Source organism: Lithobates pipiens, unplaced genomic scaffold (genome assembly GCF_037356315.1).
Source record: "Lithobates pipiens isolate NorthernLeopardFrog02 unplaced genomic scaffold, aLitPip1_a1.2 Scaffold_19, whole genome shotgun sequence".
NCBI lineage: Eukaryota > Metazoa > Chordata > Amphibia > Anura > Ranidae > Lithobates > Lithobates pipiens.
In genome coordinates, this window is record NW_027507764.1 from 386,110,062 (window position 1) to 386,182,150 (window position 72,089).

The 72,089-nt window shown below is 43.0% G+C and overlaps 2 protein-coding genes across 2 annotated transcripts in view; both read right to left on the bottom strand.

Moving 5' to 3' along the window:
- Window positions 1–635, bottom strand: part of ZNF407 (zinc finger protein 407) — a 762,778-nt gene extending 762,143 nt beyond the window's left edge. Inside the window, exon 1 of the mRNA XM_077492358.1 lies at window positions 484–635. The gene's annotated coding sequence lies outside the window, so the exon portion shown is untranslated. The remainder of the gene's footprint in view (window positions 1–483) is intronic.
- A 16,455-nt stretch (window positions 636–17,090) lies between these two features.
- Window positions 17,091–52,004, bottom strand: LOC143997004 (beta-Ala-His dipeptidase-like). The gene is made up of 12 exons (XM_077492359.1): window positions 51,851–52,004; window positions 43,279–43,389; window positions 43,040–43,183; window positions 42,623–42,785; window positions 42,239–42,321; window positions 41,706–41,903; window positions 40,791–40,875; window positions 38,086–38,246; window positions 34,893–35,057; window positions 25,998–26,139; window positions 19,881–20,028; window positions 17,091–17,656 (listed from the first exon to the last, which is right to left on the bottom strand). Exons 1-12 carry the CDS (start codon window positions 51,851–51,853, stop codon window positions 17,593–17,595), a joined length of 1,467 nt encoding a protein of 488 aa, XP_077348485.1. The 5' UTR covers window positions 51,854–52,004; the 3' UTR covers window positions 17,091–17,592.
- Between the last annotated feature and the right edge of the window lie 20,085 nt (window positions 52,005–72,089).

Consider the following 72,089-nt stretch of genomic DNA (forward strand, 5'->3'; position numbering starts at 1 on the left):
CTCCTCAGTGGAGATGTTTTCACAGCATCTTGGGGGAAGCAAACACAATGATCTCATGGGCCGGAGCCATCAGGGTGACTGGCAATGGAAGCCTGCAAGGAGCCGGAGCCCTAAACACTCAGTCCATGTCCAGGAATGGGGGGGGGGGCAAGTTTAATACCCAGCACTGTACCCAGTGACCCTGTCCACTCCGCGCCTGCCCTCTAACAGGTGTGACCACCTACAAAAACAACTACTGGGATTTCCATGTCCTGATTGGAGGAGGACTAAAGTTTGCACAGCTTCACTGGACCAATCATATCTTTTCATTCACTATATAGAACTTCTCAGCCCCATTCTAACTGTACACAGAATTCAATTAACTAGACACCCTAAGACCAAGGAGGCATTCCAACCATGCTGTACACAGTGCCTGAATCCACACACAGCACCCTGCACTGGGGGAATCCAGGCACTGCTCTAATAATAAGGTAAATACGGTACCTGTCCTGTTCTCCTGCGGACCTGTTCGTTCCTGAAGTAAGAAGACAATACACAGGACCATCACCTATTTCAATATCATGCTGGATACACTTCGCTGCCTCTTCCTTTACACTAGCCAAGCCTCGCTCTGACAGCAAGAGCCAAGCCTCGATCTCACACACCAAGCCTCGTTCCCAGCTCCGCAGCAACCAAGCCTCGGTCTGACAACAGGGACCAAGCTTCGTTTCCAACTCTACATTACAGTAGCCAAGCCTCGTTTCCAACTCCAAACTCACATGGTGTTTTCTTCTTATTTCTGTAGATTAGCTCGGACTCTCCCGCCTGCTTGCATTGATAGGCACGTAGGAAGTGCTTAGCTGTGCTTTTCTGCTTGCTTATCAGAACAAGAGAGCCTGAGAAGCAATTATCTCATATTCGGTCTCATCTAATGTTACCACTTTAAGACCAGGTCTTGTAAAAACCAGTATTTTTGCAAGAAAATGTTTATATATATATATATATATATATATATATATATATATATATAATTTTTATTTATTTTTAAAGCAGAGGCCCCAGAGAATAAATTGGTGGGTGTTACCATTTTTTTATGATCAGCTGTATTTGTGCAGGGGCTTTACAAACGCGTTTTTTTTTTTTTTTTGTGTGGAAGAAATAAACCTATTTGAGTTTTAATGCACAGAAACACAATATAATACCAAATTATTTGGTAAAATGTACAAGGTGAAGTTACGCCAAGTAACTAAATACCAAACATGTCACACTCTAAAATTGCGCACGCTCGTGCAACGGCGGCAAACGCTGTCAAGTTTACTATCCATAGGTGATGGTATAAAAGCCTTTACAGGTTACCACTTTAGATGTACATGGGCAGTCTGGTGCTAGAATTACTGCCCATGCTTTGACGTTTGCGGAGATACCTCACATGTGTGGTACGTTATCTGTTTGCATGCCTGCGTGACCGATGCGTGAATTCGCCCCTTGCGTGCAGGCATGGGGGGGACAGAGTTCTTTCTTCTTTTTTTGATTTATATATACAGTATATCCCATGTGATAGCAATAGGCGGTGACAGGTAATCCTTATGGAGAGATAATGGGGTCTATTAGACCACAGACCCCTCCTCTGCTCTTAAAAGCATCTGATCACACCAAGATCGGTAGGATCAAATGCTTTTCATTTTTAAAAATGGTGCCGTTTAAATTCGGGGAAACCAGAAGTGATGTATGCTCTTCTCTTCTGGTTTCCAATATCAGAGGTGAACAGAGCCATTCTGGTTTCTGTCTGCCTATATGATCAGCCAGCAGATGTGCAAGCTGGTCAATCCGGGTGTCCCAGTGGGATAGGACAGCCCGAGAAAGCCATGAAAAGCACGCAGGGGACTTTAACAGTTTTTTTTTGCCTTAAAGAGGAAGTAAACTCCGATGAGTTTATTTCCTCTTTCATTCCCTGCAAAGGTAAAGCATAATGGACTACTATGCATCGCATAGTAGTCCATATGTGTCACTTACCTGACCTGACACAGGAGCCAGCGAAGTCACCGCTGTACCCTGTAGTCCGGCGCATCCATCTTCTCGGTGGGTCTCGCTGCTCCGCCGCTGTCATTCGGCGAAGCCGCGATGACGTCACTCCCGCGCATGCGCACGGGAGCCGCCACTCACGGCATATCACCGTTGACCGCGGCGCACTCAGTGCGCCTACGCGATGCGCCGTAGACAGCGGTGCCTGTCTTTGGGCAAATATCTCCTAAACCGTGTAGGTTTAGGAGATATTTCTTGGACCTACTGGTAAGCCTTAATCTAGGCTTACCTGTAGGTCAAAGTTGGTTGTAAGGGTTTACAACCACTTTAAAGTAAGTGTTAGCCCTCTCATATACCCAGTGAAGTGAACAGTCTCGGATCATACACAGGGATGAAACAAATCTCCCTACATAAGTTTTACATGTATATCTGCTGTCTTCAGCTTGCTATATTCTTTCGAATTCTAACATTGTGTTAGAAATTTTACTTCTTCAGCTGTAGGAGGGGAGTCTGGGCATACACTGTGACAGCTGATTGGAGGAAAGGCACCCCCCCCCCCCCTCCAAATAGGCATAAGATTGAAGATACTTTCCGTGCTGTGCTGTGACAAGACAAGATCTCTGCTAATCTATTTTTAGCACCCGGAGAACTTGTCAGAAGTTATCATGCTGATAACAGCAGAAAGACACAGGACTTATTGCTTTGGGGAGAGATAAGTAAATACTACAGATATTTCTGCCTAGGTCAGGTTTACATCCACTTTAAAGTGATTGTAAATGTAAACATTTTAAATAAATAACAACATGTCTATCCTTACCTGCTCTAATGAAAAATGGTGTGGTCTGTGGCACCATAAGTGAAATTTCTCCATCCCAAATATGTAAAAAGAACAAGAGAGAACATTGGTCAAGGGTATTTTGAATGAGGCCAATCACTAAATTCAATAAGAACATAGTAGTAAAGAAAATAACATTGAGTCTATAAGTTTATTACATGATAGCTAGTAAAATGGCAATGTTACAATTATACTAGAATCAGGATAAAAACATTGCATTGAGCTAGACCATGGTTGGCATAAAAATAAATAAGTATACATATATATTACAACATGACATAGTAACACCAAACTGCAAATAATGCATATGGGGATGGTAAAACAATACAAACATTACACAGCATCCTATAACTCTACGTGTTTCATGTATTGATCTGTACTTCCTCAGGAGTAGATTCAGAAAAATGAAGTCTAATGCCCCGTACACATCAGAAATTCTGCCAGAAAAAGTCAGATGAGAACTTTTGGTCGGAAATTCCGACAGTGTGTATGCTCCATTGGAGTTTTGCTGGCGGAATTACCACCAGCAAAAGATTGAGAGCAGGTTCTCTATTTTTCTTTTGGAAAAAGTTCCGATCCGATATTCCGATCGTCTGTACAAATTCCGACGCGCAAAAATCCTACGCATGCTCGCAAACAATTCGACACATGCTCGGAAGCATTGAACCCATCGTAGTGTTGTACGTCACCGCATTCTTGATGGTCGAAAGTTCATAGAACTTTTGTGTGACCGTGTGTATGCAAGCCAAGCTTGAGTGGAATTCCGTCAGAAAAACCATCCAAGTTTTTTCAGACGGAAAATCCGCTTGTGTGTATGGGGCATAAGGGTGGTAAAAAGGACCAAAATAAAATAAGTATCATAGGTGTAACCCAAATACAAAATGGTATAGGGACAGAAGCCCTAATGCTTACATGTCAGCTCAATAAATAGGGGAGGGAGGAAAGATCCGGCAGCTCTGCGAGCGGGGGCAACAGGGAAAACGTTCACCCCGGGGGCTGAGGCGGCAGAATCCGACCAAGCCCCACGGAACAGGAAGGGGCACATTGGACATCCATGTCCAGGGGAATCCATAAGCATTTTGCACAAGTAGTCTGTACAAGTATGGTAGTCTGTAAAAAATAAATGAGATGACTTTGTACTATGGGTTCAACAGTCCCTGTGGAGTGACACGGTGAGTGAAAAGGCCCAATGAAGACCCCAACTAAGGCAAATATAGTGCAGCTAATAAATTGTAAAAGAGTGACATCAAAAGAATAACAAAGTGAGCTGACCAAAATGGAAAGTGAGTGTGTACGAACCAAAAAAGATGTGAAAAAGATCCCAAAGAGCCTTCCATACCTGAATCTTTAGTATGAATAAAGTAAAGTGTCCACCAGTGGAGGAGACAGAGGGGCAAGTAATGCTAGGAATTTGCCAACACCTGGAGCCGGAGGTAAAAGACGGGACCACCGCCAACACCATGTAGGCACCACTAGGGTGGGAAAAGGGAGAGAGCCAAGCTCGGACTGAGCCGGTATATACCGGAACCCAGGAGACGTAGCCTCCGCCTGATCCCACGTGGTGGACACAACCACCACCATGGCGTCATGACTTACATGACGTCACACGTCATGTGTGAGAATGGAATTGCACAGAGCAGCCTCCTCTATTCGGGTCCATGCCGGTGCTCCTGGCCCCTCCCCTCTGTCTAGTGCCCCCATGAGAAGCCGCTTCCCATGGGGGCACTCATACATGCTCGCACCTGAGCCCCGAATCCATTGACACAGAAAGAGGGACTCGGCCCCGTCCCCCACCACTGGCTTTGATTGACAGCAGTGGGAGCCAATGGCTCCCAGTGCCCCAGCAAAGCCAGCAAGACAAGGAAGTGAGGGGAGAGAAGACATGCAAACGTGCACAGTGCTGGATTGAATGAGGGCTCACATAAGTAAAATGGAGGCTGAGGGGGAGATGCTGACACCTAAATATATTTTACCTTAATACAAGGAAGGGAAAATACGTTTAGGCTTTATAATCAATTTAAAGTGGTTGAAAACCTCAGACATGAAATATGAACAAAGCACATACCTCTATAGGTGTACTTGTCTCAATTAAGAGCACTAAGGGCATTTTTTACCTGCTGTCTAGTTTCTCCGTTATCTGCATTAGTAACTTCTGACAGGTTTTCCTGACACCAAGTGATAAAAAGGTGACAAGGCAGGGAGCTCTCGTACACAGCTTGTGATTGACAGCCTCAGTTCTCTTTCTGGCACGTTTTCCTGACATCAAGAGAAAAAAGGTGACAGGGGAGGAACCTCCAGGTGATTGACAGTCTCAACTCTGTTACTGTATGTGTAGGGGGGGGGGGGGGGTATCTTCCCTCCAATCAGTTGTCAGAGATCTCCTCACTGAGCTCAGCAGAGTGTAACTTCATCTCTCCGACCCCTTTTTTCTGACAGCTCAAACAAGCTTTATGAATGAGGCTTTATGAATGAGGCCAGTCACTTCATTGGGTGTATGGAGGTGTTTACAATCATGTTAATGCAAAGTTCACCTTTTCAGGCAGATTTTCACATTTCATAATAAATAGAAGTATTTTCTAATGTAATTTTTTCGCCAAACCATCACAGTGTGCTTTTTTTCTCACTATAGCAGCTTGAGCTAATTGCCGACCATAGGACGTCCTTAGGTGGCATTGGTTATATACCAGAATGATGCCTGCACCTGCCGCTAGCGTTTCCTTTTCAGGCAGAAGTGATTTGAGTGGTTGAACAGCCACTCAATCTCTTCTGCAGGTGGCGAAAGGGGAGTGGTTCCTCCTTCTCTGTGACCCTAGAAACCAGAGACAACGAGGATTTCCTCACTTCCGGTTTTGGCTCTTTGTTTACCTGGCCATTACTAGCCAGGGAAGCAGCCGATCAGTTTGATCTGTGTCTGATCGGCTTCATTGGAGGCCAGAGGAGAGATTTGGGGTCTAATAGACCCCAGATCTCTCCATAAAGAGGACCTGTCACAGCCCATGCTCTCACAAGGGATGTTGTTCATCCCTTCTGATAGCAATAAACTTAGTACAAAATAAATAAATAAATAAATAAATAAAGAGAGGTAAAAAAAATGTTTTGGATAAAATAAATGATAAAACAAAATTGAAAGCACCCCCATCCCCCCATGCTTACATGCAAATGCGAACGCATATGTAAACGGTGATTGCACCACACATGTGAGGTATTGTCGCAAACATCAGAGTGAGGGCAATAATTCTAGTACCAGGCCTCCTGTGTATCTCTAAACTGGTAACCTGTAAAGGTATTTAAACTGTCGCCTATGGAGAATTTTAACTATCGTAGTTTGGTGCCATTCCACGGGCAGACGCAAATTTAAAGCATGACATGTTAGATGTTAGATATCTATTGGCTCAGCGTAACATCATCTTTTAGTGCTGGTTCACATACGCGATGACAGGCATCGCATGTGATTCGCACCGCATTGCTATGCAGATCACATGCGATGTCTGTGAGAGGCAAATTTGGAGCCATACAAACTGTATGGTTGAAATTGCAATGCATTCGCACCAAAATGGTGCAGGACCCTTTTTTTTGTTCCGTACTGGAACCGGATTGCATGGGTGTTCACACCTATGCAATTAGATTCTGCACCATTTGACAGTTCGCACTGCGATATGCGAACCGATCTGCGGGTGTCATTAACTTTCTATTGAACAGGCAGCAGTTCGCATAGGACAGTGTGAATCGCAGGCGAGTGACATACGATGCGGGAACCCGTACTGGAACCGCATGGGTTCGCGTATTGCGTATGCGCGAACCGAGCCTTATACTATATTAAACAATTGGGTATTATATTGTGTTTGTATGCAATAACATTTATTAAAGTCTATTATTTTTTATAAAAAAAAATTTGTTTGAAAGACTGCTGCACAAATTCTGTGTGACATAAAAAATTGTAACACCCATGATTTTATTTTATAGGACCTCTGTTAAAAAATATATATAATGTTTGAGGATTCTAAGTCATTTTCGAGAAAAAAAGAAGTTGATGTTTACCTGTATGTGAGAAGTGTCAGAATTGGCCCAGTAAACAAGTGGTTAAAGTTTCACCTGTTTTTATAAAGACGGTTTGCATCATTTATGGTATATCAAATCCCAGTATGCACTGGCTTGCTGCATAACAGAACAGAGCATGACAGGGGATGTTCACCATCTGGACCATACCTCCCTCATTATACCAATTCTTGTTTTATTTCTACCCACTTTCTGTACAATCCCCTTTAGATCTACCATCAGCTATGCAGTACAGGGACCTGTCTGGTTGGATACAACTTGAAAAGATTGTTCAGGTGAGTCCTCCTACTCTATAGTTTTGGTAGATTTAAAGGAAATTGTACACAGATTGTACAATTATATTACATTGCATAGTCCAGGGGTGCCCAACTTTTTGAAGCACGAGGGTCACTTAAGCGAATTGGTAACTGGTCTGGGGCCACAATGAGCAGAGCAGGCAGATGGCAGGTCCGTGTCCGCTCTGCAATAAACTCTTCATTTTTTTAGTGGATCGGATTGGAGGTAGGACACAAGTGAATGGAGAGTCTTATTGGGTCAGACTGACTGTGTGAAAGAGGCCCAAGGCTGCTTTCACACTGATGCACTGTGGTTTTCCAGCAACGTGGGTGCAACACTGTGTACCTTTAGCTTTCCTGCACTTTGCAATAGACTTATATTAGATTCTGTAGGTTTGGTGCACTTTCAGAAAGCTCACCAAACTCGCAGGTAATAACAGAAGTCGATGGCTTAGTGCAGGTAACCCCGCAGGTTCACTGCTCTGCATCTGCGGATCAGTTTGTAAGCAGCCCAGTAACCACCACAGAACAGACATGCCTGTATATACACTGTGATTTTAGTAATAAACTGAGCTTTAAAAACAGTATTCTATTCTATTCCATTCCATCCCAGAGCAGGAGGTCGCGGGCCACATCAGAGTGCTCCGCGGGCCACATGTGGCCCCCGGGCCACTGGTTGGGCACGCCTGGCATAGTCTATGGCCATCTTTATAAAAGTACATAGGAGGTAGTGGATAGAGACACTCAGCTGTCAGGCGCCATTCGCATCTCCGTGTAGCAGAAACAGACATTTTTTGGAGCATACCCGATCGTCACGCATAGGGCAGCCCACTTATTTGAATGGGCTGCACAACACAACAAACACCCCAAAGAAGCTACAGAGTTTTGTTTTTTTGGAGAGGATCGTGGTATGTTTTTACTGCTCTTTTTGGTGCATTTTCAGCGCATTTTCTGCATGGCAAACACATGCATGCTACCCGTGTTTGGGGTGCCATTAACATTCAATGACAACGAAAGCATTATGCACATTTGCAGCACATTTTTGAAACGCATGACAAAGCACGTGTTTTATGTGCGGTGTTTGATGCTTGTCTATGTGCCAAAAATGCGTGTTTGCTTCATTTGGGGTGTCATTAACAATTAATAGCACTGAAAGTTTAAATAGTTAATTTTTGCTGTATAAGGGCTCATTTGCACTTGCTTTGGCTTTAACACACATTAACGGCTAGTTTACACTTGCTTCAAAACAAGGCTTCAGACAGGCTTTGTTAAAGCTCTCTGAACGCTAGTTAAAGCTCCTGTCACTAATTAAAATCGTTAGCTTACAGTTCTGTTTACACCTTGCTTTTGCTTTGGCTTTGCTTCAAAAATTATACTCCATGTAGCTTTAGTGGTGCTTCAAAGAGTCTTCAAAGCCTCCTTTGAAGTCCATGGCAAAGCTCGCTTGAAGCCCCACAAAGCCTCATCGAAGCCCCACAAAAGTGTCATCGAAGCCCCATGAAGCCTCACTGAAGCCCTATCAAAGACTAATTGACGCTCCACCAAAGCCTCTTCGAGGCCCCACCAAAGCCTCATTGAAGCACCAAGCAAAAGAAAGGTGTAAACAGGACTGTAAGTTAACCATTTTATTTAGTGACAGGGGTTTTGACTGGCGTTCAATTTCAGGGCTGGGCTCAGCCCTTCCTTCTCTGAGCTGGCCACTCAGCTGTTGGCTAATTGCCAGCTCCTATCTCTCCACAGTTACACAGCTGTGGATGATATCCTGCTTGTTAGTCCTGCCTACTTAGCCGCCCAGTCCAGAGGATCTCTGCCTTCACCTTGGTCAACATCACTGAAACTATCTCCTTCGATCCTGTTCAAGACTTGGTTTGCTGACATCCCTTCTGGCTCCAGATCCTGCTTGCTGTTCCACTACATTGATCCCTGACTTCTGGCTTTGCTGACCACCCATTCTGGTAACTGAACTTTGGCTATGTTTTGACTATGTTTGTTCTTCTTACTTTTATTATTAAACAAGTGTGATTTAACTGTACTTCTGTCTCGGCTTGATTTCATGGTTTCTGACAGTAGACAAAGGCCATGAATTCAGAAGATGCAGTCAATCCACTTGTTGGTAATATTTTTTCCAGATTGGATGAACTGGATGACCACATGGATTAGTTTGCCATGGAGTTACAAATGCTCCTGAGTCGCACGGCTCACCTGGAATCTCCCACTGTGGCCCCCCTATGTTGCAGGCCGACCCTGTGTCAGAAACCATGAAATCAGACCGAGAGAGAAGTACAGTTAAATCACACTTGTTTAATAATAAAAGTAAAAAGAACAAACATAGCCAAAGTTCAGTAACCGGAACAGATAGTCAGCCAAGCCAGAAGTCAGGGATCAAAGTAGAGGAACTGCAAGCATGATCCGGAGCCAGAAGGGATGCCAGCAAAGCCAGTCTTTAAACAGGAATGCAGGAGATGTTTCTTGTGATGTTGACCAAGGCGAAGGCAGACCTCCTCTGGAATGGATGGCTTAAGTAGGCAGGACTGACAAGCGAGATATCAACAACAGCTGAGTAACTGTGGAGAGAGACGGGAGCTGGCAATTAGCTTACAGTTTGACCATCTTAGAGGAGGAAGGACTGAGCCCAGCCCTGATAGTTCCCCCTCCTCAACGACCCCTCCCCCTCCCGCTCGGAGGACCACCAGGCTTGAGGGTAAACGTCTATGGAAATCACGGAGGAGGACAGGGGCATGTACGTCCGAGGATGAGACCCAAGAGCGTTCCTCCAGACCGTACCCTTTCCATGCATCAGGTACTGTATGTGCCCACGGAACCTACGGGAGTCAATAATGGACTGTACTTCATACTCCTCCTGGATTTCAACCTGTACAGGGTGAGGACGTTGCACCGAGGTGGTAAAGCGGTTGCAGACCAATGGTTTTTAATAAGGAGACATGAAATACATTTGAAATACGCCTATTAGAAGGAAAGTCTAATGCGTAAGCCACTGGGTAATCCTGCGAAGAATACAGAAAGGCCCAATAAACCTGAGGTGCGAACTTCAGTGAGGGAACACTAAGTCAGAGATTGCGAGATGAGAGCCAGACCCTGTCCCCAACCTGGTAGGAAGTCAGCATAGAGTCTGTAACTATCATTATCATGACGCAAAGTCTCCTGGAATTGTGCCCAAGTGGAACGAAGACCACGGAGATGCTCCTCTAACGCAGGAATACTCTGCGGAACAAACAAGTCAGGCAACATGGAAGGTTGGAAACCATAATTCGCCATAAACGGGGACAATCTGAGACATTCGGGAAGCAGAATTCAAGGCACTGTTGTGAGCAAACTCTGCCCACGGTAATAGGTCTGACCAGTTGTTATGATGGTCAGAAATATAGCAACGTATTGCTCCAAGGACTGATTGGCTCGTTCTGTGGCCCCATTAGACTGCGGGTGATACGCAGAGGAAAAAGAAAGCAGAATTCCCAACTGAGCACAAAAGGTTCGCCAGAACCAGGACACAAATTGACTACCCCTGTCCGAGACAATCACCTTGGGTGGCACATGTAAGCGAAAGATCTCCCGAGCAAAAATGGAAGCCAGTTCCTTAGAAGTGGGCAACTTCTTACATGGAATACAATGACACATCTTTGAGAACAGGTCAACCACCATAAGCATAACTGTGTTGCCATGGGAGTTGGGTAACTCCACAATGAAATCCATAGACAGGTGGCTCCAGGATCTCTCTCCATTGGGTATGGGTTGTAGGAGACCCACTGGAAGGTGTCGTGGAGTCTTACTCTGAGTGCACATGGAAAGCAGGCAGCTACGAAGGCAGTTACATCAGCACGTAGACTAGGCCACCAGAATTGTTGGGAAATGTCCCAAATTAGTTGACTCTTCCCAGGGTGGCCAGCTGCCTTGGGAGAATAGTAAGTGTGGAGCACGGCAGTATGGAGATTCTCTGGGACAAAGCAGCGGTCACAAGGTTTCTCAGGAGTAGCATGGACCTGAGCAGCAAGAATTTTGTCACCCAAAGGAGAAGTGAGACTGGTGTGAACTGTAGCCAGAATACAGTCAGGAGCCACCTTCCAGTGGGCCTCCTAAAACCCATACCCAATGGAGAGAGGCTCTGGACCCACCTGTCTATGTATTTAATTGTGGAGTTACCCAACTTCCAGGGCAACACAGTTATCCTTATGGTGGTTGACCGGTTCTCAAATATGTGTCATTGTATTCAACTTAACCACTTCAGCCCCGGACCAATTGTCAGCCTAAGGACCAGAGGTCTTTTTACAATTTTGCACTGCACTGCTTTAACTGGTAATTGCGCGGTCATGCAATGTTGTATCCAAACGAAATTTGCGTCCTTCTCTTCCCACAAATAGAGCTTTCTTTTGATGGTATTTGATTGCCTCTGCGATTTTTACTTTTTGCGATATAAATGGAAAAAGACAAATTTCGAGAAAAAAATATATTTTCTACTTTTTGTTATAAGAATAATCGAATAAACTCAATTTTAGTCATACATTTAGGGCACAATTTATTCAGCCACATGTCTTTAGTAAAAAAAAGTCAATAAGCGTATATTTATTGGTTTGCGCAAAAGTTATAGCGTCTACAAACTAGAGTACATTTTCTGGAATTTACACAGCTTTTAATTTATGACTGCCTATCTCATTTCTTAAGGTGCTAAAATGGCAGGGCAGTACAACCCCCCCCCCCCCAAATGACCCCATTTTGGAAAGTAGACACCCCAAGGAAATTGCTGAGGGGCATGTTGAGCCCATTGAATATTTTTTTTTTGTCCCAAGTGATTGAATAATGACACACAAAAAAAAAAAGTTTACAAAAAGTTGTCACTAAATGATATATTGCTCACACATGCCATAGTTATATGTGGAATTGCACCCCAAAATATATTCTGCTGCTTCTCCTGAGTACGGGGATACCACATATGTGGGACTTTTTGGTAGTCTAGTCGCGTATGGCACCCCGAAAACCAATCACTGCCTTCAGGATTTCTAAGGGTGCAAATTTTTGATTTCACTCCTCACTACCTATCACAGTTTCGAAGGCCATAAAATGCCAAAATAACACAAAACCCCCCCAAATGACCCAATTTTGGAAAGTAGACACCCCAAGGAAATTGCTGAGGGGCATGTTGAGCCCATTGAATATTTTTTGTTTTTGTCCCAAGTGATTGAATAATGACACAAAAAAAAAAGTTTACAAAAAGTTTTCACTAAATGATATATTGCTCACACATGCCATAGTTATATGTGGAATTGCACCCCAAAATATATTCTGCTGCTTCTCCTGAGTACGGGGATACCACATATGTGGGACTTTTTGGTAGTCTAGTCGCGTATGGCACCCCGAAAACCAATCACTGCCTTCAGGATTTCTAAGGGTGCAAATTTTTGATTTCACTCCTCACTACCTATCACAGTTTCGAAGGCCATAAAATGCCAAAATAGCACAAACCCCCCCCCAAATGACCCCATTTTGGAAAGTAGACACACCAAGCTATTTACTGGGAGGCATGTTGAGTCCATGAAATATTATTTAATATTTTGCCACAAGTTGCAGGAATATTACATTTTTTTATTTTTTTTGCACAAAGTTGTCACTAAATTATATATTGCTCACACATGCTATGGGCCTAAGAGAAATTACACCCCAAAAATAAATTCTGTTGCTTCTCCCGAGTATGGGGATACCACATGTGGAGGACTTTTTGGGAGTCTAGTCACGTACGGGACCCCGAAAACCAAGCACCGCCTTCAGGATTTAAATATAAAACGCTACCAAAAAAAACTGTTAGCGATCGCAGGGATCAGGCCTGACTCTGCGAACGCTGCAGTTATGTGTTTAGTGTTTTGTAAGTGACAGTGATCGATCGATACTGCACTTGGGTAAGCTGGGCGGAGGGGCAAAACGCAGGTGCCAGCAGGTATCTGGGCTGATCCCTCTAACAATGCGTTTTTTTGGAACCCTAAACTGCTGGGGACGCTAGTATAGATCTGATCAGAAATTGATCTGTTCAGATTCCATACCACTACGGGAGGTGTATGCTTTGCGCGTGGGTGTTAACGGTACTGGCACTAACCTAGCGCTGCCTGGGGCGACGCAGACCCGGACCCTAAAACCTAATTGATATCACCCGCCGGGTGATTAGGGGGTTAAACCTTTATTGGGTAATAAATGGTGGGTGCCCTGATGCTATAAAAAGCAAACTAACTAACCAGAGTCACCCGTAACACTTATACGGTGATCACTGGTGAAAGGGTTAACTAGGGGCAATCAGGGGTTAAAATCTTTATTAGGTAGTATATGGGGGTCCCTGGCGCTATATAAAAACCTGACGGGGAACCTAAATAACTAACTGGCTAACCAGCGTCACCAGTGGCACTTATACAGTGATCGCTGGTGAAAGGGTTAACTAGGGGCAATCGGGGAGTTAAAACCATTATTGGGTAGTATATAGGGGCACCTAGCGCTATAAAAACCTGGCGGTGAACCTAAAAAAATAACAAGCTACCTAGCGGCACTAGTGACACTAATGCAGCGATCAGAAAATGGATCGCTTAGTGACACTGGCAAAAGGGGGTGAAAGGGTGAACTAGGGGCAATCAGGGGGTTAAAACCATTATTGGGTAGAATATCGGGGTACCTAGCGCTATAAAAACCTGGCGGTGAACCTAAAAAAATAACTAGCTACTTAGCGGCACCAGTGACACTAATGCAGCGATCGGAAAAATGATCGCTTAGTGACACTGGCAAAAGGGGGTGAAAGGGTTAACTAGGGGCAATCAGGGGGTTAAAACCGTTATTGGGTAGTATATCGGGGTACCTAGCACTATAAAAACCTGGCGGTGGACCGAAAAAAATAACTAGCTACTTAGCGGCACCAGTGACACTAATGCAGCGATCAGAAAAACGATCGCTTAGTGACACTGGCAAAAGGGGGTGAAAGGGTTAACTAGGGGCAATCAGGGGCTTAAAACCATTATTGGGTAGTATATCGGGGTACCTAGCGCTATAAAAACCTGGCGGTGAACCTAAAAAAATAACTAGCTACTTAGCGGCACCAGTGACACTAATGCAGCGATCAGAAAAACGATCGCTTAGTGACACTGGCAAAAGGGGGTGAAAGGGTTAACTCTAGGGGCAATCAGGGGGTTAAACCTTTATTGGGGGGTGGTAGGGGGCTACCCTGGACCTAACACTAACTGCCCTGACAGTTTTTACTTTTACAACTGACACTAAATGCAGTGATCAGAAAATAAATGATTACTGCAATCAGTGACACTGTGACTGGGGGGGTGGGGGGGCGGGAGGGATGGGGGGTGATCGGGGGGGGGGGGTTTGTGTGCCTATGTGTGCCTACATGTCAGTGTAGTGTTGGTGCACACTTACTTTCTCTCTCCTCCTCGCAGTCCGGTCAAAAGGACCGCCCCGAGGAGAATGACATCACTTCCTCCCTGCCTGTGTTTACTATACACAGCGGGGGAAGCTTCTCATTCGCCAGGAGCGATCGAGAGGGGATGGCCCCCCCCCACCTGCTGGAAGGCAAGCACGTACATGTACGTGCTTCTGCCTGTACATGCCATTCTGTTCACGTACATTGCCATGTGGCGGTCCTTAAGTGGTTAAGAAGTTGCCCACTTCTAAGGAACTGGCTTCCATTTTTGCTCGGGAGATCTTTCGCTTACATGTGCTACCCAAGGTGATTGCCTCGGACAGGGGTAGTCAGTTTGTGTCTGTTCTGGCGAGCCTTTTGTGCACAGTTGGGAATTCATCTTGCTTTCTCCTCTGCTCATCACCCGCAGTCTAATGGGGTTACAGAATGAGCCAATCAGTCCTTGGAGCAATATTTCTGACCATCATAACAACTGGTCAGACCTCTTACTGTAGGTGGGCACAAGTCCAGGAGGCTTTGTGACATGCTAATGATAGGTACAGACTCCATGCTGACCGCAGACACCTGCCTGTGCCTTCCTACCAGATTGGGAACAGGGTCTGGCTGTCATCCCACAACCACCGACTTCATGTTCCCTCTCTGAAAGTTTGCATCTTGGTTTCTTGGGCCATACCGTATTCTTCAAAGGGTTAACACAGTGGCTTACGCATTAGAACTTCCTTCTAATATGTGTATCTCAAATGTATTTCATGTCTTTTTATTAAAACCTTTGGTCTGCAACCGCTTTACCACCTCTGTGACTCCACCTCACCCTGTTCAGGTTGAGAACCATGAGGATTATGAAGTACAGTCCATTGTTGACTCTAGTAGGTTCCGTGGGCGCATACAGTACCTGGTGCATTGGAAAGGGTACAGTCCGGAGGAATGCTCTTGGGTCTCATCCTCGGAAGTACATGTCCTCTTCCATGATTTCCATAGACATTTTCCCCTCAAGCCTGGTGGTCCTCCGAGGGGGAGGGGTCATTGAGGAAGGGGTACTGTCAGGGCAGGGGTCGGCCCTTCCTTCTCTGAGCTGGCCACTCAGCTATCGGCTAATTGCAAGCTCCAATGTCTCCACAGTGACTCACCTGTTGATATCCTGTGTATCAGTCCTGCCTACTTAAGCCGTCCACTCCAGATATTCTCTGCCTTTGCCCTGGTCACATCTCTAGAGATGCTCTCCTGTGTTGTTAACGACTTGCTTGGCTGACATTCCTTCTGGCTCCAGATTCTGCTTGCTGTTCTACTACACTGTTCTCTGGCTCCCTGACGTTTTGGCTTGTCTGACTGTCCGTTCTGGCTCCTGAACTCTGGCTATGTTTTGACTACGTTTACTCTGTCTACCTTTTTTTATTATTATTAAACAAGTGTGATTTAACTGTACTTCTGTCTCAGACTGATTCATGGTTTTTGATAGGGTTGTAGGTTCCAGATGCGTAGCTTGTCAGAGGCTCCAGCAGTTTGAGGCAGGAACAAATGGTAGTGAGCAGAGCTGGTACAGATGATAGCTAGGTAGGCACTTGAATGGGGTGTGGAAACAGAATCAGGAACAGAAGAATAGTAACAGGAATAGCCGAGGTCAGCAGCAGATGGGCAGCGAGGTACAGAATCATAAGGTAGGGATGTGTTCAGAAACAGAGCCGGGGTCAGGAACTGGCGACAAAGCAAAAGCAGGATCCAAGTTTTGATCAGAGGCAAGCCGGCTCAGCAACAAGGGAATACGCAGAGCAATAGCAGGACACAGGGAACAACTGAAAGACCAGTCAACTTGAGCATGGGCAGGAGCATCCTTAAATAGTCTGTCTGGCGCCAACACACATTGTGCGCATGCATGCGTCTGGTCACTATTCTGCTGTGAATGTTGGGCGGATGCACATTTCTGTGAGCTAAATGTCTCACAGGCATTCCCTGATTGTGCTGATATACCCTCCTGCACAGCTCTTCTCTGGGAAGATCAGCGTACTGCTATTTCTCTGCCTCCTTAGGACACCCCCCCCCCTGCAGTCACCACCCCCATCTGCCCAAGCCCTCTATGCAGTTGAAAACAGAAGTCATATGTGCACTTATAAAACAAAGAAATAAAGGTATTTATAATGAGACATATAACTGAATGGGTTTTTTTTTACAAGGTAAGGGTTCATGTACAATTTAAGTAGTGCTTGTGTTACCTCCAGAGGTTTAGGACATCTTGCTTTGCATCTAACTTTTCATGCTTTGTATTAATGTGTCATAAAATGAGCCGTGTCAGACCTCAATATCGTCACACCCAGTGCTTCGACAGATCACTTTCAAAATAGTTTTTTTTCGGGTCCAGTGACATTTCCGCCAAGATCGCTACATACACGGTTGTTCATGACTTTCTTTGGTGGTTATAATTTGCATTTTTACACTTATATACAGTTTTATTAATTATTTCTTATATCACTATTTACAGCACTTACATAGATAAAAAATATATGTCGGGTCATAATTTATTTGCAAAATGTATTTATTTGTACACATGGTGCCATACTAATATCAGGTAACTGTTTAGTAAAGCAAGATCCATATTTACAATAAGTTTATACTTATAACCTATAAAACACATCATGTATACTGCAAACAACTGCAAGCCAATGCTTTCAATACAAGTACAATCATGAGTGCTTGATGTAAGTTTTGAAATGAGAAATAAAGCCATCCAGGTACACTGTTATTAATAAGGTCTCCTTGAATGCGTACATGGCTTAATACTGACATTTGCAAAAGCTGAAGCTAATCATGCAAAATGGAGCAGAGTATGAAAATTTAATCTTATGTTACATATTCACTTGATCCCTTTAAATAATTTGCGATATTAACAGGTAAGTAGAAATGTGTAGATAAGCCTATTTAATATTAGATTAAAATGCCTTTATCATAGCTAAAATGACACTGATGTTGTATAGATGATTTTTAACTTTGAAAAGCATATCAGTACATTTGGGAAAAGGCTAGGGGTGTGCAATTTCTTGAAGAAGAGATCCATATAATTTTGTTCCTTCAATGTAGTTGTACCTAAAAGAAAAATATATATATATATAATAGCACTGCTTGTAAATTCAAAAACTTAAATTATATATAGACAATTTATATTGTCTTTAATTTGTCATAATATTTTAGTAATTTATATTTTGTGTCAATAATAGTTTCCAGGAAAAAGTTAATCGTGTTTATGTTAAAGAAAACAAAGTGTATAAACTAAAATGTCAGACCTCTGCAGAGAGACCCACTGCTTACAAAATGAAAACAAGGGTCCTGCTTTACAGTGTGCTGGCAGAGGGGCATTTTTGTTTCTACTACATTTCTAAGGAAAACAAGATATAAGACCCCGCATGTCTTTTTGCTTGGATGCACCTGAAATATATTAAGTTGATTAAAATTTGAAGTTTTTTGGGGATAACCCACCCAACTTTAATGCTAAACTTAATTTACCTCTAAAGAGAGCTCTTAATATTGTATTCCCTTTGCAACAGCTAATCTCTAAAGTGAGTACTTAAAGTGGAAGTCCATGCTAAAACTAAAATCCCTGCATCTAAAAAATCAGTATACATACCTTTTCTGCAGGTGATCTGACCCAATCTCCAGCGGCGGATGCCCTGATCCCACGCTGAGCTGTGGAGGTAGGTACAGAGGACACGTCCAACAACAGAAGCCCCATAGTAACTCTATGGGTGACGTCACTTCCCATTCATTTCACAGCCATTGACGGACGTGTACTTAGCAGAGCTTCCGCCGCTGGAGATCGGGTCGGATCGCCTGCAGAAAAGGTATGTATACTAATTTTTTTCATTACAGGGCTAGATTGGTTAGTGTTAGAATGTTGGTGGCTATAGATGCAGGGATTTAAGTTTTAGTATGAACTTCCACTTTAACACTTAAAGTGGAGGGCCACCCAAAAAAAAAAAATGCATTAATAAAATAAAAAAAAATAAAAAATGTTTTCACTTACCTGAAATGCTGTTGCTAGGCAGTCTTCCTGATCTGCCTCTTCCTATTCTGTGACGCTTCCTCCTCTTCTGTGAGCGGCTCCATTGCCTTCTGGGACATGTGTGTGTCCCAGAAAACAATGAGGCCACTCACAAAGCGCAGCACGACTCGTGCATGTGCAGTAGGAAACGGGCAGTGAAGCCGCAAGGCTCCACTGCCTGTTTCCCTTTGTTAGCAAGGAGGCGACGGCAGCCGATCCAATGGAAGGATCGGCCTCGGGGGGGCCGACATGGCGGGATCGTTGGACAGGTAAGTGTCCTTATTAAAAGTCAGCAGCTACAGTGTTTGTAGCTGCTGACTTTAAAAAAAAAGGATTGGCCAGAACGCCCCTTTAACCTTCCCCGGCTTTTAATATTTACATATCAAACCCCAACCTTCACTGACCCCCTTAGGGCAGCCCCAACGCATAGATTACCTACATCGCAGAGTAGCACATTATAAAAAACGTAACTTAGAATGAAGCCCTAAGCCCGCTGAGATGGCTGACATCCCCCTCCCCCCCCCCCCCCCAGTTTTTCATTCAGGGTTCGTAGCTTCTGGCTACATGAGTGGCTAGGGGCGTGATGACATTACTAACGTAGGAGCCGCCGTTCACAAGACAGGTTCTGATGGTCCGGCACTGTAAGCCGGACCTTTAGAGAGCATGTAGTTGGTGACATCTCTGGCACAGCCATCGTTCAGAGGACGGGTTCTGAAGGTCCAGCACTGTAAGCCGGACTTTCAGAGCACATGTGCTGGTGACGTCACCAGCTGCACGCACTCCGAATATCTCCTAAACAGTGCAAGTTTAGGAGATATTCACAATACCTACAGGTAAGCCTTATTATAGGTGTACCTGTAGGTATAAGTGGTGTAACAGAGTTTACTTCCGCTTCAATGTACTGGAAGCCTTCTTCCCTGAGGGTTTGCAACTCCCTCAACAAAATCAAGCAGTGCCAAGGTCTTGGTGTTTAGTATTTCTGTGAAAGCTCTAGATATTCTTATAATAAAATGTGAAAAAACAAAAAGGTAAAAATATTTCAACTAACTGAAAATAAAGTCCCCTTTTTGAGCATGTTAACCCTTTTTTCTTTCCTTACATGTTTCCAAAATATGATTTGTTATTTTATATGGAATGAGGCTTCTAGTAGTTGGTGACCCCCTGAGATGATTCGGACCTCTCCAGTTTATAGCTTTCATTTATGATTTTCTTTATAAACTGTTTTGGATATAGGACTTAAACTTAGCTCAAGCCAGAGAAGTACCAACTTACTTGCTTATCTTCTCGTTCTGTCCATGGGGAGCATCATCTGACCCTCCAATTCCAAGTAACATGACTGTTTTTCCTAAAATTTCCTCAAACCTTTTGGCTATTGGAATTGTTCCTCCAGCACGGATCATGTCTGCATCAGTGTTGAACACTAGAGGGCAGGCACAGATAGAAAAATACAAGTATTGAACAGGCTTCTAGAAAACAGTATTATTCTATTTAGTTCTACTATCCTTAGTTTTTAGATGTTGCTTACATGGCTACAAACATATTTAGTGAGACCACCCAAAAAGTTTTGCCTCAAATAGCTGTTTAACGCTGTACCTGATTTAACTGTGGGACTGGCTCTTCTGAAAAATATTATCACATATGATTAACATTCGAAAAGTGTTACTGAATGCATGTTGTTACAGCAGGGCTTTTGTCATAATTTGCAACTATGCACAGCATATTCGCACATTATGGCATACTTACCTCCCAAAGCCCCCCTCCAGTAATTGGATGTCCACACTCTCCTTCAATGCCGCGTCACCGCCACTGAGATCATCTCCTGATCTTGTTATAGGTCTTGTGGATTTAGCCATCTTAGTTGGCCAGATCATGTTACTTTGTTCTGGCACCCATGGAATGTCGATATTATACACTGAGCTGTGCATTGTGCCTGGATGTACAATGTATTGCAAAAAAGACATACAAAGTGTCTTCTGCATAACTGCTGCTAATAGTTTTTAGTTCCAATGTAAAGGGTCAGTTTCCTAAAACTTATATATATATATTTATATATTGTATATTTGTGGTGGATGCTGGGGATTAAAGCACCTGAAAATGTCTTATAACTTCTAGAATCTTTATTAATATCATCTTTGCACTTGAGCTCTTGGGTCTGCATACTGTGTGCATTATGAGAGGTTTCTACTTTTTATATTTTATGTTATGGAAATGCATCATTAGGTGTTGTATCATTTTAAGGTGGTTGAGACCATTAAAAAGTCACAGATACACAGGAACAGAGTCGAGGAATAATAGGTCCATTCCTCTGTTGAAGAATTTAAGACATAGAAGAGGTAGTGGAAACAAGGCTAAGCGACTCAACTATGCACAAAAGCATAGGAATTGGGGTACAGAAAAATGGCAGCAGGTGTTCTAGACCAGGGGTCTCCAAACTATGGCCATCTAGTTGTTCAGGAACTACAATTCCCATCATGCCTATGTCAGAGTTTTACAATGCCTCATGGGATGTGTAGTTCCGCAACAACTTAAGGGCCGTTGTTTGGGGATAACTGTTCTAGAACGATGAGTCAAAATTTTTAATATTTTGCTGTAGGAGGAAGTTTGTTCACGAAGGGCAGGAGAGTGGTAAAATAATAGATACAAACATTAGAGGGAGGTTTACTTCCACTTTAAGAACTATCTGCAGGGTAAAGAACAATATGGAGTCCTGGAAGTGATGGTTTGGCCCCTTGAACTCAACATCATCGAGTCTGTCTGTGATTATATGAAAAGACAGAAGGATTTAAGGCAGCCTACATCCACAAAAGATCTGCGGTTAGTTCTCCTAGATGTTTAACCACTTGACCACTGGGCACTTAAACCCCCTTAATAACTAGACCAATTTTCAGCTTTTGGGGCTCTGACATTTTGAATGACAATTACGCAGTCATACAACACTGTACCTATTTGACATTTTTTCACACAAATAGAGCTTTCTTTTGGTGGTATTTAATCACCGCTGGGTTTTTTATTTTTTGCACTATAAAAGAAAAAAGACCTAAAAATTCCGTAAAAAATAAATTTTTCTTCGTTTCTGTTATAAAATTTTGCAAATTAGTAATTTTTCTTAATATATTTTGGCCAAAATTTATACCACTACATATCTTTGGTAAAAATAACCCAAATCAGTGTATATTATTTGGTCTTTGTGAAAGTTATAGAGTCCACAAGCTATGGTGCCAATCTCTGAAAATTGATCACACCTGAAGTACTGATGGCCTATCTCATTTCTTGAGACCCTAACAAGCTAGGAAAGTACAAATATCCCACAAATGACCCCTTTTTGGAAAGTAGACATTGAAAGGTATTTAGTAAAAGGTATGGTGAGTTTTTTTAAGTTGTCATTTTTTCCCACAATTCTTTGCAATATCAAGATTTTCTTTTCTTTTTTCACAAAATTGTTATATTAGCAGGTTATTTCTCACACACGGCATATGCATACCACAAATTACACCCCAAAACACATTGTACTACTGCTCCTGAGTATGGCGATACCACATGTGTGAGACTTTTACATAGCGTGGCCACATAGAGGCCCAACATGCAGGGAGCGCCATCAGGCGTTCTTGGAGAATAAATTACACATATCATTTCTTGACTACCTCTTACATTTTTGAAGGCCCTGGAGAACCAGAACAATGGAAACGCCCCAAAAATTACCCCATTTTGGAAAGAAAACAACCCAATGTATAATCTATGAGGCATATTGAGTCTTTTGAACATGTCATTTTTTTTCTACAAGTTTTTGGAAAATATGTAAAGAAAATGAAAACGCATTTTTTTTACACAACTTTGTCCATTTACACAATATTTCACACACATAACATGTATAACACATAACATGTACATAACAAAAATTACACCCCAAAATAGATTCTCCTACTCCTCCTGAGTATGGAGATACCACATGTGTGAGACTTTTCCACAGCGTGGCCACATACAGAGGACCAACATGCAGGGAGCACCATCAGGTGTTCTAGGGACATAAGTTTCAAATCTAATTTGACTACCTATTACACTTTTATGAGGCAATGTAGTGGCATGGATGTGGCATGGATGAGCATGAATGGGGATGGGTGAGCTGTGGATGGGGATGGCTGAGCATGAATGAGTATGGCTGGGTATGGCTGAGTATAGATGGGATGGATGGGTATGGCTGAGTATGGCTGGGTATGACTGAGTATGGCTGGGTATGACTGAGTACGATTGAGTATGGCTGAGTACGATTGAGTATGGCTGAGTACGGCTGGGTACGATTGAGTATGGATGGGTATGGCTGAGTACGACTGAGTATGGCTGAGTACGGCTGGGTATGACTGAGTACAATTGAGTATGGCTGGGTATGGCTGAGTACGACTGAGTATGGCTGAGTACGGCTGGGTATGACTAAGTACAATTGAGTATGGCTGGGTATGGCTGGGTCCAGCTCGGTATGGCTGTGTACGGCTGCGTACGTCTGAGAATGGCTGGCTACGGCTGAGTATGCCTGGCTACGGCTTAGTATGGCTGGTTACAGATAATTATGGATGGGGGTGGATGGGATGGCTGAGCATGGATGGATGAATGGATTAGTATTGCTGAAGATGGATGGATGGATGAGTATGCTGAGTATGGATGAGGATGGATGGATGAGTATGTTGAGTATGGATGGGTGAGCATGGATGGATGGATGAGTATGCTGAGTATGGATAGATGGGTATGCAGCGTATGGATCGATGGGTATGTAGAGTATGGATGGATGGGTATGCAGAGTATGGATGGGTATGGATGGGTATGCAGCGTATGGATGGATATGCAGAGTATGGATGGGTATGCAGAGCATGCCGAGTACGGATGGGTATGCAGAGTATGGATGGGTATGCAGAGCATGTAGAGTATGGATGGGTATGCAGAGTAAGGATGGGTATGCAGTGCATACATAGTATGGCTGGGTATACAGAGTATGGCTGGGTATGCAGAGTATGGCTGGGTATGCAGAGTATGGCTGGGTATGCAGAGTATGGATGGGTATGCAGAGCATGCAGAGTATGCAGAGTATGGATGGGTATGGATGGGTATGCAGAGTATGGCTGGGTATGGCTGAGTATGCAGAGTATGGATGGGTATGCAGGGTATGGCTGGGTATGCCTGGGTGTGCAGGGTATGGCCAGGGTATGCCTGGATGTGCAGGGTATGGCTGGGTATGCAGAGTATGGATGGGTATGCAGAGCATGCAGAGTACGGATGGGCATGCAGAGTATGGATGGGTATGCAGAGCATGCAGAGTATGGATGGGTATGCAGAGTAAGGATGGGTATGCAGTGCATGCAGAGTATGGCTGGGTATGCAGAGTATGGCTGGGTAGGCAGAGTATGGCTGGGTATGCAGAGTATGGATGGGTATGCAGAGTATGGCTGAGTATGCAGAGTATGGATGGGTATGCAGGGTATGGCTGGGTATGCCTGGGTGTGCAGGGTATGGCTGGGTATGCAGAGTATGGATGGGTATGCAGAGCATGCAGAGTATGGATGGGTATGCAGGGTATGGCTGGGTATGGCTGGGTGTGCAGGGTATGGCTGGGTATGCAGAGTATGGCTGGGTATGGCTGAGTATGCAGAGTATGGATGGGTGAGCATGGATGGATGGATCAATGAATCTGTCACTGAGCAGCGCTGTGGGCACTACACATGCAGCCCACAGCTCTGCTGCCACCGATCTATCCACTCTCCGCTCACACTGGACAGAGAGGGGAGGGAGGAACCGGAAATCACGCCTTTTTTTTACATGTGATCACTCCGTCATTTGACGGAGCGACCACGTGGTAAACGGCCACGATCAGCGTCATAGTACGTTCTCCCAGAGTTAAGCAACCGCCCTGTCGCCGTCATTCGGCTATGAGTCGGTTGCTAAGTGGTTAAAACAACCTCCCTGTTGAGTTCCTTCAAAAAATGTGTGCAGGTGTACCTAGAAGAATCGAACAATTGATGCTCTTTTGAAGGTAAAGGGAGGTCACAAATTTTGGATTTCTCTTCTGTTAATTTACTTTCCATTTAGTTCATTGATAGAAAAAAAAACTGCAGCCCACAGCTCTGCTGCCACCGATCTATCCACTCTCCGCTCACACTGGACAGAGAGGGGAGGGAGGAACCGGAAATCACGCCTTTTTTTTACATGTGATCACTCCGTCATTTGACGGAGCGACCACGTGGTAAACGGCCACGATCAGCGTCATAGTACGTTCTCCCAGAGTTAAGCAACCGCCCTGTCGCCGTCATTCGGCTATGAGTCGGTTGCTAAGTGGTTAAAACAACCTCCCTGTTGAGTTCCTTCAAAAAATGTGTGCAGGTGTACCTAGAAGAATCGAACAATTGATGCTCTTTTGAAGGTAAAGGGAGGTCACAAATTTTGGATTTCTCTTCTGTTAATTTACTTTCCATTTAGTTCATTGATAGAAAAAAAAACTGCAGCCCACAGCTCTGCTGCCACCGATCTATCCACTCTCCGCTCACACTGGACAGAGAGGGGAGGGAGGAACCGGAAATCACGCCTTTTTTTTACATGTGATCACTCCGTCATTTGACGGAGCGACCACGTGGTAAACGGCCACGATCAGCGTCATAGTACGTTCTCCCAGAGTTAAGCAACCGCCCTGTCGCCGTCATTCGGCTATGAGTCGGTTGCTAAGTGGTTAAAACAACCTCCCTGTTGAGTTCCTTCAAAAAATGTGTGCAGGTGTACCTAGAAGAATCGAACAATTGATGCTCTTTTGAAGGTAAAGGGAGGTCACAAATTTTGGATTTCTCTTCTGTTAATTTACTTTCCATTTAGTTCATTGATAGAAAAAAAAACTATTTACATTTCTATTTCTGAAAGCATTCCTAATTTACAGCATCTTTTACTCCTGCTTAAAACTTTTGCACAGTAATTTATATATATCAAAAAACTGGAGCCGACTTAATGGATCACTTGCTCTTCTTTCTCCTACCACTAGTCCTTGTTTCTAACAGTGACAAGGGGGAGTAGATAGCAATGGAGATAGGGGCTTAGCTATTGACTTAACAAAAGGTAACATTTTAATTTCGGTTTAGTCTTCACTGCACATTTATTTGAAAAGGCATTTGAGGGTTTGTGAGTAAATTATGAGTGCATTGCTACACTTACAAGCTTATGTTGTGAGAACGTGGGTTGGGTATTTATTGTAGCTTTGTGTAAATTTTAAATGTAAACCTCAATAGTGATTCTAGTGGGTCTTTTTCTTCTTTTGTATATTTTATCTATTTTAGATGCCAGTTTGCCAGTGTGCACAGTGTATGTTTACTTATTATGATGCATATTTTGCAGGCTAAACTTTTTCATTTGTATCTCTTGTACCTTTTTTGACTGCTTTCTGGGCAGCCACATATAGAGGGTCATTGATATTGGCTATCCAGGGCTGTGCTCCAATAACCATGGTTACTTTCATTTTATTTGGGCTCTTACGTTCAGAGAATTTACTTTCAAAGTAATCTGTTACCTAATGGAAAAACAGAGAAAAAATATTTCATTATTTATTTGCATCATTTATGAAAGTTCTCATGCCCCATACACACTATCAGATTTTCTGCTGATTTTTTCTTTCAGGTTTACCAAAACCATGTAGTGCAAGGGCCTGCCTGATTGCATACAAATTGAAACTCCTAAGGCTTGACCTCATACTATATGGTTTTGGTGAATCTGAAGAAAAAACTCAGCATAAAAACTGATAGTGTGTATGGGGCTTAAGACACAAGCTGCCATTTTCAGAGTTTTGGACCATATAGAAGGCCCTGGACCATAAGCAACATCCATGTAAAGCTTATTACACAGGTATTTTACTTAATGACAAACTGCCTCCAACATTGCCTGGTGAGCCTCAAAAAGAATTCCATGGATATTTTTTCATAGTTACATTGGTCCAGCTGCTGTTCCTCTTTTTTTTTTTTGTTTCAATAGATTTTTATTGAAATTGCCATAGATAAACAAAACAAAACACAAGGAAGTAAAGAAAGGTGGGTTGGGTTACTGGACACAGTATACAAGACAGCGGATAATGTAAGATCATGCAGTACACACGTTATACGCACTTCATTAAAGCAAAATTGTTACATCAATTAGTGACAGTGAAAATTCACAAGAGAATATTACCTTTTAACAAGGTTTGAACCTAGCGGTCCATAATTTCCAATCGTTGTCAAATTGTTTGCATGAAAAAGAGTTAATTGCAATCAATCTTTCAAATGAGTCGTTCCTGTTCACAATGGTAATTACTTCAGAGAAGTTAAGGGCTAGCGTATTTTTCCAGTTACAAAAAATCAGATTACCTGTTGCCAGGAGAATGTGCGTTACCATGGCCCTATCGCCACGTGGAAAGGTATGGCGCCAATGCCAATATGTAGAATGGCTAAATTAGGGTTCGGGGGGGTTAGGATACCCGTAAGGTCAGAGATTGTTTGGAAGGTTTTGTTCCATAGGCTTCTTAGGCACTGGCAGTCCCACAGAACGTGTATCAAGTTCCCAGTGTGGCCGCAATTCCGCCAGCAGCTGCTGTTCCTCTTGATAGCCGCTACATCATTGCAGGACACAAAAGTGACATGGGGCCCATTGGAGGAACCACAGATCACAATGAGGGATCAGAAATCAAACACACCCAAAGTGTGTCAGATTCAGGAGCCAATGTAGTACTTGAAAACTGTGGCATTATTTAAAAAAAAGGTATTATAAAATAAGTCCACATAACAATGTCCCCATATCCTTGTTCCTTTTAGCATTATTTTTCATCTCCGCTTACATAGGTTTCTTAATTATGCCCCCCCACCCATAAATGATCCAACTGTCCATCAATCGATTAATTATTAATCTTGTGAGGATGAGTGTGCATATGGTTCTGTGTGGTCGGATGAATATATCTGTAAGGGTATGTCTATGTATGTGCATGGGTGGTTGTGCACATTTCCCATGGGCACATATATGCATGACACTGGCATCTGCTTATATGTTGAGGGTCCTTTTTAATACCAACATGGTATAGTATGTATAGTTTCAATATATACATAATATATATGATGTAAACATACTTTTTTTACTTGCATTTTAATAACATATAAGTAAAATAAGTTTAATATATGTCTTTTTGCATATGGCATTCTATTGATTTTGAATTAGGTTCTTATATTTTTATTATCTTTTGAATCCAATTATGCAATTTAATTCAATTCATTTAAATTAACTTAAGTTTATTCTTCCTTTTTTTTTAAATCAATGAGTCCTGTATGAATCTATGCTTCGAGTGCCATGTATCATTCTTTGTATTTTTCATAATGTGTTGGGAGAGTATCTATGATTGATCTTTGGGGGTAGTACCAACTCTCCATACCACCAATTACCCCTTGACAAACCCCCTCCACCTATATTTATCCAACTTGGTATTTTTGGTCTCTTGCCTTAACAATGAGGCAGGTGTCTCGAAACATTGCATCAGAAGACTCGAAAGCATCCTGTTACAGTGAAATCTGCCAGCAGTTCTTTACTCCCTGTGATGTCACTTCCGTGGTAGTGGAGCAGACCAGCATCTTTCTGCCACTTTGCAGCCATGGAGCTTCTGCTCATAATTCCATCATCACTCTCTATAGCACACACAGCGTGCCCTTAGCCTGGTCCACCTGGTGGCCACACATGTTACGAATGGAAGTTTACATTTGGCACAGCTTTACAGTCTATCAAGCAGCTCGTTTTTAATGTAATTATTTTTTCGCTTTTAATGAAGAAGATTGTTTCATCCTATTTTGGGCTCCCTTGTCAATTTACAGCTGATCTCTAGGATTTATTCTTGCTGGCACAATTCCATCTGTCAGTATAGCATGAACCTGGGACACTAATACAAGAGTATAAAGTCTGTTGCATCTTGCCATATATATACAGACTGTGGCTCCCCATTAATATTGTGTGCGCTGGGGCATTTTGCTTTGTGGAGTTATTTTAAGGCCGGGTTCACACCGCTGCGATGCGGGAACGCCGCGAATCCGCGGCGTTTTCCCGCATCGCACACCTCCCGCCGGCAGTTCACACTGCCCTATGCGGATGGCTGGGAGTGTCAATGATATGTTAATGACACCCCCAGATCCGTCCGCATATCGCAGTGCGATCTGCCGACTCGCACAGGAATCGGATCGCATGGTGTGAACCCCCATGCGATCCGATTCTGTTGCGGACCAAAAAAAGGGTCCCGTACGAGTTTGCTGCGGGAGCGATGCGAATTCAGCCATACTATCTGTATGGCTGTACTCGCATCGCTACGGAGATCGGATGTGATTTGCGGTGCGAATCACATCCGGATCTCCCCCCGCAGCAGTGTGAACCCAGCCTAAAGTAGAACTATACTGAAAAACTATTTCCCTAAATTTGTCTGTTTAATTGGTATTACTTAGCAAAGGTTCAAGTGACAAAGCAAATCAGTAAAAAAATTTTTTTTTCATACAATTCTGATTAGAAGCATAGCATTTTCTGACATGTGACAGTGCCTGGGCACGTTAAAGCGGGAGTCCACCGGGACTCCGCATTTTTTTTTTTTAAAAGCCAGCAGCTACAAATACTGCAGCTGCTGACTTTTAAAATAGTGACACTTACCTGTCCAGCGCGCCCGCGATGTCGGCACCCGAAGCCGATCTCTAGATCGTCTCTCGAGTGCTGCCGCCGCCATCTTGGGTATGGGAATCAGGAAATGGAGCCTTTCGGCTTCATTTCCCGGTTCCCTACTGCGCATGCGCGAGTCGCGCTGTGCAATAACGACGGTCCCCGCTGCCTCTGGGATCTGTGTGTTTCCCAGCAGTCAGCGGGGCACTTGCAGAAAGGGGCGGGCACTTGCGGAAAGGGGCGTAATCTACGCCCCTTTCCGCAGAGAGCTATCCCGGAAGTGGGTGCAGATACCTGTCCTGTACAGGTATCTGCACCCCCCTCCCCCCTGAAAGGTGCCAATTGTGGCACCGGAGGGGGTGAGGGTTCCGATGAGCGGAAGGTCCACTTTAGGGTGGACCTCCGCTTTAAGCTGTTCTAATCTCACAGTAAACTATTAGGAGTTTCACAGGCATACCCAGCCCGATCCTGCCTTTTATTACTCAATTACATTGGGAAGTTATTGGGAGAGCAGGATGTAAAATAGGAGTAACTGTTCTAGAGAAACAATGTGCAAAGGTCTTGTGGAAAAAGAGAGAGTAAAACAGTTTTCATGTACCTGAACAGAACAAACGATTTTCGTTTAATGTGTACCATTTACTTGCGATATTCGTATGAGAAAATTCAGATATGAATGACTGTGCATGATTAGAAACAATAAACAACAAAAAAAGCCTCTGTCGAATGAGAATTTTCGTACATTATTTTCTTCATATGTTCCGACTTGCTGTGAAACAACAAGGAAAATCGAACGATCATTTGCCCTATTTTCTCATAATGTGTATGTATCAAATTTTTTCAAATTAGAACAATAGGAGAACACTGTGGAAGTCTTGTGTGACATTTTTGACATATAAACCCCTATGTGTTGTGCTATTCACAACTAAGGCAGGCCATAGACGGTGCAAATTTCTTTCCTGCAGCCACGGGTGCATGATTTGCATTAATCCCCCATCAGCACAGACAGCGCTAATGGGCAAATCCCTCCTGCTGAGAAATTGACTGCTCCTGATGGGGAGGCAGGAGCAGGCGGGGGAAGCTAGTGATTACTGCTAGTGGCTATAGCAGCCACTTGAGATAATTGGATACAATTCTGGCAGGCTGGTTACATTTAGTCTGCCCATTATTGGTTCGAATCTCGGCTGGTTCAGCAGGAAATTCCAACGATATATGACCAGCCAAACTTGTCCTGCATTGTTTAAGGTTAAAGTGTTTGTACTGTATACCCTCACATGTACCCAGTGAGGTGACTAGCATAGGTGATACACAGAGATGGAACATACCCGTAGAAACCTTTGCCATCTTAACCCTTCTCTTCTTTTTTTTCTGCTACAGATTGTCTCTACAACAAAATCTCAACCTTCTCCTGCCCCAAATTGACCACTTCTGTCTACAACAGTTCACTGTCTTCCACCCTGGATACTTTTGCCCCCCTCACTACACACGGAATCAGGCACTGGCCGCTACAATCCTAGCAGACAGACAATACCAGAAACCTTAAAAAACGTAGCCGCGCTCTTAAGTGTCTGTGGCGTAAGACTAACTCACAGCCAATATAAATCTGCCCCGCAAAAATACCATTCCTGCCTCTACACAGCCAAACAGACCTACTTTATCACTCTCATTAACGCCCTTTCACGCATTCCCCGTCAACTCTTTTCTACCTTTACCAATCTACTTTGTACTCCACTACCTCCACCCACTAACTGACTGCCCATTAGATTGCTAATCACTTCAAAAATAAGATTGAGACAATTCGTCTCAAGATCTCCACTCTACAGATATCTCCCTCACTTTACACTCCTTGTTCTCCTGCACAATCAATACTTCCCTCTTTTAACCCAGCTACTATATATGAAGTCACCTTTTTCTAATGCCCACCTAACCTCCTGCCCCCTGGACCCTGTTCATTCTCAAATACTACAGTCACCATCTGGCTCTATCCTAAACTCTTCAACTCATATCTTCAACCTCTCACTCTCTACTGGCATCTTATCCAACATTCTAAAACATGCGCTAGTCACTCCCATACCAAAAAAAAACACCAATCTTAACTACCTAAGAACCATCTCTCTACTCCCTTTTGCACCCAAACTCCTTGAATGTTAAGTCTACAGCCGACTGAGTGAACACCTCATTGAGAAGAACCTTCTTGATCCCCTTCAGTCTGGATTTTGCCCACAGACATCCACAGAAACTGCCCTCCTAAAACTCACAAATTACTTACTAACAGCCAAAACCAACGGTCATTATTCCCTATTCTTACTCTTGGACCTTTCCGCTGCCTTTGATACAGTTGACCACCCCCTCCACCTCAAGAAACTAAATTTGATTGTTCTCCATGGCTGCGCTCTGTGTTGGTTCAAATCTTACCTATCTAATTGCACCTTCAGTGTCACTTACAACTCCACTTCCTCCTCTCTAACTCCTCTTACCGTTGGGGTCCCCCAAGGCTCTGTCCTTGGATCTCTAATAGTCTCGATCTACGTGTCCTCCCTGGGTCAGCTGATGAGCTACTGTGAGCTACTACCATTTAGATTTACTACCATTTATATGCTGATGACACCCAAATCTATCTCTCTGCCCCCCAGCTCGCCTCATCAGTCTCCTCACGCATCACTGATTTACTAACAGACATATTAGCTTGGATGTCACACCACTTCCTCAAACTGAATCTATCTAAATCAGCCCTTAATATTTCCTCCCCCACGTGTCCCTTCCCCTGACTCCTCTGTCAAGATCAATGGCATATCTATCAGTCCATCCCCACATGCTAGGGTGCTAGAGGTAACCTTAGACTCTTAGCTGTCCTTTCAAGCCCACATCCAATCCCTGTGCAAATCATGCCGCCTTAGCCTTTGCAACATTTCCAGAATACGCCCCTTTTTAACGAACGAAACCACCAAGCTCCTAATTCACTCCCTGGTTATCTCTCACCTCGACTACTGCAACTCCCTCCTCATTGGATTACCTTTACATAGACTATCCCTCCTTCAGTCCATAATGAATGCCACTGCAAAACTCATCCACCTTAACAACCATTCAGTGTCCTCCACCCCTCTCTGCCAATCCCTCCACTGGCTTTCACTCACCCAACTAAAAAAAATCGAAGTACTAACAATAATTTACAAAGCCATTGATAACTCCCCCCAGCTACATCACTAACCTAGTCCAAAAATACCAACCAAGCGGATCTCTTCGGTCCTCCCAAGACCTCCTGCTCTCTAGCTCTCTTGTCACCTCCTCCCATGCTCACCTCCAGGATTTCTCCAAAGCTTCTCCCATCCTTTGGAACTCCCTATCCCAACCTGTCCGACTGTGCCCTAATATATCCATCTTTTTTTTTTTTTTTTTTTTGCAAATCTGTTTATTGGAATTTAGACAGTGAACAAGCAACCAAAAGCAAAACAAAACAGACAAAAACAAAAACAAAAACACATACATTGGTCACGATTAGTGTTACAGGCGTGACGTGTAAAGAGTTGCAATATAAGTGCGTTACATACAAAACATGTCGGAGAATTCAAGGCATCTCACCGGCCACAGAGAGCCGTCTCCATGTGCAGTAGGACAACTCGGGACTAAACCACGCTACTCAGATATATAACATTTCCACTGGTGCATATTCCTATTTATTAACAAACGAAAATGCGTTAAGTAGGCTGTGGGTCTGAGGCCGTGGAGGCATCCGCCAGCCAGCTGGACCAGACCTTGTTATATTTTTGCGGGCAACCTCTATTAACATAGCAGTCCTTGTAGAGAGGCAGGCTTTCGTTCACCAATTTTTTCCACAGGGAGAGAGGGGGAGGAGTGGGCTTACGCCAGCTGAGTGCAATGGCCTTGCGGGCATAGAAGAGAAGTAGCCCAGCTAGGGTGCGCCGCGCCACAGTGGGAATTAGATGATCTAGCAGGCCCAGTATGCAAGTTTCTATAGAGAGTGGGAGCGATATGGAGGTGACCTGTGTAATGACCCCTAGTATCTCCTTCCAATAGTCAACAATGGCTGGGCAGGTCCAAAAAATATGAATGAAGTCCCCCGGTATTGTCCCACAACGCCAACATCCCGGGGGGGAGGCGGGGTTCATTTTGTGCAGTCTGTATGGGGTGAAATATGCTCGGTGGGCCATCTTAAACTGTATCAGCCGATCTCTCAGGGAGACCAGGGATCTGAAGGGGAAGTCCCACATGTCATCCCAATCATCGTTATCAAAGGTGGGAATGTCTTGCACCCACTTATCTCTAAGTTTCCCCAAAGTAGGGAGGGAGGTCAATATATACATCTTTAGACGATCCCTGAAAACCCTTCTCTTTAAAGAAGCCTATCCTGCTTCTAACTAATAAACTGCTTTACTTCCTCCATCAGCTCATTCCCCCACAGCTATTACTTTTTGTATCAATTGACCCTCCCTTTTTAGATTGTAAGCTCTAATGAGAAGGGCCCTCTGATTCCTCTTGTACCTAATTGTAATGTAACTGTAATGTCTGCCTTAATTTTGTTAAGCGATGTGTAAATTGTTGGTGCTATATAAATCCTGTATAATAATCCTACATAAGTTGTATCTGTGTAGCTGCAGACATTTCTTCTGTAAATCCTTCTGAGAACACACCATAGAGAGGATTTATCTTTAGCTCTAAGAACAGGAATCGGGGATCTGAAGTCCTCAGCCAACAGTTCTGAGCCCTGATTGGATAGAAGAGACTCCCCCACCCCTTTTTTACACTGTACAGAGAACAAGCACAGCTGGAAAAGCTGTCAGAACTGAGTCATGCTGATAACAGACAACCAAGCGAAATGACAATCAGAGCTTTGGAGAAAGGCTTTAATGCATCAGCTGGTGATCTCATGCCAGCAATTTTTTTCTGTCTTGATAAATGCTGCCAACTGCAACAACATCAACCTTGTAGTTAGCTACAAAATGCCAGAGAAAATAGGAAGAGAAATTGTTTTCTGCTACGGATCCCCACTACAAAGTTGTACTGTACTGTGACATGGTCACAGTATCAAAGAAACATGACATATAAAATCAGTCTGAAAAGGTCACCAGAAACTACTATAGTTTCCCTAAAAAAAAAGGAAAAAATGGGGGGAGCATGTTTGAGCATGCCCTAGTTTTGCTGCTCTAATTGGAATATTTATTTAGCTAACATATATGCTTATTAAACCTTCTTTTTTTAGATCAAATATCAAATCATTTCAACTAAAAACTCCTTCTTAGTGGACCTTATTTTTCATATATTTACAGTAGGTACCAGTCAGCACAAATAAAGATTTTAACAAATGTGTATTTTTTACAGAGCCTAATGCATGTATATTTTTATGATTAATATGGCGCTATCATCTTTTGTGGAGCTGCATTTAATATCACATTCAGCTAGCAGCTTTCAGAAATCAACTCTTTTTAGAGTAACTACTTAGTTAACTACTAATTTAATCTAAAACTAATATCTTATGTTTGAGATCTGATAGAGCCCAATGGTTTTTGCATTGCAGGAAAATAAATACTACGTCTAATTAACACAGATAATATGCAATGGTTTACTTTATAGATGTTATGTCTTCTAACATTATTGCTGGCGTACCTGTTTTTCTACAACAGATGGATTCATATTGGGAACTTGACGAATTGACAATTTGGCTATAACTTTTGCAGGAATTACAGTTTTTGTTCCTGATCCAGAGAAAGCTCCTTCAATGCCATGGATTGATAAAGAAGGATATCGCCATCTGTACATGAGTATTTCCTCCTGGAAATGCAACATAAACAAACAAATAAATAGCAGAACTGAACAGTATTAACTTTAAATTTATTGCATATACAGTAGCTGTGCAATATGGACAGAGTGAATTTCAAAGCATACAGGTATATCTGTTATAGATACACTATACATAGTTCTAAACTGTCCTTCATTTGAAAGGACTGTGCATCATTTTGCCCTCTAAATTAGTGAATTTGTTATTTATAATCCAGAATAATAAAAAGTTGTGCTGAAAAAAAGCACTAATATTTTCTCCATAATAATTTCTACCAATCTGCAAAACTGGGGTCATACTTTACCTACATACTTTGTGTTGAGGTGTGCTTCCTTAGGGTTTGTGTGGACAAGCTTATTTCAATGATAGCAGCTCGAGGTCCTTCTCGGGTCCATCAAAATTATTGTGAGGTGCATTTGATTTGCAGTTGACCTTTTTTTTTAACCTGCTTCAAGGGGATTTGAGCACTGTTTGAGGACAGGACCACCAGATGTGTAAAAGGGTCCCGTTGTCAGATTGGCATCTCCAACAGACATCCAGCATGTCAGGAAAAATGGCGTAGTGGCGCGCCAGGGTAAGGTACCATCGGCTACTCAGTTTGTAATTTGTTTCTTGGATATTGACAATAATGGATCCTTTAAGGAGATTGGTGTTTATACGGGATCAGTAAGATCAGCCTCCAAGTTACTGTTCCAGGCCTTCTTAGTGATATCACCACCAGAGGGACTATCATAAAACAGGACAGAATAAATCCTGGAGCTGAGGGGAGTCTGAGGAAAGGCAGGGTAGCAGGGGCACTCAAATTCCGCTAAGGTCCTAGTATGATGCTCACGCCTATGTACATCGTTTAAAAGGTGTCAGATCTGAAAATAGGTCCATCTGGGGAGAGGTTCCAGTCTATCTACCTCTACGAGGTCTGTGAGGGAAAACAATATGTGGCGGTCAAAGAATGAATTTGCTTGCAATAAGGGTGGTCCTCACCACATTCAGAGAAAATTAGGTGTATTTCCGGGTAGAAAGTCGGTGTTGTGTCTTATCCATGTTAGTGGAGCGTATTTAGTTGTCAGGGAGTATCTGAACCTAAAGACATTTATAGGCTACCAGTTTAGAGTTACACAGGAGGTGAAAATTTGCACCTATTTGACCGCAGATCTCTCCTCTGCTCTTCAAGGCAGCTGATCAAACCGAGATTAGTTTGATCAGCAGTTTTACAAGTTTGTAACCTATACATTCAACTGACTCATAAAATGCCACTTATTAAGTCAAAACTGGTCAGTATATTGACAGCTACAATACAGTTTATTGCAAGAGCAAAATAACATTGGAAACTGAAAAGGACTATAGCAATTTCAGATAAGCTTTTTCTGTCATGTTTTATCAGAACAATTTTGATTCCACATTTCTGTGGTTGATAGAAACCACAGAAGGTCAGAATGTCTTTGACTGCTTTGCATTTTTGATAAAAATGGAATTGATGACTTAATCCAATTGTCATGTATATAGTCAACCAGACCTGTGTTTTACTATTGTGTGTTCACCAGTAAGGGGTGCAGGCAAAGACATTTTCTGTATATTATATATTCTGTATAATTTTGTTGTGGCTCCTGTTAAAGAAAACCATGCATATGCTGTCAGTCAGTTTAAAAGGGCCTTGAGGGACCTCTTCCTGGGAATCAAGGGGAGCACTGATTCATTATAGCCACGAGTGTTTTTAAATGACTTTTTTTCCTGCAGAAATGACACTTTGTGCAGGGACAGTTCTAAGCACAGGAAACATGCGCCCCTTTACAGGCATACTATAGACACCCCCCAGGTACGAAATTTAAAGGAATATTACACTTTTATTGTTTCACTTTAAGCATTATTAAAATCAGTGCTCCCGAAAAAAAAAACAGCTGTTTTTAAAACTTTTTTTTGCATTGATACATGTCCCCTGTGGCAGGACCCATGTCCCCAAACACTTTTTAGGACAATAACTTGCATATTAGCCTTTAAAATTAGCACTTTAGATTTTGAACGTTCGAGTCCCATAGACTTTAATAGGGTTCTAAAGTTCACACAAAGTTTAGGTCTGTTGGCAGGTTCTGGTGCGAACCGAACCGGGGGGTGTTCGGCTCATCCTTACTCTTTACCTAAACAGATCAGTGACATACTTATAACAGCAGTGTCTCAAGTGAAATTTAACAGAACACAAACATAATAAAATGTTTGAGGAAATCTCTCCAAAGTGAGATAAATCCCCTCTCACTTCCCCATTGAAAAATGTTCACTCTATTCTCGTTATGGTGACAACTCTTTAACAGGTCTTTCCAGCCCATTCACAGAATGTGGTGCATTGTAGTAAAATGAGTTCTATGAATCGAGAAGACTGTAGCTAAATTTTACAGCCGCTGAAGACAGTGTTTAGCAGCTGTGAGGAGGCACAGGGTAAAAGATTTGTAGCAGAAGCAGACACTTGTAGGTAATGGGATACACCCCATTACACATAACTGTTTGAAAAAGCATTAAAGTGAGAGTACACTACCTTTGTTGATTTTACCTACTGGTAAGCCTCTAATAGGGCTTACCTATAGGTACAGTAAATATCTTCTAAGCGTGCACTGTTTAGGAGATATTTACTTTAGAAACAGCTGGTGACTTTTCCAGCACATGCGCTCTGAAGTAACAGCATGCCCTTGACTCCTACATGCACGCATGGGAGTAACATCATTGCGACTCGGCCATTTATACGACCGAAGCCCGCAAACCCGGAAGGAAGACCAGGTGAAGATGAAAGTGCCTACAGGGTTGATAGCGCAACAGCTGGAGAGCTCCATTTTCAGGGAAGGCTGTCATAATGTGCTAGTTTCCGATGCATACGAGCACATGGGGCCCAATTTTTTATTTTTTTTTGTTTTGCTACTACCATTTTAAGTAGGCACCAGGCATCAGTAAGTCTGATATTTATCAGCTTAATTTTATTTAAGCTGCTAAAATTCTTTAAAAACAACTTTGAAGTTTGAATGTGAGAATTGCACTTGCCTTTGTGTCATGAAGAAATTTTTTCGCTCCTGTATCAGCTTGCAGATCATCAAGATTGAATTCAAGATTTTTGTATAATTCTTTTTCTTGTTCCGTGAGAGGTAACACGTCATCATAAATACCCGGAATCAGAATTTTACCTTTGGCATCCGTAAGTTGACCTACAAAATGTATGAATACGTTTAGAATGCAGAGTAAGCCTGACCAGTAATCTGTGTAGCACCCTCTAGTGTAAAGTTAGGTTAGATGCATTTATGCCGACTCACAGTAGTTAAGCGTGTCTGGGTAATTGTTGTTGGGTTCAGCTTGAGCCTGGGTTCACACTATTGCCAAGTCACAGAACATTTGAAAACATGTTATTTTCAATGGGTATGGTTCACATATGTGCGTTGCATCCACACTCTGCATTGCACAAAGATTGTGTGCATTTTCTAGGCAGTGTGGTGTGAATTGCAGGCACATAATCATTCAATGGGATGCATCTGATTCCCAGATGTGTTCCGTTCTGAACAGGAATGCTCTCCCCCTCCTTTTACACCCCCCCCCCCAGGTAAGCTGATCCGCAGCTGCAACAGAATGGAACCGCTGAATGAATAATTTTTATCTTTGCACAGAAAACAGAGCTGCAATTTGCACCGCACCAGTGTGAGTCCAGCCTAAGGCTAGGCTGGAAGGTTCTACAGACTAGGCCTCTATTGCCTCCCCCTGGTTCATTGAAACTTCTAGAAACCAACATAAACTAGTGGGTGGAGGTAAAGAGGCAGGGTCTGAATATTGATGGGAGTTTTGACCAGTCCCCAGGCAGAAGGCCTGACAGGGTGGTCAGACAGGCCCATAAATATTGAAGAGTCTTGCCAGTTGTTGTTGTCGGGTGGAAGATGGAGTGCTGAGGTTGATGTTGTGAGGCATGGGAAGGGCCCCAGGGGCTGGGGGGCTCTGCCTCCAAGCTGGAGCTGAGGAAGGAAGGAGAGGAAGCTGAGGAGAGGGATCTCCGCTACCCTTCAGTCTCATCCAGGAGACACACTGGCTAGCATGGGAAGACCTGGACAGCAGGAGGCCTCAACAGTAGTCTTATCCAAGACAGCAGGATTCAAGGGACAGTGTAAGTATCTCTACACCCCCAGGGCTTAAAAGGGAGAATGATACAATATCCAGCATGTTTTTACAGGGAACGTGTCACAGCTAACCTAAATCCCTTGCTCTGGGACACTTTTCAAGGCAGCCAGATGGACTGGTATTTTCTGCAAGCTTTGGGACTTTGTGAGGGCCTACCACAGTATGCAGAACATGGAAATGCAATTATTTTATTAAATGTAAACTGCTAAATACTTTTTCTCTTCAGCAGCATATAGCAGTCTTGTGAATTCTATGAGTATCTGATTAAAGCTTGTAAGAGGAGTTTTAATTCTGTACTGACTGTCCTATCAGGATGCAGGAACCCTGACCCTTTATCTGGACGGTGCTGATTGGCCTGTGCTGATCACATGCACCCTCCCAAGAAAAAAAAACTCTCTAGCAATACACACCAAATGGAGTATGTGCAGTCTGTCCCCCGGCTCTGTATTATCAGCAAATATATTGGGGACAGTGGAAGGGGGAGATGATCAGAGGAGACAGGATCAAACAGCCTTTTTACACAATGCAGAGGATTAACCCCTTAGGTTCAACTGTGAGTATAACAAGCATGCTTTGCTGCATATACAGATTGATTTTACTGTTGTGGGTTTAGCAACACTTTAACTGCAGTAGAGAGGCAGGTCTCCTGCCTGCCAGACAGAGCTGTGCTGTGTAGCAGAGTCATGTAAATCGTAGGACCGCAAAGACAAAAATATAAATCCCTTAGCAGGTAAATTGGCACTCTTACAGTATATGTAACTCATTTGTATACTTAGCTATTTGCCTTAAATTCAGCTATAAGCAAATATGCAGCACAGATGCAGATGTATGCAAGGACCTTCATTCTTATATCACTCTATATGTGTAATAGCCTGTGTTTACCATGCTACAAAATGGAGGCTGCAGACACAGAAATGTGTATCTCACAATAATCCTCCACCACTGCATACCAGCAGAAAGGTGCTCAAAAATTCAACTGGTAGCCAGCGTGCCAAGGGACTTAAAACAAGGAAGTGTTAGAACCTCTCTTAACTATACCATCTAAAAGGAGATTCAAAATTTTCTACATTTCAGTAAAAATGTGATGTTTTTATTGTTGCCCATGTCTCTCACTGATAGATTTCCCTTACTTTCTGTCCTGGTGAAAGATAGGAAGGGGGGGAAATCATCAGGAGACATAGACAGTAATAACAACAGAGGTTTTCAGACCTCCCCTGTTATGTACAAAACAGGAAAGTTGTATTTCCTGAAGTTTCACTAAAAGTTGAACATGAAAAAGGAGACACATCTGTCACTCTGCTAAGCCTTTGTAGCAATTCGTTTGTTCTCTCAACAGCGCAGCAATATTTTTCTTTTTGGTAGTGAAGTTCTGACACAGTGTTCCGTTTGAGAGAACCAACATCAAAGTTCTTTAACACACACATATATGGAATAATGCCTCTTCCGTGTCAACCATTTCCATGGCTCTAAAGCCTCATTTAAGTGTCTGAGACAGAAAAATGATAACATGCATTAAGGCGCTCAAATCACTAAATTGGTCTTAAGGGTTTAATGATCATATAAACACAATGGTCATATTTAAATGTTACCTAATAGAAAAATTAAGTCACTCATGGCCTCATAAACTGTTCCTCCAAAGCTTCCAGAGTGTAGGTCACGCCTTGCACCCTCAACCTGTACAAAAAAAACAATAGAGGTTATATTCAAGCAATAAACTTAGCATTGAACTGAAGCCATAATGTCTGTCCCATTTGGATTGCTGTCTCTGTATCTTATGGTAAAATGTATCCTAACTTCTTATGTGGTCACTTGCAAGGGTAGTTAGGGAAACTCTTTTATGGGGACCCAGAGAACAATTAAGTAAACTCCTCATCTCCATTGACTTCCATCACCCAATCATGTGCAAACAAAAATACTGTTTTCATACTGTTTTCATTTTCTTTGCTTGTGACTGGGTATTTTGTGCAAAGTGAAGTTTCACCGTATTCACTAAGCTAACAGAAAATTCCCATACAAAGTGAAAATTCACTTTGCATTGTGAACATGCTCTACTCTTTTAGTAAATCATCCCAACTGTATCAATAAATTCGATATAATGGAGAGCTTGACCTATGCAGGCCTAATTGTGGCCTAGCCTAATTAAATATATATGGTCAATTTATTGAAGTCAGACAGATCCAGAGGGTTGTGCAGAGGGAGAGAAAGAGAATGCAGAGGGAACGCTGGTCAAAGGATGATCACTGCTTGGACCAACATGTTTTAGTCAGATCAGAAAACTGTCCTATGTGTGTGGCCTGTTAAGTTACTGCTTTGAGAAAAATGCTTTACCATACAGTTACCAAAAACCTTGTACAAACACTCTTCTCCCCTCTGTCCCACCCAATACGATTGGATGAGCTCTAAATACATGATTATGTGACAGCCTATACATCTTACTTCATATACAATATCTCTGACCAACATTACAGCTTTTATGGCTCAAGTGTAAATCTGAAATACCATACCTCTAGAGAAAAGTAGCAGTTTCCTCTTGCGCCGTAAGTGATACCTGGTTTTTTACTTAGCCAGGGAGTATCTGTCACTACAATGTAGTCAACATCAGAGAAAAAGGTGTCCTTTTTGTCCTCAACAAGTTTTTCAAGACCTTGTGACCCTACTTCCTCCATTCCCTCAATCACGAGCTTCACATTTACTGGTAGACCCTGAAACAACATTGCAGTCCTCAAATAGATGTTCAAGCACATTATTTAAAGAATAAATCCATTTATCTCAGCAATATCTGCTTGTGTGTTAAATTTTGGGGAGCCCAGAACCTGTTTAACCAACTCAGCATGGCTGAAAGGTTTTGGAACAGCTTTACAACAAGTTGTAAAATGATCACTGCTAGCACCTCCATATAGTTTTGTTATTTATGTAAAATCATTTCTATTTTACAAATGACTAATTGTTATCAAGTCTAGGTTTACAGTGGTAAATCACAGAAAGGCTGTAGGAGTAATGCCTAGCTATTTGTAGCATGTATAATAGATTTACATACAATTTTCTTAACGGATTCCACTCCATGCAGCAAAGCAAGAATTTGTCCTTTGTCATCAGAAGTGCCTCTGCCAAACAGGTTTCCTTGAAAAATATAACATACACATATACTATAAATGCAAGTATAAATAAATTATTAAATAGGTATGTAAAATGTCTTGAAACTGGTATGCAGCCAGTAAAGTCAGAGCTCCTGAGCTGTATTCTTCTTACTGAAGTCAGAAAGTCAACATAATATGTTGTATTTCAGATTGTTCTAAATAGAAAACGTAATTCTCATATTATGTTAAATCTTTATATACATAGTTTCCATTAAGACATTTTTACAACCAATTGTACATTTAGTTATTCCTAGTAGTCAGACAACAGGCATGGTAAGACATACCATTCTCCTCGACAAGTGTATATGGTTCTGTTTTCCAGCCATCCTCTTTCTTTGCAGGTTGTACATCCATATGTCCATAGAAACACACAGTAGGCTTGTTTGTATCATTTCCAATTTGTGCAAGAATAACTGGTGGCAATGGGAGTTTTATACCTGGGGAATACTACAAGAAATATTTTGGAAAATTAACTATAACCAGAAATTGGATGAAAGATTATTTTGTAAATTGCACAAACAAATTGTTCAAAAAGCAACACCCCGAGACTTTAGCATATGTTGCAATTGTTTTATCAAACACAGTTTTAGCCTGCTATATTAAGCTATTTAAGCTTTAATCTGTGAATTATTCATATACAGTTTTTTTTTCTGAATATGTCGAAGATATTTTAAAGGAATATGTTGGGTGATATATGCTACCTCTTGTTCACCAATTTCTGCCATCTCAACGTGTCCACCCATCTTCAAAATGTAGTCCTTTGTCACTTCCATCATGAGTTGAACTTGGTCTCTCTTTGAAGGATCACTGGAGTCACTTTCTATTGCCACCCAGTTCTTCAGTCTCTAAAATTCAAAAAAATTAAATGTATTCAATGTCACTGTACACTGTTAAATGTGTGTAGCTATCCAAAATGTATGTGTGAAACTGCAGAGCTTACCTGAATATATTCACTCTGGTGATCATTAATGTACTGAAACAAGGCATTGTTTTGCACAGGGGTTAAGAAAACTTGATCACTTAGCAAGGATATGATAGCTAGCATAAAAAGCTGCAAGACAAAAAAGGAAGGTCAAATGAGAAGGTTCCAGGCAGCACATATGATCGTTTTTGTATAGAAAATTCCGACAATTTAAGTACAACTGTTCCTAGAGGAATTAAGAAAATATATGTAAAAAAAGCATCTATGGTAATCTAGAGCAGACTTTTTAACCTTTTTTAAAATTACTATTGTTTGCCCAGTATGACCCCATACCCCCTTTACCAGACTGTCAAAATCCCTTCATCACCAGTTGGGATGAACTGAGCGCTTGGGCCAAATACCAAACTTTTGGGATGTTTGATGGGAATTGATCCACCAAATGTCCTATAATGCATTGCCAAAGCCACTATTGGCCAACGTCTTGCAATGATCGTGTTGTAGCCCACATACTATAAAAGGCTGCTTTCCCAGTAGCTCTTTGTGAATGTAATGGGAATTTAGTGAGAAACAGATGTCGATGCTCTGACATTATTGCAAAAGAAAGAATTGTTTAATATACTGCACTACTACTGTTTTGTGCTTTATCCAGTGCTCAGTGTTATATACAGTACTATATTGAGTGCTTAGTAATAGCTACTAATAGTTCACAGTTAATTGCAGTTTGTGTGGCTAGAAAGAGTGGAGTGTAAACATTTGTTGCGATTTCCTAAGACCCAACAGATCTTTTAATGACTACTTTTTTTTCATGTCAGTGGTAGGTTTTGTTGCTGTGTTGCTGCTGTCCCCCATTTTTTGTATTTTGGGATGTGTTTTTTACTTTTCTTAAATGGTAGATAGTTCTGATTTTAGGGGGTCAGCAGCAGCAACAGCAGTGTGAATCTGTTGGTGTCACAACAACTGCTGCCCTGTGCTTGCAGTGGAGCACCGCAGTTCAAGGTACTGTTTAGTCACCCAAACCACCAAAGTTTACAGTGTACCCAAGCATGACACATCATGTCTGGAAGGCCTACAAAAGGAGGTAGAGGTTCCCATGCATCTATGAAGAGGAATATAGCCTCTGTGTCCACAAGCCAAAGCTGTGGTCATGGATGATACGGATCATCTGCAGGCAGAGCACATTTGATGTTTTTTTTGGTGCTGGCCATGCTATACAGCAGGGGTGCCCAACCGCTGGCATGTGGATCCCTCTGATGTAGCCTGCAACCTCCTGCTCTGGTAGGTAAGCCCAGATTGTGGGTTCCTGACCTGCCATCCGAGAGCATTAGTTTTGAGAATAGAGCTGGTGTTAGAGGAAGCATTCAGCTGCAGTAGAGAGCAGAGTCAATGCTTCCTGTGTAGTGCTGGCTCCTGTCATCCTGCAGGTACCACCGGCTGTTGCTGTCCCAGGCAGAGTGCATTTTGTATCCCTTCGCCTGGGACAGCAACAGCCGGTGGCATGGGCGTAGAATAAGGGGTTGCAGGGGTCACGATCACAACCCGGCCTCTAGCACCAGGGTGCCCCTGCAGCCTCCCTGACATATTATCATATCCTCCACAAAATCCAGCTCCGCTCTGCCCTAGGGCCCCACAGCCACCCTCCAGTACTGGGCTTCTACTTTGCTATCCACACCCCTCTGTTCCCATTGGCTGGGGAGAAGCTGTGAGCCATTTCCTGAATGGAGAGGAGCACGAGGTGAGAACAGCCAAGTATGGGGAAGTGTCTGTGCTGTGTGCTGGCAACATGGAATGGTAACCAAGCTCAGCGAGGCAAGAGGAGGAGAGTGCCATCCTGCAGCCACGATGGGACTGATGTCACTGGTGTGGTATGACACTACTCAGTGTCTCCTAGTCCAAAGTTGGGATTCTCTGTACCCCCCCCCATTCGGGGATGTCTACTTACCCCACATCCCTGACAAATGGGCAAAAGACACACACCTCCGAGAGGTGACCTTCCCCCAACACCTGCCAACACTGACAGAGAAACCTTCAGAAATTGCTAAAACAAATCCTTTAACACCTCCTTGGGGAGCCCCTGAAGGGCTGCATGCTCCAGATTTTGTGTCACGTGGCTTTGCCCTCCTAGATCTAAGTTCTATTCCTCCTCCAGACACCACACCCACCACCACAACAGCCACGCTGATTGCAGAGCCTGCTGGGGCTGTGGAACCAGAGTCCCGGAAGGCAAGTCCTTATGTGACCCTTGTTATACAAAGGCGGTCGGGGAAAAAGGCTGAAAGTCATCAAATGAAATCACTTGTTAAGCGTATGGTGCAGCAATCCCTCAAGGAGTGGAGTACATCCCACACGTGGAGCCAGTCCACCACTCTGTCTGGCTCCCGGGCTGACGAGGCCCAGGAGCATCCAGCCCATCCCAGCCTTACGATGCTTCCCTGGGTCTCTGGGCAGCCAGTTGGAGGCTTTGACTTCACCCTTATTTCCCCACTAATTAAGGCGGTCAAAGAGGCCCTTAAGTAGGAATATACTTCCCCTCCCCCAGATAAGCGAAGGAAGTTCTTTAAACACCTTGGGAAAGAACGTTCCAACTTCGCGCTCTTTTTCCGAATTAAAGGATATCATTGATGAGGAGTGGAGCAAGATCGATAAGAAGACTTCTTTGTCAAGCAAAACCTCCAGATTATACCCCTTCAAGGCAAAGGAAGTGAAACATCTGGAAGACTTCAGCATTGATGTGACTAGCCAAACATGTCACTCTTCCCCTAGCTGATGCTGTATCCTTCAAGGATGGGTTCAAGAGGAGAATAGACCAAGACCTCAAGAGAATTTAAGGGCTAGACGGTATAGCTTGCAAATCCGCCTTACCCATCGCAGCCACATCCAAGGCTATGGAGGCCTGGAAAGAAAATGTGGACTCCGTGCTCAAAGGACGTTTCAGAGGAACTGGCTAGGGGCTCAGCATTTCAAGAATTGAAGCTAGCAGTGGCCTTCCTGGGGGAGGCTTCTATTGACCTGATCCACTTGTTGGCCCAGAATATGCTATCCTTAGTCATGGCTAAGAAGGCCCTATGGTTGCGCCCTTGGCTCGCTGATCCAGCTTCTAAGCAGGCCTGGTGTAGGATCGCCTTTGAAGGGCCCTTGTTGTTCGGTAACAGGCTGGATAGCGCCATAGCCCGGGCCATGGGTGGGAAGCCCCAGGATAGGTGTCCGTTCGGTCAGAAGAGGCCCCAGCACAGAAGATGCAGTACTGAGCATTCAAGAGAAGCACGCTCTTACAAGCCCGGCCAAGATTTCAGAAGGAATTGGAACAGAGTTTGGACATCCTTCCAAAAATCTGCTAAAAGCCAGGCTTCCAGTGGGCATGAGCCAGCTAAGTTGTTCTAAGATTGCGTCCACCCAGGCGGGTCGGGAGGACATGACTGTTTCTCTTCTGGCACGTCTGGGTGGCCTCAATCTCCGATTACTGGACCATCAAGATGATCTCCACAGGCCACACATGGTGCTTCACCAGTACTCTTTCCCCCAGATTTATTTCCACCCTGCTGCCACGGTCAAAAGAAAAAAAGCAGGTGTTACTGTCCTACGTGGATTCGCTGATAGTACAGGGAGCTGCAGTGCCTGTCCCAAAAGGCGAAGAGTTCCAGGGGGTATACTCCCCTCTCTTCCTTGTGCAAAAGAAAAACGATTCATTGTGCCCAGTGATAGACCTAACTTACCTAAACAAGTTTATAAAATACCAAAGATTCAAAATGGAGCTTTTGTCTACCATCCAACAAGCCATGCAGCCAAGCGATTGGCTAATCTCAGGCGACTTAAAAGATGACTATTTTCACGTGCCTGTGGTAGAAGAATTCAGGTTCAGAGTCGGGCAAGAACATCTACAGTTCACCTGCCTCCCTTTCGGGTTGACAACCTCAGCTTTTTCGAAAGTTCTTCTAGCCATGATGGTCCTCATCAGAACAAAAGGGATACGCTTCTATCTCAATGACCTCCTCTTATTGTCCCAAGAGAAGGACCAGCTGTTGGTCCACAGGAAGCAGGTTATCCCCACACTGTTCGTATTCAGGTGGCTCCTAAACTTGGAAAAAAGCCACCTGGAACCAGTCCATCACCGGATATATTTAGGGGCTCAGTTCGACACGGTGGAATGCACCATCTCTCTCCTAGTAGAGAAGATCCCAGTCATTCAAGGGAGAATCTCACGGGCTCTGAGCTCCAAATAGGAAGTACACACTGTCCAACAAATCAGTTCAGTTTTTCTGACTCCTGGCTCTGAAAAAGCACATCTTAAGGTGGCTACACGTTATACAACACTCTTGTACAATTTGCCTTTAGATTTACCAAAACCATATAATATAAGGTCAGACCTAAACACTCAAATTGTATGCAATCAGGCAGACCCTTGCACTGCATAGTTTAAGGTGAATCTAAAGGAAATTGAACAAGAAAATACTATAATGTGTAGTCAGCTTAAGTCTAGTAAAAACACTTACATGGTGTTCTCCATGTCTGTACAATATTTCTGTCTCTTGACTGTGAATTAAAAAACTGAAATATGTTTTTTAATCCTCATCTCTTCCTCTAACATAGTGGCCAAGTACAAATGTTTTCTGTAAGTCTCTTCAATATTTGGGATCCCATTTTTGGAATATCATAATCAAATTCTACTTTCTTGGAAAAAATTACTAATCTCTCCTTCTTACATTGCCACCTTGGGCCTCAATCAAAATGCTTGCGTGCTCTCCAGCTACTGTGTGAATATTTTTACCTTTGTATCTGAAAAATGGCATTGTGATTTTTTTCCTCTTGTTTGGCATAACAACTGCTTCAGCACTGCAACGTGGGTTTGTGGTTTATACACAATACAGTGTGCTACTGAACAGGAAATCAACAAGCTATGCTCTGTGATTTGTTTTGCCCCGTTAGGAAATTTATATGAGGTTAATAGCTTTAGCTTTTTTTAATACCCTACAATATATATATATTTTTTTCTGTATTGTCCCTGCGCTTCTAATGCTCAATTAAGGTGTATTACTGGTACACAAAAATAAAATTGCTTTGGCAAAAACGACCTACTACAATTTATTTTTATTTTTTTTGGGTGGCAATCATATTGGGATGCTCCTGCTGTATGTAATCCAAGCAATTATGTAAAAGTGATGTGAAAAGATATATATATATATATATATATATATATATATATATATATACACACATAAATAATAGTGTGCTTCTGGTTACTAGGCAAGAAATTAAATACTGAAAATGTGAAGTGAACACTTCAAACTTCAAACAGTGAAGTGAATAGTCCATGAGGTTCAATATGGAAATAAGTCCATGTACCAATAGCAATGAAAGCATATATTGGAATGAAGGTGTATCTAATTCTTCTCAAGATAATGATATATCCCACCGGGTGAAAAACCACATGAATTGTTAAGGAATTCCACCATACACACATCTGTCATTGAGAATCCATGCGGTTTGAATAGTTTTTATTGTCCTGAATCATGTGAGTACCTTGTGGTGTTTTTATCAATAAATGTGTACTAGCAGTATTCACACTATGTGCGGCTTGTGTTCCTTTTGCACTATGGCGGCTGTCTGAGTTGGATCTGAAGTTGTAGCATTGGTATTGTGGAATATCATATGCTGAAACCCAGTGGATCATATTGATCCCATTTAGAGACACCCAGAGGGGTCCATTATTTCTCATGTGTGATCTCTGTAATTGGGGATCACAACCATCTGGTAAGAGGCTTGATTACGGTGGAGAGCACGCGTGTATGGTGGAATTCCTTAAAAATTCAAGTAGTTTGCCACCCAGAGGGATATACAGTATCATTATCATAAGAAGAATTAGATACACCTTCATTCCATTATATGCTATCATTGCTATTGGCACATGGACTTATTTCTATATTCAACCTTTATGGACTATTCAAGTCACTGTTTGATTGTATATTGATATATTTTCAGTATTTCAATTTTTGCATAGTACAAGCGGACTATTATTTATGCATATATGCTGTATGTTTTCACATCATTTTTGGTATTTGGGTGATATATGGGTGCAGCTCTATGATAACTCATTACACTTCAACGCAAAAACATGCTTGTGTTTAAAAAATGATGTAAAAGTAATGTAAATGTTCTGTGATTATACATACAGCTTCAAGGAATTCCCCAAGAATGTTAAAAAAAATTGCATATTTGTATGTTGCCCTTTGCCAGTTGAACAATAATTAAAAAAATATACAATTTTTGGTACATGTACCCCAGGTCAGTCCCCCCCCCCCCCCCCCTTAATTTATTAATCTCTTGACTTTTAGGTAAGAAATTGTCATTGCTGAAAACAAATGTTTATCTCCCATTTATTTTAATAGGGTTCAGATTCCGGATCCTAACTTCAACTCCAATTTTGCCATACTGAACCTAAGTACATTCAGCTGATCACAAATCACCAGTTCTATTAGGTACCAGGTATGGCTTCCAAAATGCCAATAGCTTGGTTTTACTTTAATTTACAAGTGATTGAAGATTTAACTCAATACCTGCCTGAAAGATATGTTAAAAATCTTTTTTAGGCTGCTACTGTAAAAAAAAAGTCTTTATTTTAGCAATGGGGGCATATAACACAGAAAGGTACTATGTTGTGCCTCTATAGACAAGGGAAGCAGAAGAAAAATGCTGTCACTAGAGTGTTTCTGGCACCATAATACGCAGAACTGCTGCAATGGTCTTGATATACTACCCTACAGCCCATAGCAACTGTTATCCAGGTAAGGGCTGGGATAAAGTATCTGATATACCAACAAGATTTGCTGCATAGCAATAATGTACATTATCGTACGATAGAATACAACGTCAGAAGTGACGTAATGTGTTGACTAGTTTTATATGTATTCTTTCGTCTCTGAGCATGCATAGTCTAGCTCTTACTTTTTTTTCATACAAGACTGCACTAATTAAACGAAAAACGGGCATTGCGTTCAGGTACGACAATGTAATGTTATAGTCTGCACATCCAGCTTTTGTCTGATGAAAAACCGGAATCGGCTGTCGAAAGCACCGTACTAACGATTTAAAAATCGGCAGATTGTTCGGATTCTGGTCTGGCCGCACCTAGAGTATGCTGTCCAGTTCTGGGCACCAGTGCTCAGGAAGGATGTACTGGAAATGGAGCGAGTACAAAGAAGGGCAACTAAGCTAATAAAGGGTCTGGAGGATATTAGTTATGAGGAAAGGTTGCGAGCACTGAACTTATTCTCTCTGGAGAAGAGACACTTGAGAGGGGATATGATTTCAATTTATAAATACCATACTGGTGACCCCACAATAGAGATAAAACTTTTTCACGGAAGGGCGTTTAACAAGACACGATAAAATTAGAAGAAAAGAGGTTTAACCTTAAACTACATAGTGAGTTCTTTACTCTAATGCCCCGTACACACAATCAGACTTTCCGACAACAAAACCGTGGAATTTTGTTCTAAGGTTGTTGGCTCCAACTTGTCTTGCATACACACGTCACACAAATGTTGGCCAAAAATTACGAACGTGGGAACGTGGTGACATACAAGACGTACGATGAGCTGATGAAAAGGAATTTCAATAGTCATGTGATATCTCCATTACAAACGCTAGTTTTACAAGACCGAGTGATTCCGGCTCATACTTGATTCAGAGCATGTGTGAACTTTTGTGTGACGGACTTGTGTACACATGATCGGACTTTCCGACAACAATGTTTTTTTGGCGGAAAATTTGAGAATCTGCTAGCCAACATTTGTTGGTGGAAAGTCCAACAGCAAATGTTCAATGGAGCATACACATGTTCGGACTTTCAGCCAACAAGCTCACATCCAACATTTCCCATCAGAAAATCTGACCATTTGGACGTGGTATAAGAATGGCAAGGATGTGGCATTCCTTTCCACAGGTAGTGGTCTCAATGGGGAGCATCGATAGTTTAAAAAAACGATTAGATAAGCACCTGAACGACCGCAACATACAGGGATATACAATGTAATATTGACATATAATTACACACATAGGTTGGACTTGGTGCACTTGTATCTTTTTTAAACCTCACCTACTATGTAACTATGTAACTATAGATTGTACTTCCAATTTTTGTACCGTGTGTATGGACCTTAAGTCCCAGAGTGCCCCTGCGCATCTGCACAAATGGAATGTTTGCCTCTGGTACAATCAAAAAGCATGAATAAATAATGCTGGATGGACTATAATAGGGTGACTTTGCCACCGAAGGAGTCATGGTCTAAGTTTACAATAGACACTTAGAAAGTGTTAATGCTTTAAAAATTGCATTTTAGCTGACATTTTCTAAATGAAACAAAGCTATATTTTAACTTGAAATGCTGATTAAACTTAAATACTGGATGTGAATAATAGCCTAATAAATCTGTTTGAAAAGTTGAAGGTGACTGAATTCTGAATTATGTTAGAGTAAAATGTTTTCACTAGCCTACAATAATTAAAACACCATAGGACCATGTTAGTTCTAAAAGTAATTATAACATTTAGTACAGGTAAGTAAAACACATAAAGGATCAGTTTCTCAGTGGCTTACCATGGTGATTTTCAAAGCTGGAACTATCCCGGAATACTGTTAGTGGCTGAGTGGCTCTTAGGAAAGGGTCTGCTCTCATTTAAAAGCGGCAGACAAACCACTCCCATGTGCCAGTCCTCTCCCAGAGAATCCGTTTTTTTTTTTTTTTTAAAATAAAGCAGGTTTAGTGAAGCTAAGTCTTGGTTAATAATACATTTAAAGTAAATATAAAGCTTGCAACACCCTTGTATTCATAGGATTAAGGCTAGTCTTACCGTGCATTATTCCTCCTTCTAAACTGCTTTGCAGTGCCTGATGTATTTATCAGTAAAACAAAACATTTGAATTACCATGCTGCTATCTAGCAATTGTGCTTTCAAGAAAATGGGTTCATTTTAATGTAGGATCTATATTTTTTAACTGGAAGGTCCACCTATAATTTTCTTAAAGAGCACTGGTAAATTAATTGTAATAAGAAAAAAGACAAATTAGCGCAAAGAAAAGGTTGAGTTATGAAATGATTTGTATTGGCCAATGGATGGAACTACAATGGGCACCAAAGGGGGGGACAGGCAAACATTTAACACACTTAGAAGTGTATTGGATACAGAATATTTATAGGCAGCATTAGCACTCTAAAAGAGTGAAGATAGATGGCAGGAGAGGCAAGTATTAGAAGTCTTATTTTACAAGAAGCGCCTATTTTAATTTGACCTGGGAATCCTTTATGCTACATGCACACATTTTCAGGCATAAAACATTCCCCCTTTAATAAAAAAAACACAGCATTTGGAGGGGACGTGTAGATGGAGTGTATAGCCAACAATAGGAGTAAATAGCTTTATGTTCCTGGAATTGTGTAAATGTCAAGGCTTCTGTGCATTTGCGCCTACCTGTACATGAGTGTATGATGTATTGCCATATGTTTGTCAGAAACCATGAAATCTGTCCGAGACAGAAGTACAGTTAAATCACACTTGTTTAATAATAAAAGTAAATAGAACAAACATAGTCAAAACATAGCCAGAGCTTAGGAACCAAAACGGATAGTCAGACAAGCCAAACGTCAGGGAGCCGGAGATGAGCGTAGTAAAACAGCAAGCAGGATCTGGAGCCAGAAGGGATGTCAGCCAAGCAAGTCTTTAACCACTTCAGCCTCGGACCAATAAATACCTTAAGGACCAGAGGTGTTTTTGCAATTTCGCACTGCGCTGTTTTAACTGGTAATTGCGCGGTCATGCAATATTGCACCCAAACGAAATTTGCGTCCTTTTCTTCCCACAAATAGAGCTTTCTTTTGATGGTATTTGATTGCCTCTGCGATTTTTATTTTTTGCGATATAAATGGAAAAAGAGCGAAAATTTTGAAAAAAAATGATATTTTCTTCTTTTTGTTATAAGAAAAATCGAATAAACTAAATTTTAGTCATACATTGAGGGCAAAATTTATTCAGCCACATGTCTTTAGTAAAAAAAATGTCAATAAGCGTATATTTTTTGGTTTGCGCAAAAGTTATAGCGTCTACAAACTAGAGTACATTTTCTGGAATTTACACAGCTTTTAATTTATGACTGCCTATCTCATTTCTTGAGGTGCTAAAATGGCAGGGCAGTACAAACCCCCCCCAAATGACCCCATTTTGGAAAGTAGACACCCCAAGGAAACTGCTGATGGGTATGTTGAGCCCACTGAATATTTACTTTTTTTGTCCTAAGGGATTGAATAATGACAAAAAAAAAAAAAAAATGTACAAAAAGTTGTCACTAAATGATATATTGCTCACACATGCCATGGTTATATGTGGAATTGCACCCCAAAATATATTCCGCTACTTCTCCCGAGTACGGGGATACCACATGTGTGGGACTTTTTGGGAGTCTAGTCGCGCACGGCATCCCGAAAACCAATCACCACCTTCAGGATTTCTAAGGGTGCAAATTTTTGATTTCACCCCTCACTACCTATCACAGTTTCGAAGGCCATACAAAGCCAAAATAGCACAAAACCCCCCAAAATGACCCCATTTTGGAAAGTAGACACCCCAAGCTATTTACTGAGAGGCATGTTGAGTCCATGGAATATTTTATATTTTGCCACAAGTTGCGGGAATATTACAAACTTTTTTTTTTTTGCACAAAGTTGTCACTAAATGATATATTGCTCACACATGCTATGGGCATATGTGAAATGACACCCCAAAATACATTCTGCTGCTTCTCCTGAGTACAGGGATACCACATGTGTGGGACTTTTTGGGAGCCTAGCCGCGTACGGGACCCCAAAATCCAAGCACCGCCTTCAGGATTTCTAAGGGCATAATTTTTTTATTTTACTCCTCACTACCTATCACTACCTATCACAGTTTTGACGGCCATAAAATGCCAAGATGGCACAAAACCCCCCCAAATGACCCCATTTTGGAAAGTAGACACCCCAAGGAAACTGCTGATGGGTATGTTGAGCCCATTGAATATTTATTTTTTTTGTCCTAAGGGATTGAATAATGACTAAAAAAAAAAAAAATGTACAAAAAGTTGTCACTAAATGATATATTGCTCACACATGCCATGGTTATATGTGGAATTGCACCCCAAAATATATTCCGCTACTTCTCCCGAGTACGGGGATACCACATGTGTGGGACTTTTTGGGAGTCTAGTCGTGCACGGCATCCCGAAAACCAATCACCACCTTCAGGATTTCTAAGGGTGCAAATTTTTGATTTCACCCCTCACTACCTATCACAGTTTCGAAGGCCATAAAAAGCCAAAATAGCACAAAACCCCCCAAAATGACCCCATTTTGGAAAGTAGACACCCCAAGCTATTTGCTGAGAGGCATGTTGAGTCCATGGAATATTTTATATTTTGCCACAAGTTGCGGGAATATTACAAACTTTTTTTTTTTTGCACAAAGTTGTCACTAAATGATATATTGCTCACACATGCTATGGGTATATGTGAAATGACACCCCAAAATACATTCTGCTGCTTCTCCTGAGTACAGGGATACCACATGTGTGGGACTTTTTGGGAGCCTAGCCGCGTACGGGACCCCGAAATCCAAGCACCGCCTTCAGGATTTCTAAGGACATAATTTTTTTATTTTACTCCTCACTACCTATCACAGTTTTGACGGCCATAAAATGCCAAGATGGCACAAAACCCCCCCAAATGACCCCATTTTGGAAAGTAGACACCCCAAGCTATTTGCCGAGGGCCATCTTGACACTATTGAATATTTTTTTTTTTGTCCCAAGGGATTGAATAATGACAAAAAAAAAAAAAAAATGTACAAAAAGTTGTCACTAAATGATATATTGCTCACACATGCCATGGTTATATGTGGAATTGCACCCCAAAATATATTCAGCTACTTCTCCCGAGTATGGGGATACCACATGTGTGGGACTTTTTGGGAGTCTAGTCGCGTACGGCACCCCGAAAACCAATCACCACCTTCAGGATTTCTAAGGGTGCAAAGGCCATAAAATGCCAAAATAGCACAAAACCCCCCCAAATTACCCCATTTTGGAAAGTAGACACCCCAAGCTATTTACTGAGAGTCATGTTGTCTGAACGAAAAAAAAGAGATTGATCGGTGGGTATGCCCACCATTAGATACCTCCCTTCATCCACCCACTTCTAATGATGGACATACATGCACCATTTATATATGCCGAAGCATGGGGGCATCCTCCCGCAAAAAAGTTATGCCGCGTACATATGTTCAAACTTTTCCATGGGCAAGCCCCCTGTCGGAATTTTGACCGTATGTACGCGGCATTAGGAGCAAAATCGCTCCTCCACCCCTTATGCCCCCATGCTTCGGCATATATGCTCTTTTTTAACTGTGGTGGTGAAATCACCGCCTACAGCACTGGAGTCACGGCTTTATGTATCGTGGGAGCAAACGCTGTTGCTGTCAAGATAAATAAATCCGCGCTGCAGCTGAATGGCGTACCTGCTAAGCAAATTATGGTTAACGTTAAAACAAAGTAACATTACAGTATAACAGTAAAACCTTACCATACCATACCTGCAAAGCAAATTCCCAAAAAAACTGTAAAAAATAAAACATTTTTTAACACAACCTGTGCCTAAAATATATATATGCCGAAGCATGGGGGCATCCTCCCGCAAAAAAGTTATGCTGCGTACATACGTTCAAACTTTTCCACGGGCAAGCCCTCCGTCGGAATTTTGACCGTATGTACGCGGCATTAGGAGCAAAATCGCTCCTCCACCCCTTATGCCCCCATGCTTCGGCATATATGCTCTTTTTTAACTGTGGTGGTGAAATCACCCCCGACAGTGCTGGAGTCGCGGCTTTATGTATCGTGGGAGCAAACGCTGTTGCTGTCAAGATAAATAAATCCACGCTGCAGCTGAATGGCGTACCTGAAAACATAAAAAATGGTTAACAATAACACAGTAAACAGTAAAGTATAAAAAATTTGAGAGAAGAGAGAGAGAGAGAGAGAGAGAGAGAGAGAGAGAACAATAAAACGACAACTATTTTTGGTTTTTATATTTTATATTTTTTTTGGTTTTTATATTTTATACTTTTTTTGGTTTTTTTATTTTACTTTTTTTTTTTTTTTTATACACTTTTTTTTGAACTGTAAACTGTAACTGTAACGGTTCGGGTCTCTCAAAATGTAATGGCATCTTGGGAGACCCTGTGTAAGTGTGCCTAGGCTGTGAAATGCTGTACCCTACGCTAATACTTCACTAGTTCATGGTAGCGTTCAAAACACTCACCCTGACAAAGACCAGGATTGCCAGGACAGCGTGGACAATAAGAACGGGTGTCACGCCTATATCCGCGCTTGCTACAGACACGACATCTTTTTTGGGGGGCTCGTTGGGTAGGGGTACTCGGGAGGACATAAGAATAATGCCTCTCATGCAGCCGGCTTACTGCATTTGGTTGGGAATGGTGAGGTACAGAACCGTCTGGAAACAGAAGCTCTGTGACAACCTCTCTTTGAAAGAAAAGAAAGGTTAATGTTCCGCCTGAAGTTTTGTATAGCACAAAAGCATTCAGCAAAGCCAATTGAAATAAGTAAGCAGACACTTTTTTGTACCAGCGTCTGGTCTTACGGGAAGTTAGATACGGCGCCAACATCTGGTCATTGAGGTCCACCCCTCCCATATTTTTGTTATATTCGTGGACACAGAGGGGTTTCTCCACAATACCAGTCGCCGTAGGAATTTGGACCGTCGTGTCTGCATGAAGGGAGGTAAGAACGAAAACATTCTTATTATGCCTCCACTTCATAGCGAGCAAATTATTACACCGATAGCAGGCTCTCTCCCCCAGCCTAAGACGGGAATCTACAAGCCGCTGGGGAAAGCCCCGGCGATTAGGTCGCACGGTGCCACATGCTCCAATCTGATTATCAAATAAATGACTAAACAGTGGCACGCTGGTGTAATAGTTGTCCACGTACAAGTGGTACCCCTTTCCGAATAAGGGTGACACCAATTTCCACACTATCTTGCCAGCGCTTCCTATGTAATCAGGGCAGTTCTCCGGCTCTACGTAACTATCTTTACCCTCATAAACCATAAAGCTCCATGCATAGCCTGTGGCCCTGTCACAGCACTTATAGAGCTTGACCCCGTACCTGGTACGCTTGTTGGGAATGTACTGTTTGAATGACAAGCGACCAGTAAACTTAACCAGGGACTCATCAACGCAGACAACTTTTTGGGGAGTAAACAAGTCTGCAAAACGTTGGTTGAAGTGGTTTATGAGGGGCCGAATTTTGTAGAGCCGATCGTATTCAGGGTCTCCACGTGGACGACAAAGTTCATTGTCACTGAAGTGCAAGAACCGCAAGATCTGCTCGTATCGTTTCCTGGACATGGAGTTAGAGAACACGGGCATGTGGTCAGCCGGATGCGTGGACCAATAAGCCCGCATCCGCATAAATTTATGTGTGCCCATGTTGAGGGAAAGGCCCAAAAACGTCTTAAATTCGGAAACCGTAACTGGCTTCCAATCTCTGGCAAGAGACGGCAACTGGGGATTAGCGGCGATGCGTTGACCAGCATATAAATTGGTTTGGTCCACAATAGATCTATAGAGATCTTCCGTGAGATACAGAGAATAAAAATCGAGTGGCGTAAAATCATCTGTATCCACCTGAATACCGGGTTGGGCAGTGAATGTGGGAAGTACGGGTTCTGCAGAAGTGGTGGGCACCCAATTGGGATAGGCGAATTCTGCAGGAAGGGCACTATGGGTACGACGGGCCTGTCTTTGTCTTCTTCTTCTTGGTGGCAGCGGGACACTACTTGTGCTTGCCACCTCGCCAGCTTGAACTGCACTTATGGGACTCGCCACGTCACCACGTGATACTGCAGTGCTGGATGTACGTCCAGGGTGTACTAGGCCGCTAGTGCTTGCCAGTTCACCAAAAGGATGAGCGGCGCTAGTACTGGCTCTATACTCCATACGAGGGACTTGCGGTTCCTGCACCTCAACAACATCAGAAAATCGGGGTCGGGTACGCCTGACAATAGCAGGGACCTCTTCTTCGTCGTCAGAGCTATCTGACATGGAGGCGCTGTCCTCTACAGGTTCGTATTCTGAGCCTGAATCTGACAGATCAGTGTCTTCCTCTTCACTATCTGTCATGCTCAGAAACGTGTAGGCCTCTTCACTAGTGTACCTTCGCTTTGCCATTTTGGGCTCTAAATTTAGGGGTACAGTAGTGAGACTCACAGGTAAAAAAGCACCTAGCCTGTCAGCGACTGTATAAAAACGCTACCAAAAAAACTGCTAGCGATCGCAGGGATCAGGCCTGACTCTGCGAACGCTGCAGTTATGTGTGTTGTGTTTTGTAAGTGACAGTGATCGATCGATACTGCACTTGGGTGGGCTGGGCTGGGCTGGGCTGGGCAGAGGGGCAAAACGCAGGTGCTAGCAGGTATCTGGATTGATCCTGCTAACAATGCGTTTTTTTAGAACCCTAAATTGCTGGGCACGCTAGTATAGATCTGATCAGATCAGATATTGATCTGTTCGGATACTATACCACTAAGGGAGGTGTATGCTTTGCGCGTGGGTGTTAGCGGTGCTGGCACTAACCTAGCACTGCCTGGGGCGACGCAGACCCTTTCTGACCCTAAAACCAAATTTATATCACCCGCCGGGTGATCAGGGGGTTAACTAAGGGCAATCAGGGGTTAAAACCTTTATTGGGTATTTATATGGGGGTACCTAAATAACTAAATAACTAACTGGCTAACCAGCGTCACCAGTGACACTTATGCAGCGATCGCTGGTGAAAGGGTTAACTCTAGGGGCAATCAAAGGGTTAAAACCTTTATTAGGTTATATATCGGGGTACCTAACGGTATAAAAACCTGGCGTTGAACCTAAAAAAAAACTAGCTTCCTAGCGGGACCAGTGACACTATTGCAGCGATCAGAAAAACGATCGCTTAGTGATACTGGTAAAAGAGGGTGAAAGGGTTAACTGGGAGGGCAATCAAGGGGTTAAACCTTTATTAGGGGGGGGTAGGGGGCTACCCTGGACCTAAAGGGGCCTAACACTAGCTGCCCTGACACTTTTTACAGTCACAACTGACACTAAATGTAGTGATCAATAAATAAATGAACACTGCATTAGTGACACTGTGACTGGGGGGGGGCGGGGGGCCGATCGGGGGGGTGATCGGGGGGTGACTGGGGTGAAATGTGTGCCTGTGTGTACCTATGTGTCAGTGGACTGTTGGTGCACTTACTTGCGTCTTCACTCCTCGCTGTCCGGTTCAAAAAGACCGCCACGAGGAGTGTGACATCACTTCCTCCTCCTGTGTTTACATTTTCACAGGGGAGGAAGTTCGTCACTGGCCAGGAGCGATCGAGAGGCGATGGGCGGAAACCAGCGGCCATCCCCTCATCGCTGATCGCTCCGGCACCGAAAGGGACCGCCGTATCTAGCGGGAGGGGGTCCGATCGGACCCCCCACCCGCTAGAAGGCATTCACGTACATTTACGTGATTGTGCCTGCCTGTGCCATTGTGTTGACGTACATTGGCAATACGGCGGTCCCGAAGTGGTTAAAAAGGAATGCAGGACAGCGTCTCTGTTATGTTGACTAAGACAAAGGCAGAGATCATCTGGGCTGGGCAACTTAAGTAGGCATGGCTGACGAGCAGAATATCATCAACAGCTGAGTGACCATGGAGAGATAGGAGCTGGCAATTAGCTGATAGCTGAGAGCCCAGCCCTGACAATGTTGTATCTTCATGTACAAGTAAACGCTGATGCATTTTGATTACATTTTTTTTTAAATATGTTTAAGAGTTGTGATTTTGAATGCCTCTGAAATCCCATCCAAACTTCTTTCTTTGTTTATGATTTGACTAATGGGGATGTTGGCATTCAATGGGTGGGAAAAATGCTTGGTGTGTATATGATGCATTTTGAGCAGATGCACTTCCTATAATCTGAACTTAAAGCACAAACCATTATCTTTTTTTGTGTACACTGCTAATTCTTTATCCCCCCTCCCATTTAATGGAGATGAAGAGAGGAAAAGTCCAGCCTAAGGGACAACCATGACTCCCTCCCTTGGTACAGTGGGGGAGCGAGTGCAGAAAACCTAGAACAGGAAGAGCATTGTTTTGCTGAATTACCAGTGGAAAATAAAGGGGAAAGAAGCCAGGAAAAATAAAACCGATACTGCCAGCTAATTTAAAGTGGACTTCCAGGCTCCTGCAGAACAAATTAAAAGTCAACAGCTACGCATACTGAGACTAAGACACTTACCTGTCCAAGAATCCAGTGGTGTCTTCACCCCAGCTGATTTTTCAATCAGCTCTCGGGTGCTGCCGCCGCTATCTCCACTGAAGGAAACTGGCAGTGAAGCCTTGCAGCTTTACAGCCAGCAGTTTGGGAAGGAGGAGGGGGGTCGAACTTCCTGCTGACTTCACTGCGGCGAGATGTGCCAGAAGTTAGAGTGGGTACCTGTCAAAACAGGTATCCTCTCCTCCCCCAAAAGGTGCCAGATGTGGTAGCAGAGGGGGGAGGAGGCAAACAAGCGGAGCTTAACCTTTTGAGTGGAGCTCTGCTTTACAGCAGTATTGAACCCAAAACCATCTATTGTAACATACTGATTGTTAATTGCGGTGGCTGCATTTGTTTTAATTTTTAGTCTTTTTTCCCCTCTGTTTACACCTTGCGATCTGGCCAGTAACACATTTCCTGCCTTAGGATGTCTACACTTTGGATGAAGGACCAACACAGACACCTTTTAGACAGCAGCATTGTCTGAGGTCGGGGAAATAGTAAGTAGAGGCGTGACAGCTCAGTTTAAAGTATAATGCCTGATAAATCCAAAAATTTACTCTAGCATCTGGGATATGCCATAAAAGTAGCAATGTTTAATTATTTACTACAAAAACATTACTTACAGAACTGCAATGTAAAAAATGAATAAAAAATGTGCATGTAGGTAACGTTTTTGGTAGAAGAGTCTTGTTCCTTCTGCTCCCATAAAAAAAAAAAAAAAAAAACTCCTTTACCTGTTTGCAAAATATACAGTGTTTAAACTGCCTGTGGCAAATGTGTAATGCAGTGTAAAATCTCTACATCCTAAAAATGCTAAAAGTTCATCTGAGTCTAAGTTAATGCAACTGCAGAATATTACTAAGCGCTATGAAGAAGGCAGTGCCTGTTTTCCTGAATTCTTCCCACACACATGCCTGTATTACCATTCTGCAGTCCATCCAAACCAAATTCTTCAACAGAAAAGAAACTGATGCCATTAACATTTAAAAAGTAAGGATGATGTAGCGGTGGGGGGGTTGACACTTTCAGATAAGTTCTAGTCAAGCTGCATTACATGGCATCTTCTAGAATCAGTTCAGCTTTATAATTTCCTTTGTCAACAATGGATGTTTCTTATCAAAAGTCCTTCAAACCACCAGCTTAGGAAGGCATCATATTATGTGTATGTGGCAAAGTCCCGGGTCCCCTGAGGCCTAATGGTGACCTCCAGAGTTACGGAGCGCTGACATCCTTTAGTGTAGAGTTGGTTTACAAGGCATAGTGGGTGTTATACAAGATGAAATGATGGGCGCCAGACACCTTTTGAATGCAAAGAGATTTATTGTCTCTTGAACAGAACTGTGGGAGAGAGGGTTAAGGCCAGGACAGCCTTAGGTAGATGCAATGATAATTGGCAGACTCCGAGACTTCTATAGGCAGACAGCTATACAGTTAAGGGCCTCCAGCCGGACACCACTTCTGTATAGTTAGGAATGCTGTCTCCTATGGCAAAAACCTTGTAGCAGTTACTAACTGTAGTTGTATTTAACTGTTGGCAATACAAACAGTTCTCCTTACCACACAGTCACTCACTATGGATCTTTACTTGATGAACTCCCAATCTTTCACTAGACTTCAAATTCAATAGCCACTGGATCCCCTGAGCTCTTCCACTTTTAGCACTCAGCATCTTCCTCAAGCGTCACCCCCGCTTCCCTGCTGGGTCCCTGGCTTGGCACACACAGAAACTCTTCAAACATCACCCCTGCTAACACGCTAGGTCCCTGGCTTGGCACTCACTGATGCTCCGCAAGCGTCACCTCTGCTGTCCCGCTGGGTCCCTGACTTGCCACTTGCTGAGGTTTTCCAACTTCTTCACCGTCCCCCGGCTGGTGAGAAGTCTGCTTCTCTGGTAACAAGGCGGATGGTCCCTTAATGGCGACAGCTTCCCCTTCTACCTCCGACCACAGCTGGTTCCCAGGCTGGCAGAACCACGACTAGCTGGATTACAAGCCAGCAGTCCCAACCCTATGCTGCTCTCCCACTCCTGGAAAAGCCCTCAGGCAGCCTAGCAGCCAAATGTCCCCAGGATAGACCTTAGGTTTCTGGCCTAGCAGCCCAGGGCAGAATAACACACATCCACCCAGACAGCTATCCCAACCCTATGCTGCTCTCCCACTCCTGGAAAAGCCCTCAGGCAGCCTAGCAGCCAAATGTCCCCAGGATAGACCTTAGGTTTCTGGCCTAGCAGCCCAGGGCAGAATAACACACATCCACCCAGACAGCTGTCCGGGTGGCACAGAACCCCGACTCCACTCAAATAAATAGGCTCTCCCAACAGGCCAAGGGACCAAAGGACATCCCTTCCCATTTGATTATACATCCCATCCATTCATGCTTGAGCTTGCAAAGCCCCTGTCTTAACTAATGTCACTAGCATAGTTCCACCTAGTGACAGAAGAGAAAGGGTGCAACAAGTCCAGATTTAGAGAGGAACCAATTACTCTCCTAACTAAATTGTATAGTAACCCTGCCTAAACATCAGGGTACTGCATGTATAGTGGCTTAGATTAGTTTGATTATGTCCATTCTTAGATTGTAAGCTCTAACAAGCAGGGCCCTCTGATTCCTCCTGTATTGAATTGTATTGTAACTGTACTGTCTGCCCTCAAGTTGTACAGTGCTGGGCAAACTGTTGGAGCTATATAAATCCTGTATATTAGTTATAAATATTAATAATGTTTAAACCCTCTTGATGTGTTACTGTAATGCAGCTAGGGCTGTATATACAGTAATAATTCTGATCTTCTTTTACCCGTTATTTAAATGGTTAATGCTGCAGCAAGGGTTACATGGACACTATCCATGCTATTGACGAGCAGTGTCCTTCAATAAAAGTCGTTCAAAGTATTCACTTTTGTTGAAGGGAGAGAGGACCAGCAGGGCCACCCACTAAGTGAATTTTGTCTGGTTACTAAGTAACTGAACAAATTTAATTTAATGTGTGGCCAGCTTAAATGAGTCAGAATGACAATTTTGCCTGTGCATTTGTCCATCAGGCAAAACCTCAAGAGGTGTTGCTAGGATTGTATAAGGGAGACCATTGTGCACCCCAGGCAGAGTAGTAATACGACGCAGGGAATAGGGAGTGTTATCAAATTGTGCAATTGTACCAAAAACAGTGGGAGGGAATTAACGTGGCATGGGTACACAAAACCCTTTTTATACCCAGAAAATATGCTTTGATTGCTGTGCCAGAGGAAAGTGTCTAAAAAACATATCTAAACATTAGCACAATAATTTTTTAAAGGTGAAACATTTTTATTAAAAATTATTTTGTGTACACTGAAAATAGATGTAGCGCTGGCTCCTGAAGAGCACGCGCTATATGTTTTTGAAATTTAAAGTTACACCTGGACCGCAGTTTGGTTTGGTTTTAATTACTCCAAATTTTGACCTCAGCATCAGTCTGACTAGATTACAGGGTGTTCTGCCTGGCCATGGGGGGGGGGGGGGGGGGGGGGCTCTGCCACTTCTGGCAGGCATGGTAACACAGTCTGGTTGGGTGCTTTAAGATTACTTTCTCTCGGAGCCAGCCCAGTGGAAGTATCACTCTTGCTGTGCTTTCTGGGAGAGGGTACTTAAGATGCGGATGTCACGTGTTTTGGGGTTCCGGTCCAGAAGTATGTTCTGGCTACATGGTTCTAGTCCTCCTGACCTGCCCCCAGGACGCCTATGGCCTGGCGTGTGGATCCACCTGACTTTATGTCTCAGGGCTGGCTAGACCGAGGCAAGGAAACTAAAGGAAGTATTCGGAGGTGGACCGGTGCCGTCTCAAGTTGTGGAGAGGCCAAGCAACTTCAACGTTATCCAGGGGTGGACTCTTTGGGAGAAGGCCACGCAAGGGTTGGCTTCTCAAAAAGAGCCTGGTAAAACTGAAGGACCTAAGCGAATCCAATCTTGTGGGTATCGCCGGACTAGCTGTAAGATACTGGTACCACACGAGTGTTCTACAAGTATTCAAGTATCCTTGTACATGTACTATAACAAAGTCTGTGGCAGAGACTTATTCCTACATGTGTTCTATCTTTCAAGTCTGTGGCAGAGACTTGTTCCTGACTCAAGCACCCTGTTGGCTGCTAGGCCTGGTGAGAGAAGGACTATCCAATTAGGGTGAAGATCCAGCTGTGAATGGCTATTCTCTGGATTTATTCAAAGTAAGAGAGTTCTTTTATACCGTTTTTGACACTAAGAGTACCTGGACTTTCCACCTAAACCCTCTGATCCTATACTGAGAGACTGTTGTTTAACTATGGTTTTTGCAAATAAAAATCCCTTTAAGTGGATCTGTCGTCAGTCTCTATAGTTTTTGGCCATCTACCATGGGAAACCCCTAGACCAGTGATGACAAACCTTGGCACCCCAGATGTTTTGGAACTACATTTCCCATGATGCTCAACTACACTGCAGAGTGCATGAGCATCATGGGAAATGTAGTTCCAAAACATCTCGGGTGCCAAGGTTCGCCATCACTGCCCTAGACGCATACAAGGAACAGAAGTTAATGGTAAGCCCAATAAAACCAGCCGCTCCTTTGGGGTTCAGTGCTACATAGACAGAGAACTAACTCTGTCTAAGCTCACATTAAAAAGAACTTAATTAAAATAGTTATGGAATGCTGAGGAAGCAGGAACTATTGGGACAATAAACAATTTGGTCAGAAGTATGTAATGTATAATATGGTGCATGTAGTGCAGGAACCTGTAACACACATTGTGCTGTGGTCAGTGTTGGGTTTACAATTACATAATATGCAGTCAGGATTACAAAATGAAGAGAGTACAAGGGTCTGGGTTGTGTAACTTCCTAGCACAATTCCTCCCCCTCACACTCTGAAAACCTCTAGTGTCAATGGTCAGTAGAAGGAATAAATGACTTGCGCATCAATGGTCTGTAGTCAAATAGCCTGTCAGTCAGTGGATGGAAACAAAAACTGCCCCGCACTGGTAGTTAGTAGGGGTAAAAATACCCTGGTGTCAGTGATCAAAAGAGAAAAATTACTTGGTGGTAGTAGTCAATAAGGGCAAAAAAATGCCTCAAAGTGGTCAGTAGGAGTAAAAAATGCCCTGGCATCAGTGGAAACAAAAAGGAAAAATTTCCAGCCTCAGTGATCATTGTTAGGTAAAAATGCCCCTGTTGTGGTGGTGACTGGGATATAGCATGTTCCAGCGTCACTGGTCAATAGCAGAAAGGAACGCCTTGACATTGGTTTCAGAGGGAAGGAAAAGGTTAGGGACCCTGAAGGTAGCTGGATTGCTCTGCAGAGGTCTGGGTGGCACTTTGGGGGACTCTGTGGAATTTCAGGGACTCTGCAGGATGCTGGGGCTTTTCAGTAGGATGACGAGCACTCTGGGAGAATGGGGGCACTATGGGGGGAGGCTCTGTAGGTAGCTGGGACTCAGCAGCAGGTTAAAGAGCACAGTGAAGGGCTGTGGGGCAAGCAGAGCTCGCGAAACACGTTGAGTACACAAGTTGTATATGTATATTATGTACTTTCAGTACTGTAACAAATATGTCAATGGTCTAGCTACGCCTCATGATCTTTTTTATGCTCATTTATGACTATGTCTCTGGAACCCTAATAAATCTCTATCAAATTACCATACCTTTTGTCATGACCTCTATGACCAACTCATTTAAAGTCCCATGGGCTAACTCTTTTTGTATTATATTTATTTTAAATGACTGAAAATGTAATATGAGCTGCTAAAACATGAAAAGGTAGGTAGGATTCGAAAACACCGTAAACATCAGGTTGGGCAATATGACAGTGAGAAATTATGGCAGAAAGAGCTCTCTCTTGGATTATTAAAAACAACAAAGAAGTCATAGTGTGGGCTGAACTTTTATCACATTTTCATTTTGAGCATATTTTGGTCACCAATCAATTGCAGTGTAGGGGAGTTGATTTACAATGGCAAATAGGCTGTTTACTTTGCAAGAGAATTTTCCCTTAGTTTAGTGAAAATTCACTTGCCAAAGAATAGCTAATGAAGTGCAAGAAAAATTGTATTTATTTTTTATTTTTGCATGATTGGACGATGGGAGTATGAGCTCCATATGTAGGATATATCAAATAGTGTATAGCATATTAAGAGTCAAGCAGTATTCTGTGAATAAACTAGTCTTGCAATTAATTGTATTGAAAAATAAGATTAGCCAGTGTGAACTCTTTACTTAAAAATAAGTGGCTAAACAGATTATATTCATAAATAATACATTTATTGGGCAGGGAAAAGCTGCTTATAAGATCAGATGTAAATTCCTGCCCTCTCTCGCTGGTAATATCCACTAAGGAATGTGCAATATTGTGGCCCTGCAATGTCAGAATATTTGAGACAGCAACTTTCACAATGATGCTGCAAATGCATACATGTTTAGTTGAAGTCATGCATATCCAAATAATACATTGAAGCTATGCCACACTTGAATAGCATACTAATAATATATTATCTTTTATGTCTGAATGGAGTACGCAGACAGATATCAATTAGTTACATGTAAAAAACAATTAGTTGCGTGTAAAAGAAACTGTCGGCAAACATTTGATCTTGATTCATATGGTGCCTACAGATAAAAGTGATATACTTACAGATACAGGTGATATACTCTGGCAAATGATGCAAAAATTGACACTGTGTATTAATTTTCATGATCTAAATTGATAACATGGGGATTTATCATATAGAAAAATGAATACATCCCTACATTTACCACCACTTCAAATACATGAATTTAGAATCCAGTGTGCGAGATTAGGTGGCAATGTTTAGAGCCTCCATATGGAGTACAGGCAGTCTCAAGCCGCGTACACACGGGCGGACTGTATGGCCTACTTAGTCCGTCATACAATCCGACGGACAGTCCGTCATACTTTCGAATGAACGGACTTGACCACACACGGGTGCACAAACAGTCCGTCGAAAGCTTGCGCGATGACGTGTACAGCACGTACGACGGGACTAGAAATAGGAAGTCCAATACACAGCAATGCAACCTTTCGCCGTGTAAATCCTTTCTGAGCATGCGCCATTCTTAGTTCGTCGAACTAGCCTACTGACGAGCGGATTGTCCGCTGAAACCAAAGTATGACGGACAGAATTTTGAAAAATCCGAAATACTTAGTACGCCAGACTGCACGCTGAAAAAGTCCGCTGAAGCCCACACACGAGCTGACTGTCCGCTGAAATGTGTTTCGACGGACTAAGTAGGCCATACAGTCCACCCGTGTGTACGCGGCCTCACAGTACAACTCACACTTACAAACGGAGGCAGCATGATGTCTCTTCCAGCCACTTGTGCTCCAAACTGGTTATGAAAATTGCTGCGAGCCCATCTTGCCAGCTGCTGGATTCCACGCTGCAGGATGGCTCTGAGGATCGGGAACCACTGCTGTGGCTGCTGTTGCAGAAGACACACAACAAGCGGGCATATCAGCAGTCTCATCTTCTCCAACAAGTCCATTATCCTCTACCAAGATTGTTTAAGGTTGTACTGTGCAGTATTTGAAAATGTTTAAGCATTTACATGCACAGGTAAAAATAAATAATATGTTAAAGTGGTTGTAAACTAATTCAATACTTTTCCCCATGTAAAGCAGCCTAGAGTAACTTACATGTGCATGTCTTTCATATTGCTCCAATGTGCACCCTTTAGAAGAAATCGTCGATGATTACTTCAATGACGTCACCGGTGCATGCGCATTTTTGCCTTAATTTACGGCACACTTCGTGGGATGTCAGTCTTTTCCTCTTGTGCCATGTCCGCATCAGCAGCAGGTAATTTTGCAAGATTGCTGACCCATTCCCTGATACTTGCAAGTCACAGGGAGGTGTAACATCTGTGCTCAGCATCAACGGAGCGAGCAGGCCTACTACACATGCAGGAGACACAGAGGAAGGGCGGAAGTATGCTGAGGACAGGAAGCAGACAGGAGCTAAAATGGCACAGCCTACAACTGGGATACATAGAAATGAAACTACTCTGGAAAAGAAGCAAAAGGCATGGTAGGTGGATAAATCAGATTGCAATGTGTTTTAAAAAGTATAAATTGGTGGCCTTATAGTTGCAAATGATTTGTGCACTGGGGTTTTTCTTCTTCTTTAAAACAAACATATGTCCAAGTTGCATTTAAATAACTTACATAAGATGCAAATTAAACGTTTTTAAAATTTTGGCTGGTATGGTGAGGTTAGAGCCACTGTGAGGTTTTTACTGCTGTCTGTATACTCATTAGAAAGTTTTAATCTCACTTCCTGTCCCTGAGACAACAGGAAGTGAGAGGAAATCTATCTCTACCAAAGAGAAATTCACTCCTGTAAGCCCTTGTACACAGGGTCGGAGATTCCGACAACCAAATCCGTCGGGGTAATTCCGACGCATTAATTCCGGAAGAGGTCCGGAAGTGATGTTGCATACACACGGTCGGACTAAGTTGACGGAAAATCCGATTGTACATAAGGTGATGACGTTATTTCGTTACGACGGGACTACGTTCAGGCTAGTAACCAATAGCTTTGGTCTAGGAATTTGATCTGAGCATGCGTGGCACTTTGTCCCTCGGAGTAGGCTACACATGACCGGAGTATGTCCGATAGGAGCATTTTGTCAGAAAATTTTACCAGCAAGTTGGAAAACTTGGTCCGTCGGATATTCAGACGGAAACAGTCCGATGCAGACCACACACAGTCGGAATATGCGACAAAACAGTCCGATAGGACACATTCCGTCGGAATCTCCGACCGTGTGCACAAGGGCTTAGAGTTATTATGGGAAAAAGGTGTCTCCACTGAAGCTTTATCACTAATCTTGGTTTCCACAACAACCCAAAATTTTCAAAATCCAATTGTCATAGGGACATAAAGTGAGGTGAAATCTTCTGAATAGGGGCACAGACAGCAAAGCAAACATTATAGGGGTGTTAACTCTTCCTTATGCTATCCAAAACTTAAAAAAAAAAAAATTTCACTGGAGTTACACTTAAAAAATGTACCTGTTCCAACTTACATACAAATTCAACTGAAGAACAAACCTACAGAACTTCAGGACTTCTCACGAGCCTTGCCATTCTTTGGAATTCCCTACCCCACTTTGTCTGACTATCTCCAACTCTATCCACTTTTAGGTGACCCCTGAAAACTTCAATTTTACTTCATCAGCTCATCCCCACAGTTATCTTTTGTATCACTTGACCCTCCCTTTTAGATTGTAAGCTCTAAGGCAGGCCATACATGGGTCGAATTTCAAAAGAATTTTCTTTTGAAAATCTTATCTAAGAATTTTTCTTCTAATTTTGCACCAGTAGTGGGCTGCAGCAACAGCTGATTTTTGTGCGACCATCGAATTTGAGTAATCGGGCATGTTTTTTTTTTAAACACATTTTTTTCTAATCAACAATGGGAGAATCATACAAGCAATGTAATCGAAAAAGAAATGCGCATGTACAAGAAAAGAAAATTCCCAGAAGGAAAAGAAGATTCCCAGCCACAAAAATTATTTTCTGTAGCAACAGGAGGTGAAATTGAAAGCTTGGTTGATCGAATTTCGAAATCAATGGTTGCACCATCGGATCACAAAACGCACAAAATTTCTGATTTTCAAAACAAAATTATTTTGAAATTCGACCATGTATGGCCAGCCTAACGAGCAGGGCCCTCTGATTCCTTCTGTATAGAAATGAATTGTAACTGTACTGTCTGCCCTAACTTTGTAAAGTGCTGCACAAACTATTGGTGCTATGTAAATTCTGTAAAATAATAATAATAATCTTGTCCATAATGCAGGGACTGCCTTTAAATGGGTGTAATGTGTAATTTTTTATCAGCTCTGATATCTAGGGTCTCATGTTGCTGTATATGGTTGGTATCGTAATGCTTAAAAGAACAATGGAGTAAAACTACAATTAGCCACTGAACATGTGTAAAAACAAAAAAATCTATTGTGTGAACTCTGCGCCAAGAAACCAATAAATAAATGTGAAACACAAAGCTGAGGCGGTACGTGGTCACGCTTTCTTTGATGCCATATCCAGCAGGGGAGGGCTGGCAGCCTTAGGCCTGGGGGGCAAGTCCAGTCAAGTGGCCCATTGAACCCCAGAATCAGCTGACCATCCATGTACACCACATTTCCCGTACAGAGAGGGAGGGAGACTGCCCCACATTGCCCCAGAGAGAGAGAGAGAGAGAGAGAGAGAGAGAGAGAGAGAGAGAGAGACTGCTTGACACTGCCGGTCACTCTCTGTGCAGGCAGTGTGAAGCGGTCACTCTCTCTGTGCAGGCAGTGTGAAGCTATCACTCTCTCTGTGCAGGCAGTGTGAAGCGGTCACTCTGTGCAGGCAGTGTGAAGCAGTCACTCTGTGCAGGCAGTGTGAAGCGGTCACTCTGTGCAGGCAGTGTGAAGCGGTCACTCGCTCTGTGCAGGCAGTGTGAAGCGGTCACTCTGTGCAGGCAGTGTGAAGCGGTCACTCGCTCTGTGCAGGCAGTGTGAAGCGGTCACTCGCTCTGTGCAGGCAGTGTGAAGCGGTCACTCGCTCTGTGCAGGCAGTATGAAGCGGTCACGCTCTGTGCAGGCAGTATGAAGCAGTCACTTTCTGTGTGCAGGCAGTGTGAAGCAGTCACTCTCTATGCGGGCAGTGTAAAGCGGTCACTGTCTGTGCAGGCAGTGTGAAGCAGTCACTCTCTCTGTGCAGGCAGTGTGAAGCAGTCACTCTCTGTGTAGGCAGTGTGAAGCAGTCCCTCTCTGTGTAGGCAGTGTGAAGCGGTCACTCTCTGTGCAGGCAGTGTGAAGCGGTCACTCTCTGTGCAGGCAGTGTGAAGCAGTTACTCTCTCTGTGCAGGCAGTGTAAAGCAGTTACTCTCTCTGTGCAGGCAGTGTGAAGCGGTCACTCTCTGTGCAGGCAGTGTGAAGCAGTCACTCTCTGTGCGGTCAGTGTGAAGCGGTCACTTTCTGTGCGGTCAGTGTGAAGCGGTCACTCTCTCTGTGCAGGCAATGTGAAGCGGTCTCTCTTTCTGTGCAGGCAGTGTGAAGCGGTCACTCTTTGTGTGGGCAGTGTGAAGCAGTCACTCTCTGTGCGGGCAGTGTGAAGCAGTCACTCTCTGTGCGGGCAGTGTGAAGCGGTCACTCTTTGTGTGGGCAGTGTGAAGCGGTCACTCTTTGTGTGGGCAGTGTGAAGCAGTCACTCTCTGTGCGGGCAGTGTGAAGCAGTCACTCTCTGTGCGGGCAGTGTGAAGCGGTCACTCTCTGTGTGGGCAGTGTGAAGCAGTTACTCTCTCTGTGCAGGCAGTGTGAATCGGTCACTCTCTGTGCGGGCAGTGTGAATCGGTCACTCTCTGTGCGGGCAGTAAGAAGCAGTCACTCTCTGTGCGGGCAGTGTGAAGCAGTCACTCTCTGTGCGGGCAGTGTGAAGCGGTCA

Coding starts and splice junctions, on each gene's coding strand:
- LOC143997004 (XM_077492359.1), bottom strand. Junction 41,904..42,238: donor TGGAATCCGTTAAGAAAATT/GTATGTAAATCT, acceptor ATGTTGTTTCAG/GGTCTACCAGTAAATGTGAA. Junction 17,657..19,880: donor CAGAACGAGAAGATAAGCAA/GTAAGTTGGTAC, acceptor TTTTTCTTTTAG/GTACAACTACATTGAAGGAA.